Source organism: Tasmannia lanceolata, unplaced genomic scaffold, assembly GCF_043159265.1.
Source record: "Tasmannia lanceolata isolate RefF3 unplaced genomic scaffold, GAP_Taslan_0.1 ptg000012l, whole genome shotgun sequence".
In the NCBI taxonomy this organism is placed as follows: Eukaryota; Viridiplantae; Streptophyta; class Magnoliopsida; order Canellales; family Winteraceae; genus Tasmannia; species Tasmannia lanceolata.
In genome coordinates, this window is record NW_027518689.1 from 50736619 (window position 1) to 50808707 (window position 72089).

Sequence of the window (72089 nt, forward strand, 5' to 3'; positions counted from 1 at the left end):
CACCCCCGTTTCTTAGCTTTTTTTTCACTAAAGTGGGTAACCTGACAGATAACATGACTACCACTTAAAGTAAAAAAAAAAAAAAAAAAAAATTTCTTCTTTCTCTATCTATACTTTCTTCCTCTTCCCATTTTCTCTCTCTCTCTCTCTCTCTCGCTTTCCCCAGTCTCTCTCTGGTCTTTCTCTCTCCTCACTCTCTCTAGTCTTTCTCTTCCATTTTTCTCTCTTTCATCTATTGGTCTCTCCCTTCCCTCTCTATATCACTCTCTCTCTCTTCTACTCTTTTTTTCTCTCTACACTTTCTTCACTCAAGGTTGTGAGCTCTCTCTCTCTCTCTCTCTCTCTCTCTCTCTCTCTCTCTCTCTCTCTCTCTCTCTTGTCCTCCCTCCCATCTATCTCTTTCTGTCTCTCCCTTTCACCCCACCTTCCCTTTTTCTCTGTCTCTCAATATTCTCTTTCTCACTCGGCCTCTCATCTCTCTCTCTCTCTCTCCCGTACTCTCTCTCTCTCTTGCCCTCTCGTTCCCTTTTCTCGGTCATCTCTTCTCTCTCTTTCCCATCTGTATTTTCTCCTCTTGCACTTCTCTCTCTCTCTCCTTCTTCTTTTCTTACAAGCCTCTTCTCCTATTTTGCCTCTTCTCCTCATTCTTGATGCCCTCACTCTCGATTTCCTACCCCTTGTACTTCTCTTTCAAGCTTAATTCATCTTGCAAGCCTCTTCTCCTATTTTGCATCTTCTCCTCATTCTTGATGCCCTCCCTCTCAATTTCCTACCCCTTGTTCTTCTCTTTCAAGCTTAATTCATTCAGTACTTGGAGGTCATTCAGTACTTGGAGGTACGTTGCTTTCCAGAGTTTGGAGACGTGACCACGGGCTTCTCCACCATTCTCTTGGCCTCTTTGTTCTCAAGATCTTATCGATAATATGTTTTCAGATTTTTAGCCCTTTTAGTTATATTTTAGCCTTTAGAAACCCTTAGGCTAAATTCATCCTATGAATTTTTTTTATTTTTTATTTTGGACAATGGCCTACAAGACCAACAAATGAAAGTTTTGTTCATCCGAATAGGTGTAGAGGTGTGCTCTCCTCTACACTATTACACCATATGTTAGAATCATCATATGGAGAAGATTTTTGAGGCAAGGCCTATCCACCATGGAGACCAACACTTTGGCTGCCATCATTTTTTTTTTCATGACAAACTAGTGCCTATAAGTGGTGAGAAAGGGGTAGAGCAGGTGAGGTGGTTAAAAATTAGGAAACTACTGTCTTTAAGAAGTGAGAAGTGGCTAAAAATCAATAAACAAAAAACTCTTAACTCAAAATAGGATGGACTTTTTCGAGATTTTTAGCCACTTTTCACTCTCATCTCAATCGTGCCCTCTCCAATCTCTATCATTCTCCGACCCGCCCTACGCCTCACCACTTGGGGACACTAATTTATCATGAAAAAAGAAAAAAAAATCCTGGCTGCCAGACATGGCCTAAAATGCTTTAGATCAACTAAATAGGAGGGCCTCACTATACCTTTGCTTTCCACCAAAGAATTTCTCCCTTTTTTCCCTTTGTTGCCTGTTGTGAACCACATCATTGAGAAGAAAAAAAAAAGACCAGGCAATTTAATTATAACTTCCAAACAAAGGGTGATTTGCCGGCTTATATTTAACAAAGGATCATAAGAGATCAACAAGAAAGAGTGCGCGTTTCGAACAAGCAATACAAATACGAAATGGCTATACATATCTGATAGTAGATGAAATTTTCCTAAGGAATAACATTTCTTCTTTTCCTCATCTTCCCCTAACCCAAAACATCTAACAATCTGATCAAAGAAAAAAGAAAACAAAGGCAGCTTTTCTGTTGAAAACCTTTGCTCCTGGACACTCATAGATAGTAGTTAGTTTTATTTGCCTACGAAAAAAACTGAAAAGGAAGAGGCTGCTTAGCTATCATCTTCTTCATTTTCTTCGTCATCTTCATCGTTGTCGTCTTGATCGTCGTCGTCACCTGAACCACCCTTCATGTTTCCCTGCAAATGTAGTCAATTTGTTCAGCATAACATGATAGATATATAGAAACAAAAAAAACCATATGGATGCATGTGTATTACACATACATAAACATAAATACAGATGGGTGTGTGTGTGTGTGTGTGTGTAAGAGAGAGAGAGAGAGAGAGAGAGATTTGCTAGGCAATTTCATGGAAAGCCATTTCACAGCTGACTTTTGCATTGCATGAGAGAACCGCCGCCTCAGATGAATGAGATGAAGACGACAAAATCTGCTCTAAAGTGAGCTTGTGGCTGTTTTCCTGCAAAAGTCAGCTGCGAAATTGCCTAGCAAATACACCCACCCCAAATCTAGGCAATTTCATGGAAAGCCATTTCACAGCTGACTTTTGCATTGCATGAGAGAACCGCCGCCTCAGATGAATGAGATGGAGACGACAAAATCTGCTCTAAAGTGAGCTTGTGGCTGTTTTCCTGCAAAAGTCAGCTGCGAAATTGCCTAGCAAATATACACCCCCCCCCACAACACACACACACACCCACCTGGAAAAATGATATCCATATACCCTAGTTTGATAAATGCATCCATTTACACTTCTCTAATTAGATATTATAAGTTGGTCCAATTCCTAAAATACTACCAACAGCCAATCATGAAAACAGGGCCTAATAGAGTGAGGAATGGCACTACAAAAACAATAGTTAGATAAATGCGAGGAAACTGTTGGTGAGCTAGCTTGCCCAATCACCTCGGTCCCACATTTTGGGGAGTGATCCAAACCATTCATTTGCAAGGCCTTATCATAGATAGGGGGTTGAACCAAAAATCAGCTCCATAGGATCATCCTAACCCCTCCATTTGTGGAGGACAAAAATGGGGCAGCTTTGTGTCCATCCATTTTTGTCCTCCACAAATGGAGGGGTTAGGATGATCCTATGGAGCTGATTTTTGGTACACGCCCCATCTATGTAAGGGACTTTCAAATGAATGCTTTGGATCATCCTAACAAAGTGGGCCCCCATGTCATTGGGCAAGCTAGCTCACCATAACTTTAGTGAGCTTAAGCTCACCAACAGTTTGATAAATTCATCCATTTACACTTCTCTAATTAGATATTATAAGTTGGTCCAATTCCTAAAATACTACCAACAGCCAATCATGAAAACAGGGCCTAATAGAGTGAGGAATGGCACTACAAAAACAATGGATATATATATATATATAGAGAGAGAGAGAGAGAGGGAGAGAGAGAGAAATGTCTCTAGTCGGCCGACTAGAGAACCTTCTCTAGTCCGCCGACCCAAAACAAAGTGGGCCCACATTGTTTGGATGATCCAAAGCATTCATTTGATTGGCCCTTACATAGATAGGGTGTAACCAAAAAATCAGCTCCATAGGATCATCTTAACCCTTCGATTTGTGGAGCTAAAAATTGGACAGATTAGTGAAGTTTTATACTTGTCCATCTTAACCTCAACAAATCGTAGGGTTGGGATGGTCCTATGGAGCTGATTTTTTGGGCACACCCTATCCATGTCAGGGCCTATCAAATGAATGCTTCGGATCACACAAAATATGTGGGCCCGCACTGTTTTTTTTGCCAACAGACTAGAAAACTTTTCTAGTCGGCCGACTAGAAAAACTTCCCCCATATATATAGAGGGCTGCTCATGGTGAGCGATACCTCAGAAACCTTTTTCCCTATATATATATATATATATATATATATATATATATATATATATATATATATATATATATATATATTTATATATATATGAGAAAAGTGTAGCTACACATCTGAGCAGCCCTCTAAATACACCATCTCCCATAGCTGTTTGACTCATCCAACCCATTCATTTTATAGGTTATAGGTATGGTTAGGATTATGGGTTATGGTTATGATTTGTGGAGGTTTTGAAATGGATGGCGAGAAATTAGGCTCCTATAGATCGAATGGTTAGGATTATGGTATGGAGATGGTTTCGTAGGAACACCCTATCTATGTGATGTCCTATAGAATGAATGGGTTGGATGAGTCAAACTACATGGAGATATCTATCAAGCAGCCTGAGCAAGCCACTATAAATACACCATCTCCATGTAGTTTAACTCATGGAGATATATATATATATATATATATATATATATATATATAGCAGAAGAGAAAAGGGAGAATTATTGTCCATTTAACACGTTAATGGGGATGATTTTTACCGTTTTTTGCCCTCCGCACATATCTGTACATACTATCTATGTGAGGGTAAAATCGTAATCTACATACGAAAAGTACCGACATAGGGTACCTGTCTATGAAAATTACGGAAAAAAACTACCAAGAAGAGGTAAAGACATATGACAATGACGAAAGAATTACTTTATATTATTCATGCAGGACACTTGCAAAATATTGACGGATTCCGGGCACCTGAAGAGGAACAACAATTATGGAAACCTTTATCGATTGGAGGGCTAGGACTAGCCTATATCGATTGGAGGGCTAGGATCAACCTATGGAAATGATTTTACGGGCACAACCAATTGATGTTGTGTTCCATAACATGGACGGTTTGGATCAACCTATAAAGCCTTACTCCCCTCCTTTATGCTTTTTTAATAAAAAATCTGTAGGGTGATCTTAACCATCCGATTTAAAAGGAACAACATATTATGGAAACCTCTATAGATTGGAGGGCTAGGATCAGCCTATGGAAATGATTTTTGGGGCACAAGCTATTTATGTTGTGTTCCATCACATGGACGGTTTGGATCAACCTATGATTTGGTCCGTACAGTTCTTTGTCGGCCCGTGCATCGCACGGGGTTTTTTCCTAGTTATATGTATATAGGAGAAGAGAAAAGAAAAGGATTTTTTGAATTATTTGAAAATTCTATGAGATTTACACATCACTTTTTTTTACTCTTTTAACAAAGGAACCCATTCAACCCACATATTTTCAATCCTACCTCCTCCTTTATACTTTTTAACAAAGGCACTTATTAAAGCCACATAATTTCAATCTTACCCCCCCCCCCCTCCTTTATGCTTTTTTAATAAAAAATCTATAAGGTGATCTTAACCATCCGATTTAAGAGGAACAATATATTATGGAAACCTCTATAGATTGGAAGGTTAGGATCAGCATATGGAAATGATTTTTGGGGCACAACTTATTTATGTTGTGTTCCATCACATGGACGATTTGGATCAACCTATGATGTGGTCCGTACAGTTCTTTGTAGGCCCGTGCATCGCAAGGGGTTCTTTACTAGTATATATATATATATATATATATATGAGAAAAGTGTTCCTGCGCAGCTACTCAAATAGCTTATCTGAGTAGTTGCTTCAAAAACTCATGTGGCCCCACATTTTTTGGGTGATCCAAAGCATCCATTTGGAAAGCCCTTCCATGGATAGGGTGTGTACCAAAAATGAGCCATTTAGGATCATCCTAACCCTGTCATTTGTGGAGGGAAAAAATGATCAGAAACAGTGTCTGTCCATTTTCCCCTCCACCTTTGATTGGGTTAGGATGACCCTATAAGGCTGATTTTTTGTACACACCCTATCCATGGAAGAGCCTTTCAAATGAATGCTTTGGATCACCCAAAAAATGTGGGCCACATGAGTTTTTGAAGCAGCTGCTCAGATGAGCTATCTGAGCAGCTACGCAGGAACACTACTCTCTCTCTCTCTCTCTCTCTCTCTCTCTCTCTCTCTCTCTCTCTCTATATATATATATATATATATATATATATATATATATATATATATATATATACTACAATATAGGAACTCGGAAAAGGGATTTTTTTTTTAATCTCTTGATTTATCTCCTGCACTCTCTCTCATATGGTTTTACCTTTATGCCCCTTAACAATTCAAACTCATAAGGTTTTTAATGATCCCTACTATTGGAATATGCAAGGGTAACATCATTCCTCCCTAATTTATCTCCGTCTCTATGTATTACGTGTCTTGGGTGAGAGATTTTTTGAGATTTTTTAGCCCGTACAAGACTTAACCAAACACGTGTCCCCTTAGTTGTCATATGGTCTAGCTTCTCTTCCCGTCACATCTCTATCCTCTATCCATAAAAGGACAGAATTTTTGGGATTTTTTTTTGGGAATGATATTGTCCCCTCTTAGACGGATAAAATCCACCCTTTAACGCAAGGTTGCCAGATCGGGAATCGAAAGCGGGAATCAAAACGGGAATCGAAAGCGGGAATCGAAACGGGAATCGAAACGGGAATCGAAGCGGGAATCGAAGGCTCCCAGGGAAGAATCCTGCTTCGATGCTTTAACATTTTCCATGAGAATGGTTCTCTGCTATTTTGTTTTTATTTATTTTTCAAACTTCGGTTCTTCTCCACCAACCCTTTTGTATCCTTGCCACCCAGAAATCCATTCATTTCTATGTATTTTTCCGTATTTAGTTTCTGTCCCACTAACTCATTTCTAACTGCCGGTTTCAGTTTCTCTTCCACTAACCCAGAACCCTAGCTCTTGGGTTTCTCTCTACAGATATTGATCTCAACTGAAAAGATGTTATCCCTTAGAAAGATTGATCTCAAGGTTTACAGAGGCAATCCACAGCTCCTACATGTTTAGATGTTTTATCACAGGTAAGGAGAGCATGTTTGTTGCAGTGATTTCATTTAATCTCGAATGATTGGGTTTTTTTTCTACTTTATTTTTATCTACAAATTTCCAGATTTCCTTTAAACTAAATGTTGAGGTTTCTTGTGTCCCCAATTGCATAACATAACATGTTTTGTCCAGAGATTTCATTTAATCTGGAATGATTGGGTTTTTTCCTCTTTTCTTTCTTATTATCTACAATTTCCCAAATTTCCTTTACTCTGGAATTCTTGAGGTTCCTTACGCCTCCAATTACAGTAGTTGTAATTATCCTAACGAAAATTTCCATATCAACCTGGAAAATTCGTGACAACAGGAACTGTCACCATGATTTATTTATTTTTGATGGGTAAGGGTTAGGCAATACCCCTAGCAGATTTATTAATGAAGATAAAAAAGATACAACATGGAAGATCAGAAAACAAAGCACCAAACTAGAAGAGGGCAAGCCAACAGAAAAGACCAAAACCTATCAACCAAGATAGGGGGAGCAAAACAGAGCGAAACTGTCACCATGATTTTGTTGGCTTTTATTATTCACTTTTTAATCTATTTCTTAATGGTTTTTGTGTTTGTAGACAATTGTGCAAGTGCTAGATAGATTTGGGAGCAACATCATCTTCTCGAATAGAATGAAAGACCTTTGGAGTACAGGGAGACCTTTGGGTATCTTTCAAATGCTTTGTCTCTGTGATTATTTTTACATTCAATGGATCAGTCCCTTATATCTATGTCTATGTAGCTAATGGGTTCAGAGATCTCCCGGCAACCTCTCTTTCCAAGATGATTTGCACTTTTAATGGCAATCTATCATGTTGAACTATAAAAAGTACACATTAGATGTTAGGATTAAATTATAGGCATAATATATGGGCCATGTGGGATCCAAAGTAAGGCATATTAAGTAAACGGTCCTGATCAATTGAATTTTGGACCTATTATATAGTTTTTACATTGAAACATAACCTACCTTTTACATGACAGAACTAACCTATAGCATTTATTTTATATGATAGGGGCAGTTTTAGATTTGAGAGTTTCTCTGATCTCAACTATGGTTTCCATCCCTTGCCCAACAAAGAGCAGTTGATACTACTTCTTTGATTAGGCTAATAATCGTTGCTTCAATGACAATTATTTCACAATTGCACTCAGAGAGACAGAGTATTTGGGGTGATCAATGTTAGTGCTATGGTGGATGTCATTGCTATGGTGGATGACTATAAATGGGGTGATATTTTTTTTCCTTTTACATATACTATTTAGGTTTGAATAAAGTTTTTTTCTCCATGTAAGCAACAAAACCAACATGGGTGTACTCAGATTTACATTTCAACTAAAAACATAGTGAGAAAGCAATGAAGAGATGAGAAGAATGCCAAACTCATGTTCTGGAAATATAGTTCATTTGTTTATTTTCTTTACTTGAAATTCTCATGATTGACCATACAATTATTATGGGAGAGTTATATGGGGATTGTGAACTCTAATTTTTTTTTTTCCAATGACTTTCAAGAACATCGCTCATGACTCTCGATAGGAAGAGGGCTGTCTGGGCAATATATGGTATGTTCAGATATTCATTTGAAGCACAAATTATTGTGGAAATTTTGTTATGAAATCATCCCGTAATAAGTCCTGGAACAATTTATTGTTGACACTACTGAAGCTATTCTTGACACTTTCTAAGAATTGACACATTTTTTTGAAGTGACATTCTCATTTACATATATTTTTTCTGATTTATCTGTATGTATAGGAGAACATATAGAATCATAGATCTAAACTAAAGTGAAAATTGGCTATCTTATGGAATCTTTATACTGTTATGTGGATGGTGTTTCCTGTTTGAATCGTGGACAACATAATCAATAAAACACTGGCAAAGTGTTGATGTTAAAGAAGATTACTGCCATCCATCTTGGTTTAAACAATGTTTTCTTCTATGTGGAAGAAGTGAATTTTGGAAAGAGAACTGAATCTCATTGAGCTATACTATCGACCATTCTTCAACATATATGACCTCACCCCCTTGAACACGTATATGTTTTTCTTTCGATTGGGGATCTTCTATTCAGCATTTTATTTTGTTCGTTCGTTTAAAATTTCAGTTCAGTTATTCAGTATTGTTTTGGGATTTCTTGGTTTGTGTTCTTAATGATGGGTTTTCATAAAACGCGGCATTGTTTTGGGATTTCTTGATGTAAATATATCCCCTGCTTGCATTACTTCTTTATCCATGAACTCCACACTTTAACGGTGAGCATTGTGGGGAGCTCAATGAGAACAATGTAGAAGTAAGACTAAGGAACGACTGATAAGGCATCAACATTTCAATGACAGCTTAAGTTCTTTTGCTTCTTTAATTTTTTGCAGGTTCTTTCTCAGTTTTCGACAAATACTTTACCTAGCTGGAACCGTGCTCAATCTATGAGAGTTTTGGGACACAATGGGGAGATCAACACACTACGAGGAAATGTAAAGTGTTATGTTTTGTAGTACCTATTGATTGCACTGTATAAGTGTACTTATTTTTCTTCTCAGCATGTTTGAAGGATTTCCAACTGCTTCTTCTTTTTTAAAATTTTAGTTTGGGGGTTTCACTGCTTTTGATCTTTGGTAAGCTTCAGCATATAGAAAGAAAACGCTGCTGACATTATTGCTTCTGTAAAAAAGACCACCTTCAGCAGATGCAAATCGGGTTTCAGTCAATGTCGGGTACATTGTGTCAAAGATTGATGAAATGGGCAGCAGAATAGATGATTTAATATTTCTACCCTAGAACTTCTTGCAACCGGCTCATAGGAAACCGTTTCCTCATGATATCTGAACTTCCTTACCAACTATGTTGCACCTCCCCATTTTGATTCGCATGGTCGTAGGGTGCAAGGCTCATAGGAACCGTTTCCTCATGATATCTGAACTTCCTTACCAACTATGTTGCACCTCCCCATTGATTATTGATTTACATGGTCGTAGGGGCAATGCTCCAGCATTGTCCCCCCAGAGCATCAATGACCTCAAATATGAGATTGGAACAGAGGGCTCTCCTTCCACTTTGACCCCAACCAAGGCAAAGCCTGAAGAGCCAGCATGTTTCATATTGGATGTTGATTTATGTTTATCTATTTGTCCAGATGTACATGAATGTATGCATGTATGTGTTTGTGTGTCTCTACTGAACGCATGCATGTATGTGTTTGTGTGTTTGTACTGATGTGTGTATTCATGTCTATGGTGTTTATTCTCATTGAAACTTGCATTGTATAAAATTTATAGTTCTGTAAGCAGCAGCCCTGGCCTCTTTTTCAGTCTCTTTGGCAAGCCTATGTCTCTGCCAATGAAGTATTTGGGGTTAAGGTCATGTAGGTGATTAATCCTGATAATGATTGTCTGGGTTCATTATGAACACCTTATAGTTCTTCCCTCTTATTTAAGAAACTGATTCCATAGAATTAACCTTCTTCCTTCACAGTCCATTCCCCTCATCTCAAGTTTATACGACTGCCAATTAGGGATGAAATTTTGACCTAGCATTTTCCTTTACATTTTCTTTATGCAGTTGTTTTGGGGGGTTTAATTAGCGGTTTATTTTTATTTCTTATTTATGTATTACTTTTTTCTAGGGTTCAATGTTGTTGGCTTATTGTTTCTTTTATGGTTGTTCTGTATTTTTTGTATGGATGTTCTACATGTAACCTGTGATTTAGCCCCGTTATTTTTCCTAGGGCTAAATACAGAAGCCTTCGTAGGAAACACTGCGATTTCTCAATGAGAAGTTCCTGATTTATTTCATCCAAACAACGGTTTATTATAACACAGACTCCTACTTTCTGAAAAAAAAAATTATATTATAACACACACTCCTGAAGCCACTCATATAGGTTATCCATTCATTAGGTTAGTCAGGAATCGGAGATGGGCGCATTGTTCTATTAATTTCCTACATGACTTGATGGCATGCATGATATGAATGTGCATGACATCCAAGTTCCTTTTCATGCTTCTTATGATTGATGGCTTATGCAAAAAAAAAAAAAATTTACTATAAGATTTCACAACCATTGGTTAGAGCTTTATAGTTGGTCATATTTAGTTTATAGGACAATATGTTTTTTGTCCAGGGATGCTTACAATCAAATTCAACTTGCCAGTAGACTAAACATGAAAAGATGGACTAAGGAATATACCGCAATGAAAATATCAGGAAAGAGAAGTCTCTATACACCAGGTATATAGCTATGCACATTTTTAGGTAAAAAAATGTCTATCCACAACGTATAGATATGTAAAGAAATGTTATCAACACTCCACTCTTTTTATGATTGCACTTTTTTCTATTATTCATGCTATTCTCACAGCTTTACAAATTTCCTCATTTCATTAGATGCATCTTCATATAATTCATTTACTTCTTCAGATTTTCAATAGAGATTTTATTCTTCTCTTATTTAATTTTTCTAGTCTAAAAGATTTAATGATTCTCTAAATTAACCATTAATTTATTTTCTTTTGTCCCGTGCATCGCACGGGGTTTCTTACTAGTATATATATATAGCAGAAGAGAAAAGGAGAGAATTTTTTGAATTATTTCAAAATTCTAATAGAATTACACATCACTTTTTTTGACTTTTTTTAACAAATGCACCCATTCAAGTCACATATTTTCAATCCTACCCCCTCCTTTATGCTTTTTAACAAAGGCACCCATTAAAGCCACCTAATTTCAATCTTACCCCCTCCTTTATGCTTTTTTAATAAAAAAATCTATAGGGTGATCGTAACCATCCGATTTAAGAGGAACAACATATTATGGAAACCTCTATAGATTGGATGGCTAGGATCAGCCTATGGAAATGATTTTTGGCGCACAACCTATTTATGTTGTGTTCCATCACATGGACGGTTTGGATCAACCTATAATGTGGTCCGTACAGTTCTTTGTCGGCCCGTGCATCGCACTGGGTTTTTTACTAGTATATATATATATATATATATATATATATATATATAGAGAGAGAGAGAGAGAGAGAGAGAGAAAACGGCTCCTACACATATGTGTAGAGAGTTCTCTACACACTAGCTTAAAATCAGTGGGGGCCCACATTGTTTGGGTGATCCAAGCCATCCATTTTAAAGGCCCTCACATAGATAGGGTGTCTACAAAAAATCAGATCCATAGGATCATCCCAACCCTACGATTTGTGGAGGTAAAATGGATGTCTTTAAACCTTCACAAATCAGTCCATTTTTTGCCTCCACAGTTCGAATGGTTAGGATGATCCTATGGATCTGATTTTTTGTGGACACCCTATCTATGTGAGGGCCTTAAAAATGAATGGTTTGGATCACCCAAATAATGTGGCCCCCACTGTATTTTAAGCTAGTGTGTAGATAACTTATCTACACATGTGTGTAGGAACCGTTTTCTCATACATATATATATATATATATATATATATATATATATGAGAAAAGAGAAGGTACTCCTTAGAGTAGATTGCTTATCTACTCCCTACCTTAAAATAACAGTTGGGGCCACATTGTTTGGGTGATCCAAAGCATTCATTTGATGGGCCCTCACATAGATAGGGTGTGCCCAAAAAATCAGCTCGATAGGATAATCCTAACCCTATGAACTGTGGAGGCAAAAATGGACGTGTATAAACCTGCACAAATCTGTCCATTTTTTGCCTCCACAGTTCATAGGGTTAGGATGATTCTATCGAGCTGATTTTTTGGGCACACCCTATCTATGTGAGGGCCCATCAAATGAATGCTTTGGATCACCCAAACAATGTGGCCCCAACTGTTATTTTAAGGTAGGGAGTAGATAAGCTATCTACTCTAGGGAGTACCTTCTCTTTTCTCTCTCTCTCTCTCTCTCTCTCTCTCTCTCTCTCTCTCTCTATATATATATATATATATATATATATATATATATATATATATATATGAGGAAAGTGTCTCTAGTCTCTCCCCTAGATAAGCTTATCTACTCCTCCCTTTAAAAAAACACAGTGGGCCCACGCTGCTTGGATGATCCAAAGCATTCATTTGATAGGTCCTAACATTGATAGGGTGTGCCCAAAAAATCAGCACCAAAGGGTCATCCTAGAACTTCATTTTGTTAGGCACACCGTGTCCAAAATGGGTACCACAAGGCACCACAAAACGAAGTTCTAGGATGACCCTTTGGTGCTGATTTTTTGGGCACACCCTATCTATGTTAGGACCTATCAAATGAATGCTTTGGATCATCCAAACAGCGTGGGCCCACTGTGTTTTTTTAAAGGGAGGAGTAGATAAGCTTATCTAGGGAGACTAGAGACACTTTCCTCTATATATATATATATATATATATATATATATATATATATATATATATATAAAAGGGAAAAACAGTTTGTGAGCTAGAGTGCTCAAACACATGGGCCTTCCAAATGAATGCTTTGGATCACTCCAAAAATGTGGCCCAAATATTTTTTTAGTGTGTGTGTGAGAGATTTGCTAGCGTCCATCGCAGAAGGCATTTTGCGGATGGCCTATTGCATCTGATAGCAGCCACACCACAGAGGCTCACTTTTCAGCACATTTTCTCTTCATTCATGAGGTGGCTGCTGTCAGATGCAACAGACCATCTGCGAAATGCCTTCTATGATAGACGCAAGCAAGCACATATATTATATAGATAGGAAATAATGTATTTGCTTTGACAACCATAAATTTTAGGAATTTTGCACCATTATTTGATTTGTTTCTATCTAGCCACATATAGGACAAACTAGCATGGGTGTCATGCCTTTTTTAATGGTATTTTATATCAGAACCTATATGGAGAGATAATATCCACACAACATTTTTCAATAATGGCACTCCTCTGGTTATTGATACTTCTTCAATTAGCTGCTCAAGGCTGTTAATATTGTCAACATGCAATAAAAAAAAGTGAGGAGTGCCATTATCAAACGAGGGATAGTGGTTATGATTTCCCCTATATACATTACTATATCTATATGCGTGTGCACAGTGCACGCATGTATGCCACATGTCAGCATAATTAAAAGGCAGATGGCATTGTTGAACACAAGGTTCTGAAAATCGGAATGGAATCCTAAATCGTAACAGGGTTCGAATCGTATCGAATCGTATATCGGATCGTAAATCGTAAGAATTTTTTAGATTTATATATGAAAATGAGAAAAAATATTAAAAAGGTAAAAAGGTAAAAAATAAGAATAAAATGAGTAATTGTCTATTTTCCATTTGAAACTATTACAATAAATATAAAATTCCATGATTAGTAACCCAAAGCACAAACCATATTCATCGCACAATAAATTACTAAACACAGCACAAACTATATTCATCATATAACAAATCATTATATAATTTATCACAACAGTAAACAAAGCACATACTCAAATATATAATAATCATCATACAAAGAAAAGTCAGCAATAAACAAAGCCTTTTGAAATGATTTTCATTTTGAAATCACAATCAGTTCTCAAAATCCAAAACAGAGAGAATCATAAAAATCGTAAGAAGAATAGTAAAAATCGCACGATTCAAAGTCGAATCGTACTTGAATCATAAGATTTTTACGACAACAGAGGTTGAACACATGACAAGACAACAGAGGTTGAACACATGAATCGATTTGAATCGTAAATCGTAAGATTTCGACAACAGAGGTTGAACACATGACAAGACAAATTGACTGTGATATTCTTTAGCAGAAAAAACAAGGAAAGAGAAAATAGTAAAGCATCGCATTGTCATTGGCTCCCAAGTTCCAATCAGATATTCTTTATTAGGAAAAAATGGAAAAGAGAAAATAATAAATCATCGCATTGTCATTGGTAACTAAGTCACAAATATCGTTCTCGGGAATTTCTCGGCAAGGAGAAATTCCAGGATATATTATTTTTTTTCTTTTTTTCTGGTTTATATCGAGAAAAACACTATAAAAATAAAACTATTTAAATTTATATAAATATATAATTTATGAAAAATATATAAAATAAAAAAATTATGTAAAAATATGGTAAATTATTAATATAAAAACATCGCTATATTTTTAAAATCTCGGAATTATTTTGGAATTTTGTCGTTTTATCAAAATGTCGCGATAAAATCACGTGATATGTTTAAAATTTGGAGATATTGGTGACAGAGTTTGGCAAGCATCAGGTTAATATCCCTATTTTAGCACGGACAAACATTTTCCCAATACGATAATATTAAAAGAAAAGAAAAAAAGAATCATGCCATGGCACAGCTTGCAAGCCAAGGATTATATATCATGGTGTCCTATGGCTCAAGTGGCGGTACATGGATGGCACATGATAGAGCCTAATATGACCAATAAAGTGGCACATCATGCCACATGGCACCATGCATGGCATGACAGTGACTCAAATAAAACAGTTCTCATAAAATAAGAAGTCAGACTTACATTCTCTTCATTTTCATCATCTTCTTCATCATCCTCTTCGTCGGATTCGTCATCTCCCTCCTGCATTTCAAGGGTTCTGTAAGAAGGCTGACCCAAGCAAATAAACATAGATATCTCAGCTCAAAGGATGATTTTTTATAACTTACATAGTTGAAATACTTCAAAGGATTTGTCCATAACTCTTCTTTAATTATATCAGCCACCTGGTAAGTTTCAAGTAAATCAAATGAACTGACAAATAAATGCTGTATAAAGACTGTAAGAGAATAAAAACATTTGAAGAAATAAATAATGACTATTTTACAAGTTTATGCTTAACAATAATGACTTTGAAATGGGACACTTATTCCTGACCCCGATTGGCAGGGTTTGAGGTGCTTATTTCTGACTCACCCGTTCTAAGTTGGGTTAGCTGAGTCACTTGACTCGGGCGAAGGATCAAGTTACGTGGTTCTTAGAGCGGAAGGCAACACGCCAGGCTGGTTTCACAGAGCAGCGATTACTTCCCGCTCTCAACGGTAGAAGGACAACGAGTTGGTGTGCCTCAGTTCCCAACAATGCCCTCAGGGCTGGACACAATTGGACCCCCCACCTTTATATCTTTCAAAAAAAAATAATGACTTTCCGTTTCAAAAAAAAAAAAAAAATGACTTGGAAATAAATATGCCTAAAACAAACTCCTATGAAAGAAATTCAACCAACAACATTTGCAGCTCCGATGGTAGTCTGAAACTAGTTCCAATTATATTCTGATTTCCAGAAAAATGCTAAATATCACTTCAAGGGAAGGAGGATGATCAGTGTCCCCTAGGTTGGTAGAGGCAATTGGACCTATACCTGGCATGCCAGTTATAGCGTGTACATGGGTCCCGTCACCTATGGGGACCTAACATAACCTTCTTGATGGTGCTGAAGCCTAAGAATACCTTGTGGATTCAGGATTAATTTGTCTTTGTTTTCTTTGAGAGAGATTGATTTTAACATTCCCATTGGAGAATTCAGTTATTTGTTCGATATTTAAATTTTGCAATTATTGGAGTTGGAATTTCTTGTTGGAGGTTCCATCTTGGGGGCGAATTGCTTAGAATGGTAAGATGATTTGGTTTTCTTAGAAGGATTTTGGGGTAGTATTGGCAGATTGGATGTTGTTGGTATTGCAATCGTTTGAGCAAAAGACTGACAAAGAGGTTTTGGTTGTTGATTTTTTGTGGATAGAGTATCAAAGGGGTTTGATAGTGCTAGATGATTACATCCAATCTCAACTTCAAGGGAAATATCATACCAGGACTTGGGGGGAGAAGGTTGGATGCTAGAACATGCTTCTTTCTTTTACTAGGAGGGATGGACATTTTGGGAGGCATTGTTACTTATCCTGCAGAAGAGATTCCCTTGTTAAGAAATCTGGAATAGAGTTGAAATCACCTTTAATGTACCCCATTTTTATTTTTATTTTGAATGGGTAAAGAAAATAATTAGATTCTATTCCCTCTTCTTTTTTGTTTGTTCATACTGCACCTGCTCTCGCTAAAAAAGAAAGCTAATACTTCATACATATTTGAATTGAAGTTAGTTGGCTGAAAACCCAAAAGTCTAGTCTAGAGAGGAATCGAAGGATAGGAATAGACAGGATTCATTTCAGATACAGTACAAAGAAAATCCGATCCCCTTTTCAGTTCTGAATTTTGAGCTAAAATCCAATCCCCTTTTCAGTTCTGAATTTTGAGCTCTCTCTCTCTCTCTCTCTCTCTCTCTCTCTCTCTCTCTCTCTCTCTCTCTCTCCATCAAAAATCAACAACCAAAACATCTTTGCCAGTCTTTTGCTCAAACAGTTGCAATACCAACAACATCCAACCTGCCAATACTTCTCAAAACCCTTTCAATGAAACCAAAACATCATCATCATCATCATCTCTCTCTCTCTCTCTCTCTCTCTCTCTCTCTCTCTCTCTCTCTCTCTGAGTGATTAAAAACTCGTTGACTCGACTCGGAACTCACCCAAGTCGACTCCCTTTTACCTTGGCCACATTCTGCATTCCGCCTTTTGCCCTACAGAGTCAATAAAAACTCATTTGACTCTCCTGAGTTATGAGTTATGACCATGTCGCCGAGTCGACAAGGATTTTTTGTTGGCCGCATTCTGCTTCACATCCGCATTTCTAAACACCTCTCTCTCTCTCTCTCTCTCTCTCTCTCTCTCTCTCTCTCTCTCTCTCTCACACACACACACACACACACACACACTCACACACACAATGTCTATCAAGGATGGAGCACACAACCTGATGTAGGCCTAGGATTTCAACCTAGATGATAAGTTGATCATGAGTAGGACCATCCTAAGTCATTAGCCAGAAGATCCTCAATTAAAACAGACCTGCTCAGCCACAAACCTAAGTCCGAGACCCAGATCTCCTAGTCCTTTCTGGCAAGCTTTTAAATTTGAAAGTGGGTACCATGGAACAGATAAAAAACCATAAATCAATAAATCAGTTTTGATGATTACCCTTTCCAACAATGCGAGCAGGGAAAGAAAGGGATCTGAAGATTAATTAATCGGCAGATCTCACTCGAGATGTACCGCCTCTAGCCATAGCTAGTAAAGAAAGATATTTGTTATTTTTGTTGAGAAAAAGGGTCAACCATTCTTGACTCACGACGACACATGCTTCTTGTTCGATCTAGACACTGAGAAAGAAAGAGTGAGGATCATGTCTTTGCTCATTCATAGATCGATATTGAGCCCCCTCATTAATAATTTGATAGTTCATTCTTCCTAAAACAGTTGTTCATTCCGTGATGGATATTGAATCTTGGGCCTATGGAATAAGGGATTTCTTTCTCCAGTCGGGGAGGGAAAGAGCAGTGGTGGTTGTTTCTTCCCGTCGCAGAGATATTCAGAGTAAGAATAGATAGAAAGAATAGCCCCTAAGCAGCAGTCCTTCATTGATGGTCGCCTGGCTATAATTCCTCCCTGTTCTTGAACTCAGTCCTCGAGGCCTTCTTCGATTATCAATTCACCACTGACCCCCTTTGTGTGTGTGTGTGTGTGTGTGTGTGTGTGTGTGTGTGGTTCCACTGACCCCACTTATTCGCACTAAACCATGAGAACACATTCTATTAATTCCTCAGATTATCGAGTTATCGATTGCCTCTCATTGGGAGCACCCCTCATCTTCTTAAATTCCTATTGGGAGAACAGTAAGAGACTATAACCATTCCCTAAGTAGGTGGCTCTCTTGCGGAAATCTAAGCATTATAGGCATTGACCGGCACTCTGAACCATAGTCCGTCCAGGCTTTCATCTCATAGTGTAGCCCAACGAATAATTCAAATACCGGAACATCCTCCCATCCTTCATTCAATCTGATCTACCAGCTCCAAGCCCTATATTAGTAAAGAGGAAGAATCAGATCAATCGCAGGGTGGATGCTTCCCCTCGAAGACTCAGTAGCAATTCCAACTAATCTTTCCGGATCAATAGCCACAATCCGCATCTTTTCAAAACATGACTTTAATAAGCGGGTCGATTTAGAGAAAAGGCTATTGGTGTGCTGGTGAATCATAGCATAAATCAAAACAGTGTTTAGAAAAGCGGAACGCGGCCGAAGAAAATCCTAGTCGACTCGGCACGGCGCGGTCGAGTACTCGGTTGATGCAGCTGAGTACTCAGTTGACACAGTCATAATCTAGGAGAGCCAAAGGAGTTTTTATTGACTTTGTAGGGCAAAAGGTGGAACGCGTCGGCGGCAAAACGCAGAACGCAGCCAAGGGAAAAGGGAGTCGACTCGGGGAGTCCAGATGACATGGGGAGTTTAAAAACTATAAATCAAAGTATGAATCGATGTTCTATGTCGATCGAGAAAGAGGTGATCCTTACGTCCCCTACTGAAATGACTAATCACAACAAGTCCATGTGTGATGACTCAACTGGCTTCATTTCCAAGAAAGAGAAAGTGATCACGGTTGAAGAACCATTGTGCTTATTTGTTCTAGTGGTGCCTGTGAGAATGAGATAGGACGATGAGCTAGAGAATGAGAAGATCAAAAAGTGCAAAAGCCTTCCCCATACTGCATACTGGGCACGGCTCCGCAGGTTCAAATGCCGGATGACTCAAGCCTCTATATATGGATCTAGGCAAGGGCCATACCCTAGATAGTTTTGCTTATGCTGTGCATCCGATTCAACTGAATCAATGAGTTCTTTCACAGCTACTGTGGATCCAGGTCATTGGGTCAACAACAGGATCAAATGCGGAATCTTTCTACCTATCCACTTTAGATTAATAGGCTATTGAGAATGGAGCTCTTCCTTTCATTATTACTCCCCTTTATCTATTCAGAAGAAACAAGGTTATTATGTGTTCCAAGGCTAGGCAATTATCAGTCGATCCTACGCATAGTTGTCAATTCTGTTCCATTCTAGATGGGATATCAAAAATTTACTGTTATGGAAAGAAGTCAAGAACTAGAAAGCAAAAAACAGAACGGAAAATTACTTTCAAATTTATGAAGTGTTTCCAGATATTCTAACCGGGATACACTATTCTGGGCGGAATCGATTGAAAATGGGAGTTTCAGTCATATTGTTATAGCGGTGTCCCATTTTTAAGGGGGCATTTGGCCATTTTGGCTGGAAAAGTAAGGGAAGTTTTGGGGCATTTCAACTCCCCCAAAATCGAATGGAAGTGTTGAAATGCATTAGTATATGTTGTCATATTTAGGGATTTTTCCTTTCCTGAGGCCTTATCCCAAGCTTAAAGATGATCCCATTCGCCACTTTTCATCATTTTCTTCTATGACACTGATCTAAAGCTACAGCAAGTGGTAAGCACATTGCTGCCCCTCTAGCAAAGCGATTTGAAGGAGATAGCATTTTCATTCATTTTCGTTCATTCAGAATTAAGTTCTGAATGAGTTTGGGACCTCCCGGCGCGGCATCACCCATTGGTTATAAGCTTGCTAGATATTTCTATCCAACATGGGCTCATGGTAGAGTTGTAGCGAACACTCGCAATAAATAATTTGTATATATTGTAACAAGGTGAATATCATGTGGGGACATCACTTGGCTAAGGGGGCATCCAACCAAAGTTTATAATGATGTAACAGCATGTGGGATTTTTGAAGAGGTTGAGAATCCTTATCCGTGGAAGTGGTGGAAGAAGAAGAAATTGCAATTACTAGCCCCCACCGTGTAGCTCTGAGCAAAGGGCAAGGAAAAGGTTGCAAAAAGGGTGGCATGTTGAGAGGTCTTTTTTTTTTTTTTTTTTTGAAATGGCAAAGTTGAGAAGTCTTTTTGCTCCACAACAAAACCATAATGGCAGCTACACATAAAGAGTGTTTTGGTAGGCGAGAAGCAAGTAGATGACATGGTTTTAAATTTTGGCCGAAACGAAACAAAATGGCTGAAATATTTCAATTTTAAGTTTTTAACTGCCTCTGAAACGAAATCCACTTGGATTCAAAAAATTACAAGATTACGTACGAAATTTCAAGATTTCGTTAATGTCTCCGTCGCAAAAAATGTGAAACATGCAACTTTTTATATATAAAAAAACAACATTTCGACAGAAAACCCTAACAAAAATTAACTCCCTTCCCGTAGAAAAGAGAAGAACAACGAGATTCTTTTGCAATATTTCTAAAAAAAGACAAAAACTGAAAAGAAAAACCAGTGGTGACAAATCTTACCTAAATGTTGACCGTGATTACGTACCGAAATATTTCCATGATTTTACAAAATTCCGGACGAAATTTCTTACCAAAACCGAAATGTTTCCATTTCACTGATGATCGAAACCGAAACTGAAACTGAAATTTAAAACCTTGGTAGATGAAGCTGATATGACAGTTGGCAAGTTCATGAATGATGCCAACCTACGATACCCAAATACAGATAATTACATAGACATGGAGGATACGAATATGGGCATGAGTATCGCATACTGTGTGACAAGATAAAAGACACGTATAAATAAAATATTGTAAAACTTCATTTTCAAAAAATAATATTGTAAAACTTAAATAGATTTAACTTAGAATGGACTTAATAACACAGTTAAAATAGAATTGATAAGACTTGCATACTTAAAATTATAAATATACATATCTAACAAGCAAGCCAAAAAACATGATAATTAATACAAAGCGACTAACATGACTAACATGTTTGAATTCTGATAGTCATTTTGAATAATAGAAGTATTGGGTATAAATATCTGTTTTGCAAGTTGGGCCTGCACAAGTATTCAGTCATAGATACTAAAATCTTGTTTCATGCAGCTAAGTTGCAACTTTTACAGTCAATGACAGATAAAATCGCTGCAATAAGTTTGAGACATATATGCCACTTAAAAAAAGGTTTGGACGTATAATGTCCTCAAATCATGATTTAAGAAGTGAGATTTTGAAAAACATTGGGCAGAAATTGGATGAGTACCTGGCAAACAAACATCAAATATTCTTGGACATGCTTGGGGTACTCTATTATGGTCCATGGTTGGATAGATACAGAACAATACTCATTGACTGTTTTTCTTTGTCTTACCACACCTATGGTGGCATATTTATCATCTGGATGCACCGAGCATTGTGAAGAATTCCGATGCATTATTTGAATTTTTTATGAAGTTCAATATGTGAGTCCTCATAATATGGTGTGTTTTATGATTGATAGTCAACCTAGTTGCAAAGCATATGGAAAAATGAAACTAAAATATGCGAATTTTTATTGGACCTCGTGTAGCATGCTGCGTAGATCTCATATTAAAGAATCTAGCAAAACTAGATCAGGTCTCTACAATAGCAAATACCACAAAGAGAGCTAGAAAGATACCATGGCCGCATATAACAATGGACGAGTGGTGCATTTGATGAGAAACAAGTTTACAATCTGGTAGTACAAGTCAATGCATGATGGCCTTGCAGATTGGTTCCACGAAGAAAATCTGGTAGACTACGGTAGCAGAAAGAGAAGAAGAGGGCAGAGTGGGAATTCTGTGAATGCTTGTACAGAGTTATCCATAATTCATCAGATTGGGGAAGATGTGGCTCCAATCATGCTGAAAAACCCCAGATAATGACCTATTAGAGAAACTGGTGAACCACATATTGGTCACCAGAAGGGCTTTGGGTTTATCATACGCCGGAGTCGAATTTATGCAGGATGTTTCATCTAGCAGAAGGGACAGTCAAATCCAGGACCAAGTTATGTGTCTAGACTATGAAGCACGGGTACGGGTACGGGGTGCGGGTACGACACGACACGGGGACGTAGGTACGTGATTTGCCAAAAAAACCGTGTGCGGGTACGTTCGGGTACGCCGAATATAATAATATATTTTAATATTTTATTATATATTTATAAAAATTTTAAAAAAAATAATTGTAGAGCAATCAAATAACAATAACATCACCAAAATGGAAAATTCTAATATTACTCTTCATTTCATAAGTGATTAAGTTCCATATTTCATAACATGAGGCATCAATACATCATTCATTAGAAAAAAAAGTCTGTCACCAGTGCCTGACAAGATGAATAATTTTTAGAGACCAAATTATGAGATTTTTTTTACCGGACTTTTGGGATTTAATAATGTTTGGACAAAATAGATTTTATGAATTTTTAAAATTTGAAAAATATCCCACCGTTTGGAAGTTATTTTAACCCGACCCTTTTTCTTTGAATTTTGTACTAGAACTGGAGAGTTGACTTTTTTTCCTCTTAGATTTGGGTGTTGAAACTATTTTTAATAAATCCAAAAGGGGGTATTCCGTTATTTACATGTAAATCTTAAGTAAATGGACAATAAAAAATAGTAAAGACATTTACTTGTAAATACCGAGTACAAGAAAGTAGAGAGAAGTACAGGAGAGCAGCAGGAAGAAGCAGGACGTGTCGGGTACGTGTGGTGCGCACCCGACACGCACCCAACCACCAAAACTAGTTTTTTTTTTTAAAAAAAAAATGGGATACGTACCCGGGGCATACCCGCACCCCATACGTGTCGGGTGCGGGTGCGAGAGCCCCAGGAGAGTACCCGTGCTTCCTAGTGTCTAGATCTGAGGCTTCGAGAACAACAATTAGGGAGCTAATTAGACTCCAGTCCTCAGTCAACTACGATGCAACGGGATGCGAGACTGAGACAAAGGCAGATTCGGATATGTTACGTCACAAGCATGGTTTTGAATTTCGACCGAAATGCAAAATTTCGGATTTCGGTCAAGACCAAAACTGAAATGCACCGAAACCGAAATTCCCAATAAATTTCAATCCGAAATTTCAAAATTTGAATAAAATATTATTATTATTATTACTTTACCAAATTTCGGCTGAAATTACCGACGATTTTGGCCCAAAGAAACAAAATTTCATATCTTTTTAACGGATCTCGGTTTCAGCCAAGGCTGAAATTTGTACCCAAACCGAAACCGAACCGAAAATTCGGTTTCGGTTTGGTTAAACCAAACCGATTCAAATTTCGGTTCGGTTTCGGTTCGGTAGAACCAAACCGCTTCAAATTTCAAACCGAACCGTTGCCCCCGATTTCCAATGATTATGAGTAAGGGTTGGCGAAATTGGCCGAACCGAACCGAAAATTTGATTTCGGTTTGGTTAAACCAAATCAATTCAAATTTTGGTTCGGTTTCGGTTCGGTAGAACCAAACCGATTCAAATTTCGGTTTGGTTTGGTTTGGGGTCCAACCGAACCGAAACCGAACTGTTGCCACCCCTAGTCACATGGGGGGCAAATATCTCAAATTGGCGATCGATGAAGATTATGACATGGAATGTAAGAGGTCTGGGCAGCCTCGGAAAAAAAGCTCAGGTGAAGGAGCCGATGAGGATGAATAAGCCAATAATTATATGCATTCAAGAAACTAAGATGGAGAACATGAATAGATCTGTCTTGAGGCGTTGGGATGCTAGTCATTGTGGGACTGTGCGGTGATTGACTCCCGTAGGCAATGCGGGGGAGTCTTAGTGGCTTGGGACACACCTGAAGTGGAAATGAGGGAGAATCATATCGGGAGATTCTCGATATCGATTGTAATGAGAAAGATGTTCGATCAATCCATGTGGATGTTCACAGGGGTATATGGGCCAATTCTTAGAGCTGGTTGGGGATTAATGTGGCAAGAGCTAGATGATACAAGGAGAAGATGGCATTTCCCGTGGTGCTTAGGGGGATATTTTAATGTCACTGGACTTGTGGACAAAAGAGTGGGAAGTACTAGAACGAGTCGATGCATGATGGCCTTTGCAGATTTTATTGGGAGCCATAAGCAGGTAGAATTGCCGCTCAATGGGGACCAATTTACTTGGTCGAGGAATGAGAGTCTCATAGCAGGATTGACAAGTTTCTTATCTGCCCTCAGTGGTTGGAGGCTTTTCCAGATGTGTACTAAAGAGCGCTGCCAAACACCATTTACGACCATTGTCCCTTACTTTTTGACCCTAGACTGTAGTCATGGGGTCATATTCCAATCCAATTCGAGTTAGCATGGCTTGAGGATCCCAAGATGGAGGAGAGATTGGGCGAAGGGTGGAACGAGGTCTCTTTTTCAGGTCCGGCAGATGCAATCATTGGGAAGAAGCTACGACATTTACAAAGTTAAAGGAGTGTAATCAGTGAGGAAAAAAATAATTGGTGTTAGCTCAGATCCAGGAAATTGCAAGGGCGGAGGAGAATGGGATGGCCAGCCAAGAGGAAGTGAAGGAGATGGGATCTTTGAAAGAGCAATATAATAGACAGGTACTTCAGGAGGAAATCTTTTGGAGATAGAGATCTAGAGCCCTATGGCTTAAAGAGGAAGACAAAAATACTGCCTATTTTCATGGTATTGCCGATGCTAGGGGTGTGCCAACATCATAGACTAGTTGGTTGATGGGGTTATGAGGGAGGAGAAGTTATCTCAGATGAGATTGTGGGCTTTTACTTGAGGATATACTCATCAGAAAACAATGTGCGACCAAAACCAGATGGCGTGCCGTTAGACAGCTTGGAGGAGAGAGACAGAGAGCTGCTAGAAAAACCTTTCGATGAGGAAAAGGTGAGGGCAAGTCTATTTGCTTTAGGCAGAGATAAAGCCCCTAGGCCTGATGGCTTTTGTATGGAGCTCTTTCAAACCTGTTAGGACGTAGTGAAGGTGGATAGCCTTAAATTTTTCACAAAATTCTATAATAGTTTGGAGTTGGACAGAGGAACCAAAGCCACTTTTATTACGCTTATCTCAAAGATTAAGGGTGCATCTGGTCTTGGTGACTTCCGACCTATCAGCCTATTCGGGTGTTTATCTAAGGTATTTGGCTAACGTCTTAGCAGACCGGTTGAAAAAGGTGCTTCCGAAGGTTATCTAAAGCAATCAGTCAGCATTTGGACAAGGGAGGCAAATTTTAGATAGGGTGTTGACAGCAAATGAGATTGTCGTCAACCATGCTAAGCTAAGGGAGAAAGGCGTCATATGTAAGTGAGACAAGGAGAAAGCTTATGATAAGGTGGAATGGGAAGCTCTGCTGTACATAATGAAGAGGATGGGGTTTGGCATCAAGTGGTGCTCGTGGATATCGAAATGCATTTAGGAATGTATGGTTCTTCATATTGGAGAATGGCTCTCCTAAATGCTTTTTCAAAACCTCAAGAAGTCTATGGCAGGGAGACCTGTTGTCACCATTTTTATTCTTGATGGTGGCAGAGATATTCAGCAGAATGATGAAAAAGGGAAAAGTCAGGGGATGATTGAGGGCCTTAAGGTGGGTCCACAACAGGTGGAACTGTGGAAGTGACTCAACTTCAATTTGCAGATGACACCCTATTGTTCAGTGGGCCAGAGATAGAGAAGGTTCCAAGGCTTAAGCCATAATAAGATGCTATGAGATGGTGACTGGACAACGGTCCAATATGAGCAAATCAAAATTGCTGGGCATTAACACTCCAGACAACATTGCCAAAGGCATGGCTGGCCTCCTTAGTTGTATGGTGGATAGATTTCCATCAAAATACCTGGGATTCCCTCTATGCATGGGGCGGCCGAGGAAAAGGGAGTGGGATCCTATAGTGGAAAGCGTGGGTGAAAGATTAAATAGCAAACGCGAAACATGGTTTTCCTTAGGCGGCAGAATTATTCTAAACAAGGCGGTGTTGGCGAACATTCCAATCTACCAGCTATCTATTTTCAATGATATCATAAGCCAAATCAAGCAGATTCAGAGAAGATTCATATGGGGAGGATCGGACGAGAGGAAAAAATTTCACTTGGGCAATTGGGTGGATGTAAGTAGGCCAATGAAAGCGAGAGGCCTAGGGAAAAGGAGTTTGAAAGACGTGAATAATGCACTTCTTGGAAAATAGCTACAAAGGTTTGGGGAAGAAGGCAATAACATGTGGGCCAAGGTAATTCCAAATAAATATGGGGTGAGGCCGGGGCTTTGGTATTCTGAAGATAATTATAGGCACAATGCTCTCACGGTTTGGAGGGAGATTCTCAAGCAGAAGTCTGAATTTGACAAGGGCATAAGGTTTAGAGTGTATAAAGGGGATAAAATTCAACTCTGGCATGATATTTAGTGTAATGATCTTCCCCTAAGGGCAACCTTCCCATCTTTATTTCCAGTGACCTCAGACAAGGATGTTTTTATAAAAGATTGCTTTGAGTGGGAAGGGACAGAGTATCTTGGAAGTAGAATGTTAGAAGAAATTTCTTTGACATGGAACTGGAGCAGGTTGCTAGATTATTAGAGACGGTTTAATCACGCTACATTAAGAGGACCGAGGAAGACAAAAGGGTTTGGATTCGGTGCTCCTCCGGATCTTTCAGTATCAAATCATTCTATCTCCATCTAGTTCATGCCCATGCTTGTACTCTCGACATGATGTGGGACATTCCAGCCCCGCCAAGGGTTCGTGCCTTCAGGTGGTCTGCATTCCTCGACAAAATCCTAATAGTGGATCATATGCGCAATCCGCAAATGATGATCATAGACCATTGCGCCCTTTGTGTAGAGGCGGGGAAGATAGTCAACCATATGTTGCTCCATTGTTGGGTGGCTAGGGGAGGTATGGGGCAGAATTCTCAGCATATTCCAGCATATCTTGGGTCTTCCCATCCATGGTGATGGAGAAGTTGGAAAGTTGGTCCTTTACTTCGTGGCAAAAAAGGGGCAAGATGCTATGGAAGGAGATCCTTCTGGCTACCATATATGGGTTCTATGGAAAGAAAGGAATCCAGGGTGTTTAAGGGCTTGGTCGTCATAATATATCTTTACTAAGGTGGTAGCTCTAACCATCACACGGGTTAAAACGCTCCCAGAATTTAGAGTTGTATCGTCTTATGCGCAACGACGCAGGTGGAGAGATGTTTGCTCTAGTGTTGAGCAAGTTCAATCAACCAATAAAGTGAGTGGGCCCCTCCGGAGATTGGGAAGTTGAAGCTAAATTTAGATGGATCAAGCTTGGGCAACCCAGGGCCAGGCGGAGTACGAGGATTGTGGAGGGACAATCAGGGGGCTACATCTTTAGCATATTCGGGTCTGTTGGGGTCGGCGGATTCTAATGACGCGGAGATTAGAGCGATGTTCCAAGGGCTTCATCTCATTGAGCCAAGTCTCTATGACCGTCTGATTGATGAGAGCGATTCTCTCAATGTCATTAGATGGCTTAAGGGGTCCTTCCCTCACCCATGGAGATTCGCTCATTAGATTGATGAGATTCGGTTCGAGACGGGGTTGCAGGATCATCGATTTCCTTCAATCATGTTAGAAGATGCGAGAATTCATATGCTAATAGACTCGTCATATACGGTGTCCATAGGGCGAGGCTAGAGATCTTTGACTTTCTACCGCCTTGAGTTTTTTTTTTTTTTTTTTTTTTTTTTTTTTGCTTCATTGTCAATTTGTCATACTTTGATCTTTGACCATCTCGGTCTCCCGGGCTTCCCTTTTCTAATAAATCCTTCTATCATTTCCAAAAAATATATAGTTTAACAACATCGAACACCTCTCTCTCCCTCCCTCTGTTCTTCTGTATCTTTTGCGCCTCGCCCTCTCTTTCTCGTCTCTCCCAATTTCTGGCTCTCTCTCGTCTCCCTCTTTCCTCTGTATCATTTGAGTCTCGCCCTCTCTTTCTCGTCTCTCTCATGGTTGGCAAAAATGAGCCGTGTAGGCCAGATCTAGAACCGAGTAGGCCATATCTGAGTATGGCTCTTTCGTGGTGGCTAGATCTGGGGCCATGGAGGCCGGATCTGAAGCGGTGGAGGCCGGATCTGGAGCCGTGGAGGCCGTGAAGCTGGATCCGGAGCCAAGGAAAACCGCGGAGGTTGCCGGAAGCAGCGAAAGGCCGTGGGTTGCTGGATCCGGAGCCGTGGAAGGCTGGCTATAGGCGGAACGATGCCGTGGATTAACGGATTTGGAGGCCATGGAGGATTTGGGAGGTTGTGGGTTGCCGGATTAGCAATAGGGTTGCTGGGTTTGGCTGTAGGAGGCTGTGGTCATCGTAATCAAGATCGTGGGTGGTGGCCTGAGGACGAGCCTGGTGGCCAGTGGCAATGGAGGTTGCCGGATTCTTGATGACGGTGGTGGCAGCTGAGACTCTCCCGGCGGAGATGATTTTTGTGAAGGAGATGGAGGTGGGACTAGAGGTGGTGCCCGCGGTGATTGGTGGTGGTACGGGATGGAGGACGCCGGAGATTCGACGATGTTGTTGGATGGTTGGCTATCGTGCACGATGAGGGCGCACGATAGCTCTGGGCCTTCGAGCGGGATTTTTGAAAATCGAATTCGGAAGGTGGTGGAGAAATCTGTGTGACGTGGAAGGTCACGATCTTGACTGGGTGGGCCCCACAATATGGCATTTTTTATTGGATTCGATACAATTAAGGCTATTGGGTAATGTAAGAGGTAATGGGTTTCCTTTGGGCCAAGGAGAATGTTCCTGGGCAATTCATACTATGTAAATCTGGTGGGAATACTGGTCCCCATTGTAAATTTGCTGGTATGAATATATTTGTCAATTTTCAAAAAAAAAAAAAAACAACATCAAACACCTACTAACATGCGTTGTCGTGCATGTCTGATAATTCATTACATACATTTCACATGTAATTCGTATAATATTTATGCAAAATACATATACCACAGGTTGCATGAAATTCATACACATATAATTATGAAATATATACTACTAATACACTTACAATTTTAATTTCGGTATGCGTTACGGTTTATGTATGCATTTCGGTGGGGATGGAAACAGAAACATTTCGGTCTTTTCATGTCAATTTCGGTGAAACCATGCACACGAGCAATGTTTCGCCGGTTGAAAGCAGTTATAAGCCCATTCTTGCGTGCAGTTGAAGGCAGATGAATAGAGGACGCGGCTTTTATAAAATAGCTCTAGAACTATTTGGGTAACATGGAAAGTAGAAAAGAGAGGAAAAACAGAAACCCAAACCCCATTTTCCTGCAGTGGAATGAAAAAGCAGATTGGAATTTTTAGAGACCGAAAAAAGTGAAGCTGCGATTTTGCAACAACTAGAAAATTGGGATTTTTTCTCTTCTCTCGTTTTCTCTTATCTTGGAGGGTTAAAAAAGAAAATGAAACGGAGAAGTTGGAAAACGATGTGGACTCAGTTGTCCAATCTCCGTTGTTGGTTTTTGAGTGGATTTTCTACAATTATTTCTTTTTTATCTCCCAAAAGGGGTTGGCTGCCTGCATTAAGTTTTCTAAAGGCTTTTTCTTCATGTGTGTCGTGTGCGGTGCTTCATTGAGAATTTTTCGTATTAGATACACGTTAGATGCAGATGTAAGGTCTGCATAAGCATGTCAAGCAAACATACGCAGTTAATGACAAAACAACCATTTCATTTACACGGTGTACCAAGAAAATGACAAAACAACCATTTCATTTACACTGGTGAGGCTTGCGCAAATGACAAAACAACCATTTCATTTACACGGTGTACCAAGAAATGCTGAATACACACTATTCATATTGAGAGGGCAAAAGGATGGGTTGCTGGGCTTTGTTTCTATACTTTGATAAATTAAAATTCTTTTAAGACGAATCTTGCATAGCCGCTGAGAACCTTGGTTATATTGTTTCACAAGAAAGACAAGGTGGAATGAGGCTCTAATGCTATAGAGGCTCTTTCGCCTGCATTATTCCAGGGACAGTGACAATGCCGATGTGTGAATCCCAACCACTTATATGTTTATTTGTTATATTTGGTATTTTGGATGCTTAATATCTTCTCAAAACTTTTTAAATATTTCCTTTTTATGATATTTTTCCAACTTTTGTGGTGTCTTTTCTAAAACAGAATGCTAAAACATTCCAACCTAGGAGACAAGGGGGACAACCTTAAGAACAGGATTGACAACTTTGACACCAAGCATATGTTTTTTTTTTTTTTTGGAATGGTAGTAATTTCATTCAATAAAAGGGAAGACCGAGGTGTTCCACCCAGGATTACAAAAAAAAGAAAAGAGTACAAGAAGAGAAAAGAACAGGGAGCGAAACAAGGTCAAGGGGCAAGGAAATCAAACACTTCCAAATCCAACTTCCCCACACCATCTATGACACCAAGCATATGTTACTACAGGATTGACAACTTTGACACAAAGCATATGTTACAAACACATAATAGAAATTCACATTCCAATATAAGATAATGTTTTAGATTATATTCATACAAGATTTCAACTGAGGATGCAAAAGTCTGCACATATGGAAGACTTGAAATAATAAGATTAACATGCTCCAGCGCATTCACCAGGAAGCAAGTAACATTTTTTTTAGAATAAGTTAAAATTGAGCTAGTAAGTAGAAAAGAAAGCAATAATTCTGAATGATTACCTCATCGTGAAACGCATCCAGGATATTTTTCTCTTGTGTTTCATTAAACCATGAAAAAAAACTGTCACAATATCAAACAATAAATCAGAAGACTTCTTTCCTGCAGAAACTTATCTTTGAGTGCACATTCACATGCCTGGAAATAACAATGCAAACCTTTCTTCAGTAAAAGGCCGTTTATTTCCTTTCTTTTCATGAACAGGGACATTTTGAATATCCTAAATGAGCAAAAGTAACAAAAACTATGAGTTACATAAATTCATTCAGCCCAGTAACGAATCAGAATAGATACCAAAGAAGAAATCAATAACAAAAGCTACCATTCCATCTTTCCATTTGATGTTTGTTCCAGTGAAGTTTGGGTTGCCCTCATCGTCCAATGTGAATACTTTTGTAAGCTTTGCATTCTCAAAGTAGGGATTTGAGCGGAAATTCTATAAGCATGCCAAATATCAGAATGGGGGACTAAGAACAGATACTTTCATGGGTAACATTATGTATAGGAATGGAATAAAAGGCCAAAGAGACTCACAAAGGTGATGGAATACCCTGACTTCACATCTTTGAAATCACAAACATCCAAAGACTGCAAGTACTTGAAAATCTGCATTAAAAAAAGGACAAAGGGCACCAGAATTTTGAGTGTGAATAATCAAACTTAGAAACAAGAGTAATCACATCCTAGAATCTAGTCGTGAAAACAAACCTTATGATCTTCCTCATTCAAGATATTGCACAATATAGGGTGGCTGAAAAACTGCAAATGGTTATATAGTCGTCAAGCCCAAATCAATTAGAAGGCTCCTAGAACCTATAACATATGTGCAAAGAAGCTGGGAAAAATAGTAGCTGCCAGGAAAGTTTTGATATTAGGTAAAAATGAAAAATGGAAAAGAGAATACAAACCGCGGTGAGCCAAAAATCAGGGATCATCAGAATGACTTCGTTCCGCTTATCGTAAATAGGTCTACGGATCACATTGTATTTCTGCTCTACCTCTAGTACTTTTTCACTTGCCTCCTCATTCAGCTATGAAAATCAATAACAAAAATTAAAAAAACTTGGATTTGAGTATCATTTGGAGAGACTACATAAAAAACTGATAAAGAAATTTGGCAAATGAAATGATGAATTGAGACAGTCAAAGAATTGATAACAAGACAAGTCAGTCAAAGATATGGACCTAACACAACCAGACAATCACTGACTAAGCTAGGAATGGGGAGGAGGAGGGGGTGCCCCAGTGGTTATTTACAGTTAAAAGCAATGTAACATGTTCACTTCTGGTTTTTAGCTCTTTTGGGGCCAACACTTGGGTACAATAACGAATGTTCTATGGAATGTGTCACTCCGACTTTCGAATGTTGCGGGCCCTAGATGCCACTTCTAGAATCTAAGGACTAGCACATCACATGCCACAAGCACCAACTGGAATGCATATGCTTCGTAAGATGGATATCAATAGAGGAAAAGGGGAAAAAGATAAAAGATCCCTGAAACTTTTGTAATTGATTCCTTAATGAATCTCTAGACCTTAAAAAAAAATTAATATAAAGAGATTGAATCTGGTACATGGAAGTTGAACAAATTCCAAGTGTGATTGTAATGAATTGTAAATGTTTTTCTTACATAAGACCTTCCATGCACAGCGTGAACAAACATGAACATCAGTCATAGAAATTACCCTTTCAAATGTCATATTTCAACAGATCTTTTACAACAGAAGACAGGTTTTCCTTGCATCTCCCAACAGATATTCTATGTCACAAATGTCGTTCTCGGGAATTTCTCGGCAAGGGAAAATCTCGGGATATATTAATTTTTATTAATTTTTTCGGGTTTATATCGGGAAATAAACGGTAAAATTAAAATTATTTAAAAAATATATAAAAATATTAAATTTAAGAAAAGAATATAAAATAAAAATATCATAAAAATATCGGGATAATATCGCGATAACATCAGGATATTTTATGATAAAAACAAAAATATCGCTATATTTTTAAAATCTCGGGATTAGTTCGGGATTTTGTCGTTTTTATCAAAATCTCCGGATAAAAACGCTATATTTTGAAAATATCGGAGATATTTGTGACATGGCAGATATTCACCACAATCTAAATCAAAAAACCATTCTGATAAAAAATAAAGCATTTACAAATGTCGTATAAAACTACCAACTCAAGACATCCAATTGCATTTCAAAAGTTCAACTATTCAGATTAGATTGAAGAACAAACACATAAACCCAGTACATATTTCAAAATAGCCAGAAAGAGAAGTGAGAATTTCACAACACCCACAAAGTAAAATAACAGAATCCACAATGCACGAAAGAACTTTACCTAATGATCTACAAATTCAACTTATCTACATATTCAACTTACAATATATCAGAAAAGAAAAACATTTGAAAATGAAAACGAATAATCAAGGAGTAGCAGCGAAGAAAGCTATAAATTTCATAATACCCACAAAGAACAGAACAGATTCCACAATACCACTCAAAGGTTTTCAACTAGCAATACCAAAAAACTAAGAGAGAGAGCAAAACAAACACATTTTCATGAATTAATTCATAATATACAGAATAAAAGAACAACGCCCGCAATATAATCAAACAATCAAAGCCCGGAAATAAAAGTATAGATTCCACAGTAATCAACAAATGGTTGGGGTTTCCGAGACACGAAAGATTCAGAAAAAAATAATGAAATCTAAAAGGAATGATATGGGTATTGAAAGGGAGGGAATAGATTACTTTTTCAAGCTCATCTTGGACTTCCTGAAGCTTCTCTATCGAGAGAACAAGATCCCCGTCAATTTGTTCTGAACACTCATCTTCCCCTTGTGGGGTGAGCTTGGACTTCTTACCCTTGTCACCAACCATCATTTATCAATCAGAGAGAGAGAGAGAGAGAGAGAGAGAGATGATCGGTTACAATGCCATCTTCTTTGCGAAGTGCAAATTTATCTTGGAAGAGGCTTTGCTCTCTCTCCCGTTCCCTAAACCCTAAACCCTAAAAAAAGGGGTAACAAAACCGTTCTCTAGTAAATAATAAATAATAAATAAAAGGGCAGTGATAAATCGACCCCCCAAAATGATAAATCGACTCCCCATGTGTCTATCTCTCCTCTTTCTCTCTCTAACCCAGAGGAGAGAGAAAGACACATGGGGAGTCGATTTATCACTCCCCTAAATAAAATTTAAAAAAGGGAAAAGTTATGAGCACTACTGTATTTTGATGAGGGCACTCCTTACTTTATTAAAAGTACCGTATGGCCCACACCATAAGATGATCCAAACCGTCCATTAGATGGACCACAGCCTAAATAGGTTGTGCCCCAAAAAATCATTTCCACACGTTGATCATAACCCTCCGATCTGAATGTTAGAGTGTTGATCCTAACCCTCTATAGATCAGAGGGTTAGGATCAACATATGGAAATGATTTTTGCGGCACAACATATTTAGGTTTTGGCCCATCTAATTGACTGTTTGGATCATCCTATGATGCAGGCCATACGGTACTTTTAATAAAGTGAGGAGTGCCCTAATCAAAATACAGTAGTGCTGATAACATTTCCCTAAAAAATTTCAAAGATCATTGAAAACAGTCATTGTAAGGCATGATCAACTGCCACATGTATGGTGATCGGGTCTATAAATGTTGTTTGTCCTCACAAGTTCTGTCTATTGTCATTGGTCGCACCGTCATCGAATCATTTTACACCATTTATTAGACCGGGCAAAAAGTGACCCGGACCCACGGTCCACCCTGCCCACCCGTAATTTACAAACTGGGCCCAGCCGGGTAAACATTAGTGACCCCACTGCCAGGTAAACCCACGGGTGCCCATAAAAACCCAAATGATATAGAGATTTTATATGGTGTAAGCCCTTATAATCCCGTATTTTTTAGAAAGTATTGTACGGCCCACATCATAGGATGATCTAAACCATCCATGTGATGGAGAAATAGGTTGTGCCCCAAAAATCATTTCCATAGGATGATCTTGGCCTTCCGATTTATAAAAGTTTCCATAAAAAATAATGTGAAATTCCTCTATATATCAAAGGGCTAGGATCATCCAATGGAGATGAATTTTTAGGCACAACTACGGGTGTAAATGGATATTCAAAAATTCGATTACCGTCCGCATCCGAATCCGTTTAAAGTGAATATTATCCGGATCCGTTTCAAGCGGATATTATCCAAATTCGTTTATGAGATATCCGGCTTTTAGTTAATGCGAATCTGGTAAATGGTATATCCGATCCGTTTAACATCCGAATCCGAGAAGTAAATCCTTTTTATTTATTATTAATAATATTATTAATATTTATTTTTAGTAATGACACACTATCTTTTGTTTCTAAAAGAAAAGTGAACTTTCATTTTAGAAAAAAAACAAAAGCAAAAAGTGTTTTGGGTAGGAAATGAAGTAATCTCTCATTTTAAGGGCGTCTTTGGAGTTTGTCATGGCTTCTTTATGAAGCAACAAATGTGGGTTGTAGGATGAAAGAGACAAATGGATGATGGTAATTGAAAGAAGATGTCATAGTTTCTAGATAATTCTAGAGCAAAAAGGCCATAGGCATTTATGGTAAATGGATGGCTCAGATCAATTTTTCAACTTAGGGTTATATAAAAACCCAAAATGCAATTAAAATAGGGGACTTCTAAGGTTTGCAAGGAGAAGCAAGAGAGAGGAGAAAGGAGGAGGCTGAGACACCATCTTTGGCATTCCTTGGTGCCTCCAACCCCACCAAAATCCACCGCCGCGCCTCTCCACCTTCTCACAGCCACTTCCATCACCACCATTCACATTTCTCTAACCCAATCCCCATCTCCATCCCCATGCCCATTTCTCTTCGTCTTCCACAATCATTGCTCCCACTTCCCCTGTTCAAAATAGCCTAAACCCATTCCATCATATACATAAAAAAAAAAAAAAAAAACCCAAAGACCACTACCAACACCATCATCCATCCCCACAGCCTTTTTCTCTGCCTTTGTTTTAAAAGGAAGAAGAGGATCTCATATATTTTAGGGTTTGAGAGTTAATTTTGTGAAGAGAAGGTAGAGGTCTGGTTTTAGGGTTTGGAAAATTTATTCGAGGAGTAAGGAGGAGAAGAAAGATAAAGTGCTGCAATAAAATGTTCATATTTACTGGATAAACGGATACGGATAATATCCGAATTCGAACAATATCCGACGGATACGAATTTGGTAATAAATATTAAATATCCGACAAATTCCAATCCGAATATGAATTCGTATAGTGTATACTGTAATCGAATTCGGATATAGCCATATCCGATTAGAATTCGATCCGTTTACACCCCTAGGCACAACCTATTTACGTTATGGCCGATCACATGGACGGTTTGGATCATCCTATTACAGTGTGGGATTAAAATATTAAAAAAAAGTAGGTGACCCACAGGTTCACAATATACCAATTGACGCGGTTGGATTCAGAAGCGTTCTTCGGCGATCAGATAGATTTGAAAAAAATTCCTCTTCTTTTTTAATTTTTTATAGAAAATGTATAGATCTTGATCTATGCCACGAGCGAAGGGACACACAAGCTCGATCAAGCGCGTAATCCTCGGATGCTTTAATCAATGCTACGAGCGAGGAGACGAACGAGCTCGATCAATCGTAGAATCAAAGTGATGATGTTCTTGCATTCAACAAGAAATTAAGAAATGGAAGATATAGAATAAAGATTAGAACACTAATCTCTAAATCCCATGATCCTAAGAGAAAAGGTGAAGGATAGAGAAAAGAGCCAGTTCTGTCTCAAATTTCTCCCCGAAGAGAATCTTTCCAAAAATTTCAATTCTAAAACTTCTTCAAATGAGATGGGAGTAGGCTTTATATAGGCAGCCTCTAATACAACATAAAATTCCTAAACTACCCCCAATGACACAAAAGACCATTAAGGACAATTACAAGTAGTAAAATGACTAAACAAGACATCACATAAATAACACAAAGACACCTACACTAAAAGGCCATATAGGAGCTGTGTGTATCAAGAAGATGCTCCTGCATCAATTAGCTTTCCTAGGATGATGGCTAATGGTTAAATCATAGTCTTTCATCAACTCTAGCCACCTTCTCTGCCTCATATTCAGCTCTTTCTGAGTGAATATGTACTTCAAGCTCTTATGATCTGTGAAGATCTCGCACGATACACCATATAAGTAGTGCCTCCATATTTTCAACGTATATATAACAGTTGCAAGCTCTAAATCAAGTGTAGGATAATTCTCCTCATGAGTCTTCAGCTATCTAGACGCATATGCTATCACCATGTCGCTCTGCATCAGAACACCGCCAAGCCCTCTCCTCGATGCATCAATGTAAATGATAAAATTTTGACCACTCACCGGTGTGGGACTCTCGAGGCGACAGCGGGATGAGACACTGCTACCTCGATCTCCACAATAAATGGAGAGCTTTGTCTAGCTCTCGATGCTACCCTCACAATATGAGTAATGGTGTGCGATACCACTTGATTTGGGGTGAAGACCCAAAACCAAGTCGTACCTGAATAATATCCCCACACAGATCCAAAGATCTAATGGGGAACCAAAGACAAGAGTCGCTATCCAGGATGAAGGCCTGGAACCCAGAAATGAACTCTGTGTATGAATAAAGTACGTCCCAGAAGGAAGGGTCCGTGCCTGGTTACGGTGGGGAAGATGTTAGGCACCCCACTCGCCCGAGAAAACTTAGTCTCTAATGTTATTTTTATTAATTTTCATCCTCGAGTAGATGACCTATCTATAGCATACATAGCTCGGGGATGAGCAAGCACATCCACAAAAGAAAGAAAACCATCCACAACCTAAGGAGGGTTGATATCAATTCCACCCAACATTGGAAAGAACACTAGTGTTCGCCATCTCCCCTCAAATATATAGGCCAGATATACATAATACATCCATGAACCTCACATCTCTCATGGGGAGGTAGAAAAGACTAGTGCAATCCCAATATTGCATGACCCTGATACCTGTCTCCACTATAGCCTAGCAGATATCACCTAAGAATGCGATAAACATCCACATGTGTGGACCCCGATCCTGAGAGGACGAGTGCGGTGAGGGACGTGAGATTCCCCTGCAATCCTCAAAGATCTCCACATGTGAAGGAGAGCTCTACCAAGGAACTCTCAAAATAGGTGCCACTCTCACAGCATAACATGAGTGGCGATACAAAACGAATGAGATACATCCTGATCCGTAGCCAGGGCTCGAAACCAAGATGTATGTACCTAAAAATAACTCAGAGTCGCCATCCATGGATACGCCATGGAACCAAAATAAATGCTCTATCTGCAACGGATAACTAGAGATACAAAAGGTCCGTGCCTGATTACGAATGGGGAAGGTCCGAAGAGCACCCCCAATTCGTCTGAGTGCAAGCACTTGGTCTCTTATGCCATTTATTATTAACCTCGAAGAGTTTTGGGCTAAAATCATGTGAAATGAGAACAAATATACCCAAGTGGATGTCTAACTAATCATGCATGACTCGGGGATGAAATAATAAGTAAACACAACATAAATGAAAGAGATGTGTCACCCCTGCATCGCTAGGTTATGAGTGACATACCTAACTGATGTCTAAGTTCTGGTAGACAAACGCATGCATGCTACAGCTAAAGGTATAAGGTATGCGCAATGAAAGTAAATGAACACAACAAAATACGAATCACGACAACACAACAAATCCTAAACTCTAAACGATTTAGCCCGAGTCCTTGGATGGTCTGATGTTCATCCAAAGAAGCCTACGTATTCCCGCCTCCACGAGAATCAGAGCAACGTAGTTCTTCGCGTCTATGCTAAGCTAGGATGCCTAAGACACCTAGACCTCTATCATATACTCGACCTAAAAGACCGGACTAATTCTTTAAAGCTTCTTGAGCGATCACTTAGATTTCAGTGAATTGCGAATTTTAGGACACCCTATATGCCCTAACTAAAAATGCAGGTTAGCCTTAAGCTAATGCAGGTGGTTCCTACAACCTATGTATAACCAGGCTGTGTTTCCTAAGGAAAACCATGAGATCACTAACGCATCTTATTCTAGTCATCAGCCGGCGATGTGGATCGCCCAACTAATTGGACGGAGGCGCTCCTATAACTCTAGGACAAACCCCTGACTCTAAAATAAGCACAAACAAGCACACAACAAATCAAAGACAAACCTCCTAACTCTAAAAGAAACTCTCTATCTAAGAGAAGCTCCTAACTCTAAAGGAAGAGCTTTTCGAAATCAATGTGCCGTATATTCAAAAAGGTTTAAAACGCTATTTACAAAAGTTTGGTTGGACTTGGGATACAGATCACAAGCTGCACTACGTACTTCCTGGAAGAGGATCAAGCCAACATAGTTCGAAACGAACTCTCCTAACTATCACTAAAAGTAAACACTCCAACTGATTTGAGGCTTTTAACGCTTTTTCAAATGCTTTTGATGTTTTTGAATTTTAAGATATTTCAATATTTTTTGGATTTTTAAAGCTTTTTCCAATGTTTTGGATTTTTTAAATATTTTCACCATTTTGGTCAAAGACCTAAGGGAATACACAAAATCACACCCTAGGGCCAAACCCTATGGCTAATAGGGGAAACCCCTAAATCGGGTAAGCTAGTGTCAAAGACACCTGAAACAATCTAAGATCCTAAGCAAGCAAAGCTCTAGTAAGGCTGTCAACCTCTAACAAAGAAGAGCGACAACAACCTCGAGGAGAAACTCCTAACTAATGATACTAAAGGAGGGAAACGAGTCAAGGACTCTCTAATAATACTACCAAAAGAACAAATGAGTCAAAGACTCTCTAATAACACCACCAAAAGATGAATGAGTCAAAGACTCTCTAATAAAATCGCTAAAGAAAAGAAATGAGTCAATGACTCTCTAATAGTACCACTAAAGGGACAAATGAGTCAAAGACTCCCTAATAATATCACTAAAGGGATAAATGAGTCAAAGACTCTCTAATAATGCCACCACAAGAATAAATGAGTCAAAGACTCTCTAAGAAGAAATGGGGACCCTAACATGAGGTTAGGTAAACCTCCTAAAAGGGGAACTCCTTAAATGAGACAAGGCTTGTCTCCAAAGAGGGACTCCACAAATTAGGCAAGGCATGCCTCCTATGTGCAAACTCTCTATCAAACTAAAACAGGCCCCTTAGGGGAGGCTCTGAAGGAGGCTCGCCCCCAAAGGAGCAAGGCCTAATGAGACATAGCATGTCTCCTAGTAGGGGCCTAATTTCTACCGGTGTCTAAAAGACTAGTGAAGTCTACTATACAAAGGAGGGGAGCTCTACTTGGACTGAGCAAGTCCCCTAAAATGGGCTTGGGCTAATGCCTCGCTGAGTAAAAAGCTATCATAAATACACTACAAAGTGATCATAAATACACCACAGGGGATTCACCCGAGGGAAAAAAAAAGGCGAATATATCACTTCCCTTAGATGAACCTGAAAATGCATAGATGCGCTTCAAGGGGAACAAGAGATCATCATAAATGTACACCGAGAGATGATGAAAACTACTACAGATGGCAACCAATCACCATTTCAATACATCCCTCACGTCATATGCTTGCTCCGCATTCCTTGTATTCTGCTTTTGTATGGCATGCCGCATAGAATTCAGGTGTTGATGCCGGAACTGAGCCTCCAAACCAAACCGCAAACCTCTGGATAGGATGGCTGACCACATTGACTTCCACTGGGTGGGATTTTATATCTCCACCATGTCAGGCACCAGATGCATCAAGCCTAGCATCTACGAAACCTTCTATGGAAGTCCTTGAACATGGTTGATCCTCCAGATAATACTATATTCTTATACGAAGCCCTCCTAGTGTCAATTGGAGCTGATTGAATGCACTTGTCAATTACAGATGGAAATGGAGTGGAAAAATCGCTACTGTAAATCTCAGGATGAAAGAAAACCTTAACAATGTCTAAACAAGTGTAGCAATACATTTCTTTCACCTTTTGAGCTACTTCAAAAGAATCTTCTGGCGGTATATGCTCTCCTCTTTCCCGCAAGAGCTGCTGAATGAAGAGAGTTACATCCTTCCCTGCGATAGGAATAGACTTGATGCTGCTCCCAATAACATAACCATCTGGGACAGGTGCGACATGAGTAGCTCCATCTCCCACATCAACCACAACTCCTGTCATTTCACACTTGGAAGTTGTGTATCTTGCAGCAAGAGCAAGGACAGGCTACACTGCTATATAAAGTCCAGGGACATTAAATGTCTCAAACATAATTTCTCCGGTGTATAAACGATTCTTAGGAGCAGTGGGAGGGCTCTCTGTCAGAAGGAAATAATGGTCCTCTGGGTCACACCGCAAGTAATTGAATATACACTGCTGCTAGAATCTCTCCATCGTATCCCAATTCTCCACCTGACCCTGATGCATGGGATAACTAAGATTGTATGTACTGCTTGAGCGAGACCTAGACAGAGCCTCCTCTCCAATAGGGAAATCAAGATCGGCTATAACACCTGCACTGTGCCGTGCTAACCAATTTCCCTTCCCCCCCCCTCGACTGATTCAAAAAGGATTCATTAACGGCTACGACGGTCGGGATAATGATATGAACACCACATCATTTAGTAACAACCAAATTCTGCCTCACTCCTAAATATCTTTTAACGAATGCCCTTTAATCAAACATAAGTGCCAACAAACGCATGACCATCACTCTGCCAATTAAAATAATTTGCAGACGCATATATATATATATATATATATATATATATATATATATATATAGCAGGGCAAATATATTAGCATGCAACATCTTGCATGACAAAGCAGTAGATTAAAATATAATCTGAGCCAACAGGATATACCATCAAAGGATATACATGTATTAAGAGACCCACATATGAGAAATATAAGAATGGGATAAGGTGATATACAGACTCAGACATTCGTTCAAGGGCTGTCAAAAGGGTGATCATGGTTAGTGACAACATCTATAGCTCAGTGAGGAGGCTGCAATATGCTAAAACAGGGGATGAAATGTGCTTCAAACGAAGGCTGAAATGTGCTTAAAGATGGGCTGATTCAAGGGTTAACTCATGCACAAACAGGGGCCGATCCACGGGTGAAACTCATGCACAAACAGGGGATGATTCGTGGGTGAAACTCATGCACAAACAGGGGATGATTCGTGGGTGAAACTCATGCACAAACAGGGGCTGAACTGGGCAAAAATTGGGACAGATTCAGGGGCCGAACTATGGTTTTGTATTATGCCCAACATGGACTGATTCAGGGATATAATTTTATGCTAAACAGGGCTAAACATATGGAGATAATTTGTGCAGAAAATGAGCTAAACCTGTGCTAAAAACAAAGGGTGAAATGTGCTAAAACAGGGCTGAACTATGCTTAAAGAGAAAGGCTGAAATGTGCTAACACAGGGGCTGAACTCAAGGACCGAATCTCACCATCATACCACTCTACCTTGTTGAGGTCATACCACGATCAAAACCTGACCGGGCTAATTGGGGAAGTGACAATAGCACCACTATGCTCTTGGAATTAACATCAATATACTCTGTGTCATGATATGCTAATAAGATGATGCTTCAAGTTCACAAGTGCCTTACAATATGCTGATGACATCACTAAAAAAAATCAAACAAATGCCCAATATCAATAACTGCCCATTAGCATTCCTGTTACTAAGATTTAATAGTGGCCCTCTCGGTATAACCTACTATAATCCTTTTACTCTTCTTACATTAAGGCCAAGACAATTATTGCAAAGTTAATCATGAGTAGATGAAAGTCACAGCACGGCTCCCTTGTCAGGACATGGTAACACAAGATATTAGATCTAATTGCTCAAAGCATAAGAAAATTTAGGGACGTACTTCTATCCGGACATACAGATTATTGATACGGGCCTCACTTCCTTGATAACTGCACAAAATTTAGTTTGCATTTATTCCTCATTGACACCACCACATCTACTCAAATGAACCCAATTTAAACTCTGAGATTTAACCCAGAAATGCCGACGATCGAAGCTCCTCTTCCTTTTGCCCTTCCAATTGAATCCAAAGCGAGAGAAGTGATGAAAGGTATGGCCTAGATAGGGTCTGATGGTGCAGGAATTGAGAGGAAGAGGTAGGAAACTTGGAGATAAGGCTTTGAATTTTCAAGGTCTGTTGAAATCCAGGGAGCTTATTGGGGAGATGAGAAATGAGGTTCGGATGTGGTTCTTGGTCTAGGGATTAGCTTTGAAGGAAGACTAAAAGAGGATTCGATGAGATGAAGAGGTGGGTTTGGGCGAAAGTCCGATCGGAGGTTGTGGATGGGGCAGCCGGATTTAACGGGGTTGGCCGGCGGAAATGGGTTGAAGATGGGTTTAAGGGATAGAAATGGGTTTCTATGGGGGTTTTGAAGTAGGTTTCAATGGAGGTGGAAGGATGGAGGTTGTCGGATTCCGGTGAGAATCCGACCGGAGAAGAAGGGTTTGGTTGGAGGGAGTGGACGGATTTAATGGTGGTGGGTGGTGGTTGGAAGAAGAAGAAGAGGATTTAAGAAGAAGAAAAAGAAGCAGAAGAAGATTAAGAAGGAGAAAAATATAAAGAAGATGAAAGTGGTGGTGGCTTTTCTCCTCTCCCTCTTTGTTTTTCTCTCTCTCTGTGTTTTTTTTTCTCTCTTTTTCTCTGTGTTTTTTCTCTCTTTTTCTTGCAAAAATGAAAATCCCCTCCCTCAAGCCCTATTTCGCTGGGATTTAAGGAGAAAGGGGGATGATATATTTGACTCCTCTTCCTTCCCAGGCCACCTCCCCTGGTAGTGCACTTACAACTACTCCATAATTACGGGGTGGTGTCTCGAGTAAGGCAAACCCAAGCAAAATGAAATGAATTTGATCCCCCTCCTTTTCCATGGACAACCAACCCTAATGTATTTATAATTACTTTTTATACCAGCAGGGGGGACCAAGTAGAAAACAGGGGGGAAATAATATTTGTAAAAAAATATCTTCTCTCCTTTTGATCCTAACCCTTCAAATCACCTTTTGATTCAAGGGTTAAGATCAAAGAAATCCTAACCACCTAGGAAGCTTCCAAGGAAGCTTCATAAGATTCTCCCCTAACAAATTTTGTTACACACTAATCCGTATACCTCCTGTATCTCCCTGGACAACCCATTACAGAAAATTTGAACTGGTTTTCCAGGTTCCAGCGCACTCCTATTTCTAGCTAAATCGCCACCCTTGTAAACTTGCACCACGACACTTACCTCGGCTCGTTTACAAGGCAAACGTGCTCGGATTCTGACAAAATTTTACGGGAAGTTTAGTGGGACCCTAACCTAGCTCGGGAACAAATTTGGGACACTAAAACACTAGTTTGACAGGGTTTCTATCCTAACGACTCTATTAGGTTTCGGTCAAAATGGGGTGTCTACAACATGCTATAGCTAAGCAAATATGATAAGCAGATATCAACAGATAATGATAAAGAACTACAACTAAGGAGATACATGAACAGTTATCAAGAAATAATATGCAAGAGAAAGTAAGCAAGTAATGCTGCAGCTAATCATGAATAAGCATGTGCTGAAATGACGAGATCTGTGATGACAGGTTTTGATTGGTTGATCAGGAGTGGATCCTTAACATAGGATCCGAGGGATTTCCTGATGAGGTATCTTTGCTGGAGACCTGGTCTTGATGACTAGGCTATCAAACAAAAATTTCGGGGAAGTGGGGGCAGGCCCTGATTCTTTTTTAGAGATGTTTGGTTGCCCGGCAACCTTTTGGAGACAGTGTGTTGTCTCGATTCTAGTGAAGAGAAGCCGTAAGGGCTGACATATCCGAAATGGCCCTTTGGTTGCCTTGATTTGGCTGAAAGTTAACCGGAGTTGACATTGCTAGAGGAGGTTTGACAATGCCGAGGAGTCGACGTTCTATCAACAGTGTGAAAATTTGACTCTGAAGGGGATGGTGGACATCAGTCGACCGTGTCTGAAATTGGTCGGGATAAACTGAGACTTGATAAGTCCGTTGATGGCAGGATTGTACAGGCAAGGGTCCTTATCAGGGAACGATTGAAAGGCATTTGTATGCCTTGACTATACTGGGGAGAAGAAATCAATCATTTGACTTTGTGAAAGATAAACCGGGATTTATCAATCTTTTAGATGTACATCACGAAGGCAAGGGCTTTTCCAAAGACCTTGGAGTGACCTTGTCAGGACGGAGAGTGTATCTTGAAAAGCTTGGGCTCTACTGGAGAGGCTTAGGGTGGTATTGGGTCACCTTGAATATTCTACTGGGGTGGAAGAACCTTGACAACAGATTTAAAGTTTTAATTTTAAACAAAGATCTGAGGGGGACGGTGTGGACCCCAATCTAGAGGAAACTAGCGGCGAGGTAACGGGTCCCGCGTCGGTCCGTTTGGATCTCCACATGTGAAAGAAAGCTCTACCAAGGAACTCTCGAAATAAAACAGTCTATGGCGAAATATATGAGATACCTCTTGATCCGGAGCCAGGGCTCGAAACCAAGACGTACCTAAAACAAACTCAGAGCCGCCATCCATGGATAGGCCATGGAACAAAAAACAAATGCTCTGTTTGCAAGGACCACCAGAAACAATCGGGTACGGCAATTTCGCAAACAGGTTCGTTTCGCAGACAAATCAAAATGAGGAATAAATTTCAAAGGACTCAACCAAAGAAAACTCCTATTGCTCAAGGGACTCGACTCACTCATTTTTTTTGACTCTCTTAGATCTCATGTGTTATTTTTCAAGGGTATGGCCTAGCCACTCTTAGAGTATTTCGAATACCGTGTCAAGAGACACTACTCTCCTCATTCGGTATTTCCATCAAGGTTATTGTCCCTTTCGGATTGCTCGGTTTCAATGCCCCTAGTTTAGAGGAGTGTCAAAGTAAGCTTTGTCGGCGCTACTTGAACTCTGAGATTTTGCTGTGACTGAAGAATCTTCATCCGCCTCATTGATTCGCGCCTTGCAGGAAGTCATTGCTATTGACCAGATTGTCTTTTCAAGTTTTCAATCCGGCGGACCGCGTGCCCTATCTTTTGCCTGGATCGCCCTTTCGAGTTTTCGGTCCAGCGGGCTCTGTACCCTAACTTTTGCCTAAGTCGGCTTTTGGTTGCCAACTTAGAGGGTGAATGATCCTAAATTTTGCCTAGGCCGCCCTTTCGGGTTTTCAACCTAGCGGGTCTTCAGACTCGATCATTTTTTTTTTACTTTGAACCTCTGCTTGTTGCATTAGAAAGACTTTCTAGGTGGGTTAGGGTTCAAAAGGACGGGATTTGATTTTGGTTTTCAAGGTTTCGACCGAACCTGGATTGGCCAGGCTACCTACGTACCCCCATATGGTGAGGATCAGGCTGAACGTAGTTCAAGAAAAAATGCCCCTGGTTTGTTGGGTGGTTGAAAGAATATTTGATCTTGTTGGGGCTCAAAGGAGTTTGCAAAAGGAATTTTCAAACTTGGGATTTTTTATTTTGAAGGTTCAAATGGCCAAGGATGGCCTTCTAGTGTTCTGGCGTGAGATTTTATCAAATGATTGAGGTTCAACAGCTTTTGAATTTTTCTTTCTCTTTTTTTTCTTTGGAGTCTGGCAGCATTTCCTGGCAAGACTTCATCTGCACTACGCAAGCTTGACTGGTTGAATTCCCACTTTGTCTTTGGGATCTTGAACTGGTACTCGAGATTCTTTGATTCTTGGTCTTCTCTGAATGCTGAAGACGATTTGAAACCGACTCCACTTCTTGGGATTCCGATATTTCTAAGGAGTTGACGTAGGGGCACGTTCCCTTCTCCTTCTTTGTTATGGATTCCATCTTTTCTTTTCTTTTTCATTCTTTTCTTTTATTTTTTTTTTCTTTTGGATGTTCTTTTTCTTCGGGTTCCCTTTTTTTATATATATATATATATCGGGATCACCCCCTACTCCTTGACTGTTTTGACTTAAAATTCCATCAGAATATATGGCCCAAATATTCTTTTGGGGTTCATATTCTATGACCTTGATTTTGTTGCTCGCAAGGGTTCTCTCAATCTTTTCACTATCGTCACTTAATGTCTGATGCTCCCCTTTCTGAAATTTTTGCTTTTTCGACCTGATGTCTAAAGCCGAGGGACTCTTTCATTGAATAGCACTAGGGCATGCTCCCGGTTTATCCTCATATGGCCAAGCAGAACTACTTTGAACCCTCTTAGTGGGCTTATCGATTCTTCGCGCTCTTCGGGAGATAAAGTTTTCCCAATCCGTATTTCCCGAGTTTCAGATTTCGATACCACCATCGACAATTTTTGATTTCGTCTTTAAGTGGCTTTGCTCGACGCTCTTCCTCTCGTTTGACCATCTTTCAGATCTCGAGGGGAATTTTGTCTGCATCCTCTTCTGAGAAGGGTGTCTTAGTTTGTTTAACATTAGATCCAAGAGGAAACACAGAGGAAAATTGACATTGAAAACACATGTTCATTTCATTGAAAAGTTTATGTACATTGATGATACTCGACACGCAACATTGGGCTTTACATCAGACATAACAATGGATTGAATGCTCACTCGAGGCGAGCAAACACAAAATACTTAGACTTGACACTAACATGATTATTTGACCTACCAACTTGAACAAGAGAGTGGTTACACACACGACAAGGACGAATTTCAAAGAAATGACACTTTTTGGAGGCAATGGACTAGTGCTGAAAGTTCATGACATCGTGCCTTCATTAATGATGATAATGATTGGAGAGAGCAACCCTGGAGTTAGAATCTCAAAAGGGAGGGCCTCTTCGGTTTCTGTTGACCCAACTCAAATTGATCTTTAGCACCTGACAATGGCAAGGCTTTCTCTGGTATGATGTTTTCAAGGGGTTCAAGCTATGACATCTTTTCTTTTCCTTCCTATTCATTTTTCAGCCCAGAGGTGGTACAAGTAAAGGTGGTGAGATCCATGAAAGGTTGAAAGGGTAGAGTGGTTCCCATGGTGGGTGAAAGAGGTGCAACATGGTTAGATGCAGAGTTCTCGGAAGCATTTGAGTTCGAGAAGAGTGAGGGGATCCCCGTCTATCAAGTCCTAGATTTCATCATCATCTCTCTCATTTCTGCCAAGACGAGACTTTCAGTATACTCAGCCATCTGGGCAATGTGAGAGGTGAAATGGGTGAAGCAGAATTGCGGTTAAGCCTTGAAGCTGGGTGTAGACACCCCATTTTGACCGTACCCTAATCTCTCCATGTTTGTGCAAAAACCCCATCGAATCAATGAGATAGGATCTCAAATTTCACCCCAAGCTAGGTTAGGGTCTCACCAAGCTCCCTGCAAAATTTCGTCGAATTCCGAGCGCGTTTGCCTAGCGAACGAGACGGGTCGAGATTGTGCTGTAGTGTAAATCGCACAGGGGGTGCATTTATCCTGGAGAGGGCTGTGCATGGCCGAATAGGACGCGATGGTCTGTGCGTTTATCAAATTTCCACGCGCAAATCAATTTTCCGCGCGCCCATCAAATTTGGATTGCCAATATCAATTCCTAAAAAAAGCCTATAAATGCTGATTTTCTCTTTGTTTTAGAAGGAAGAAAAAAAATTTCGTTTGAGAGAGAGAAAATGAGAGAGAAAGGGGATTTCGATGCTATACCTTCTCCGATCCTTCTCCGGTCTTCACTTCAACGCCGACCATCACACCAGTGCTCCGGCTAGCACATCATCCTCATCCATCAGCCAGTACTCTCTAACACCTCAATCTCTCCAAGCTTCTCCGACAAACCTCTTCTTCTCCGACATAATTCCGGTGGGATTCCAAGCCCCAAAATTTAGATCTGAGATCTGAAAGAGAGGAGGGAGATAGATCAGAGCTTTTGCAGAGAAAGAGAGAGAGATTTAGATTTATTTTTATTTTTTTTCCCCGAATCTTATCTTCTCAGGTAAGATTCTGATTTCGGTACAAGATTCCGGCTAAGATCGGGCAAATCTCCGGCCAGTAGTAGCATTGCTCTTGTATGTTTCTTCTTTTTCTTCTTAACATAGCTTGTTATTCCTCTTTTCTTTTTTTAAAACCCTAATCCCATGATTTTAGATCGAGATCTTATTCTCCGGCCATTTCCTCCGATAAACTTGCTGGAATGTCGGCCCTGCTCCGGCCAAATGTCTTGTGGCTCATCACTTTATTGATTTTCATTGCTAGTCTCCTTGATCTCTTGTAATCTTGTGTTCTTGGTGTTAAACCCTGGATTCTTAGTCTTTCCTTTTTTAAAAAACCTAAATACCTCACAAAAAAAAAAAAAAAAAAAACTAGATCCGGTCATTCTAATCCTAAATCCGGTTATGATTTCTACAAAGAGGATTAAGAAATGATTTCAAGAAATCTGCAAAAATTCAAAATTTAAGAAGAGTACAGTTACTATCTCTGTTTTCTCTATTTTCTTTCCAATTTCTCTATTAAGTTGATTCTCACTATCATTCTCGACGAGGTCTGGCAATCTGGTTGCTCATCTCATTTCTGAAAATTTCACATATCATGTATGAGATCCGAAGGAAGAAGAAGTGCTAAACACAGAGGCATCGAGAAATTTTTTTTATCTCACCTAACCAGTCGCAAAGAGGAACACAGCCCTCACTTCATGTCTCATACATTTCAATTGAAAAATACAAGCAGAGAAACAGAGAAGAGCTTCAGACGATTCATCTAAACAGCTTTCTATCAAATCGAATTTGTGATTTGCAGAATTTTTCTTGAGGAACTCAATCAAACAGCAGCAAGCAAAAAGGCCAGAACAAGGAATCAGATTTTATCTGACTTTATTAGAAAAGTATAAAGATAATTTGAAGGTAAGGCCAATTGTTCAGTGATTCCTGCAACCTATAGTGGATTCAGCTCCTGGTAGTTTCTCCCAAACTAGGTAAGCATCGATTCTCATGGTTAGTTTTTTTTTTTTTTATATAATAACACCATCCGGTCTTGGTAATAACATTAAATGGACCGGTCTTCTATAATTTAATCATTTTTTTCTTTTAGATATTGTTTCAGATATTTTGACTGGAAGATACAATGTTGGCACGTTAAGAGTTTTATAATCTTGGGTTGTGATATCTCTGTGTCAAAATAGCTTATTTTTTTTTTAGAAGTAAAAGTGATTTTTAATAGTTGTTTTAATAAGAAGACAGGATGCGTTTAATGTATTTACCAAGGCTGAGTGGTATCCAAAGAAGTGATTCTCTTAACTTAGGCATTAATGCATTTTGTTCATTACATGAATCCGGTTTGTCTGGAGAGATAGTACGGTGTGTTAGGAAAAATATTATTAGTATAATCATGTTTTTAATGTTGGCTGTATTTTCATTTGCTAATTTTCATCAAGTCATATACCCAGTTATTTTCAAACATTAATGTATGGTAACATTAGGCCATGTTGTTCCCATTATTCTCCTGATGCCAATATGGCCCTGTGTTCTTAAGGGTATGAATTCTGGTCATTTTCTGATGCTTTGGATTAAATGGTGATTGATGAGCATGATGAACATGTTACAAATATTAGGTAACTCAGTTTATTTTGTCTTCATAATACAGTGGTGTAGACACCCCATTTTGACCGACCCCTTTTACCCAAAACCGAATAAATTCCTGAAATCGAGCAAAGTTTCGAAACTGATTCCAAAGGTCCCGAAGTCAAATAAATTCCCGAAGAGCTGAATCCCCAAATTCTTGAAGAGCCGAGTCCCGAAATATCTTAAAAATTCCCTATGGCGAAGCTTGTTGAGCATTTTTGTAGCCCGATTTTTTTTTTTTTATTAGTAAAAGAACAACCATGCATACACTAGAAAGGGGGTTGTCCAGTTAGGAAGAGGGAGTGCAGGTATATCATTTCCTATCAAAAGAGAGGGGTGAATCATATAATAGGGGGTGTGCATAGGAGGATGGAGGATCGAAATTTTTGTTTTTCTATATATAAAACCTATCGAGTTAGGGCAGAAAGGGGGGGAGCCGCTGGATTTTCTCATTTTTTGGGGGGCAGCCGCAAGAACGAGAGAGAGAGTTGCAGGGAGAGGGGCTCCCTCTTCATTTTTAGAGAATATATAGAGGGAGAGGAGAGGCCATCACCGACCATGATTTTTGGCCAGCAACCTTTTCTCCTTCTTCTTCTTCCCCACCTCCGACTCCATTCCTGCCGGAGCTCCGGCCTTGATCCGGCCATTTTTTGACCATCTTCCTCTCCGCTCCACCAATCCTCTTTCATTTCACCAAAACCCCCACCTCCTTCCTCTGCTCAATCTCTATTTTCGCCATCACCGACCATCATCACTACCCTTATCTTCATCTCTCCCCAACTCCGGTCATCTTCTCCGGCTGTCCCGCCGGAGATCCAACCGTTCCCATCTTCTCCGAGCACTCCCCTCGCCGCCGGCCAACACCACCGCTACCAGGTATCTTCTCCACCACAACCCTTATCAGTTTCTTCAAACCCATTTAATTAGATCCCCTTCTTCAAGCTCATCTCCTCTGCAACTCCATCACCACGAATCCCATCTCCGGCTGATTACTCCTCCACCGCCATCATCGGCACCACCACCTCCATCGAAAACCTCCAATACCGCCACCATTTCCCACCACCACCACCACCAATCAAAGCCACCATCATCTTCCATCTTCTTTTACCCCAATCCGAACCCTATATTTACCCAGCAATTAAAACCCTCATCTCCATCTCCCTCTGCAATCTCCCACCTCCGGCCACCACTCCATCCCATTTCTCCGACCATTAAACCCACCTCAAACCCATCTCTATTACCCAGCAAACCCTCCATCAACATCTTCTACATTTGTTTACGCCATTAAATCCGGTCATCCTCACCGATTCCGGCCGGAATCCGGCAAAGCCACACCACCTTCACACCCACACCGACCATAACCTTCATCTCCGGCAACCCCATCGGAGCTCCGACCAAATCTGCGCCACCATCTCCTTCTTCATCTTTCTCTTCTTCTCTAAAACCCACCTCAAACCCATTTTTCTTAACCCCAACCCAACCGAGCTCCACCACCCATCTCCCTGATCGTGTTCCCAAGCCCAAACCCATCTTGTCCTCACTTGAGAACCCGAACCAACCCCTATTCTCTTCTCTTTCTCATCATATGCCACCCCAATCCCTAATTTACGGACCCTATTATCAGCTACTTCTATCTCTGTTGGTCTCAAACCTAAATTGGATTTGTGAAGTAGGGTTTGATGAGAGATTGAGTTAGAGTCTGAGCTATACTTGAAGGTCTTAGGGGTCTGATCTCAAGAAGGGGAGAAGGAGTTGATTTCGTGGACCCGCGATTCGGATCTCGGAGAAATCATAGCAGGAGAAGAAGGACAAAGATAAGGAGGTAAAACTCTTCTCGTTTCTTCTTTATAAAGTTATCCAGATCCTATCTTTTGCTTGTGTCGCTTGGCTTTTGCATCAGTGGCTAATATTTTAAAAGAAAATTAGCTTTAATAAGGATGATTCCTTTTGGGTTCTTTAAATTGCTATTATCTCTGATTTTGGGATTGGCTAATTCTCCTTGATTTTTGTTAATTACTCTCCTCTCGGATGTATGTTTAACTGATGTAGGAAATCAAGTTGTTTCTCTACTCCATGTCATGGGTATGAGTACTATCTGATTTCACAGGAGACCCCATGTCGAGGGTTTATTTGTGTGTATCACTTGATGTTTATTTCTTTACCCTATGTTGTGGGTATTACTGGAAGGATTTGTTTTCAATTATTTCTGGAGCATTTGTAGATTCCTGGAGTTTGACATTTTCATATATTTCCTGAACCTGGCTTTGGTTGAGTTAACCCTTGGTTTCTATATTTTGATTTGAAAATAGCATGTGTTAAGTAGATGATGTTTCCGGCATGACTGGCTTTGTTATCTGATCCCTTTTGGATTGGTTCTAATACCTGATCATTGCGAGGATGTCATTTCCTTGAGACATTCACCTGTATTCGTAGCTGAATGTGTTTTGGGCCTTCATTTCGGAGGGCAATGATAAGGTTACTTGGAGCCTGTCTTTGTGTTTTGTGGCTCACCATTTTTTGCACTTGAATCTGCACAAGTTGATGCCCCCTGTTATGCACCAAAATTTATAAAAATCAGAAATATCATTGCATGCATTTGTATAATTTGTTGAAAATTTAATATTCTTCTTTATGTTAAGTTTTGAGTTAGGTTCTGAAGATGAATGGACTGTTCAGGTGAGACTATCCTGAAAGCTTATCATACTCATTTTCTTTTTTACTTAAATAAATTATTTTAGGGAAGAAGGAGATCAGATGACTACTCTATTCGATGTTATCGACATGAGTACTGTCTGATTTCAAGGCGGGATATAGAAATATTATCATGTGTATTTGATATCAGATGATTACTTTGGCATCATATGATTTCATTGGAGTCCCCGTATTGGGGTTTGTGGTTGGCTTTGAAGTGTTTGATATTGTGTTGACTTTATTAGGCTATCCAGCGGCTGGTCTGGACTAATTAATGTTGTTTATCATTTTATGATTGCTATTCTTGCAGATTGTGCACTCTTTAGTTGTAAATCATACTTTGCTAATACTTGATTTGTTTTTTATAATAATTGAATGGAAATTTGAGATTATCTGGTAGCCTTTTCTTCTCTTTTGATAGACTAACACAGTCTTATAGATTTCTGTTAAATTTTCCTTAGATACTAGAATCCCCTCTCATTGCGAGGGCGATGAAGGCGCTAGCCCAAGCCCATCCTTAGGGGACTTGCTCAGTCCAAGTAGCATACCCCTCATTTGTATATAGGAGACTTGCCCAGTCTTGCTAGCATTTTTCTCTATCCTACCTCTGTGTCTAAGAGACTTACCCAGTCTCATTCTCTTGCTAAACCTCCTCTTTGTGCGTCGTTTGGTTTTGGGAGAACACCCTACTCGGCTTGGCAGCATACCCCTACCCTTATGGGTATTGGGTTGCACATTTGTTGCACCCTAGGGCTAGGTAGCTGTCTGGCCCGGCTGGGTGTTTCACCTTTGCCAACTATGCACAGGGTCTCTTATTCCTTTTTACTTGTGAGATTCTCCTTATTCGATAGTCCATTCGCATAGGAGTCAGCCCTGATTAGAGAGTCTTTGACTCATTCATCCTTTGTAGTGTTATTAGAGTCTCTGACTCATTTGTACTTCCTCCCTAGTGTTATTAGTTAGGAGTTTTTCCATTAGAAACTAACTCAGTCATATAGAGCCTTCCCTGCTTAGGATCTTAGATTGTTTTCTCTGTTCTTGGGGCACTATCTTTCTTGTTGTGGTTTGTCTCTTTGAGACGCCAGTTTCTTGTTGTGGATCGTCTCTTTGAGACCTTTGTTGCTTGTTTGGGGTTTCCCCTTTTTGCTTTAAGGCTTTGCCTTAGTTTATGGTATTACTTGCGTGTCCCCTTTAAGATTGAAAACATTTAAAGGTTTAGAGCATTGGAAAAGCTTTAAAATCCAAAAACATTAGAAATTTAAAACTCAAAAACATTTGAAAACTTTAAAAAATATCAAAAACATTTAAAAATATAAAAAAAAACCTTAAAAAATCTGAAGTGTTGAGTGTTTCTTTTAGAAGCGTAGTTTGAGAGTTCGTTTCGAACTACGTTGGCTTGATCCTCTCTCACGAGGTACGTAGTGCAGCTTGGGATTCTTATCCCAGGTCCAGCCAAACCTTTGTAAATAAATCATTCAAACTCTTTAAAAAAGTACAAAAAGATTTCATAAACCTGTTTTCGAAAAATCTTCCTCTAGAGTTGGGACTTTGTCCTAGGAGGAGCGTTTTAGAGTTAGGGGTTTGTCTTTGGTTTTAGTCTTTGATTTGTTGTGTGCTTGTTTGCGTTTGTTTTAGAGTTAAGAGTTTCGTCATCGGTGTGTTGTTTGATTGTTGTGTGTTTTGTTTGTGTTTGTGTTAGAGTTAGGAGTCTGTTTCGCCTCCGTCCGGTCAGTTGGCGATTCACATCGCCGACTGATGACTAGGTCTAGGATGCGTTAGCGATCCCATTGTTTTCCTTAGGACGAACAGCCTAGTTACACATAGGTTGTAAGAACCACCTGCATTAGCTTAGGGCTAACTTGCATTTAGTTAGGGCATATAGGGTGTCCTAAAATCTACAATTCACTGGAATTTAAATAATCGTACAATAAACTTTAATAATTGGTCCGGTCTTTTAGATCGAGTTTAGGATAGAGGGCTAGGTGTCTTAGGCATCATAGCTTAGAATAGGCGCGAAGAACTACGTTGCCTTGATTCTCGTGGAGGCGGGGATACGTAGGCTTCTTTGGATGAATATCAGACCATCCGAGGACTCGGGCTAAATCGTTTTAGAGTCTTAGGATTTGTGGTGTTGTTATATTGTATATTTTATTGTGTTTTCTTACTTTCTTGTACTGATCTTATACCTTTAGTTATAGCTTGCATGTGTTTGTCCACCAGAACTTAGACACCAGTTAGGCATGTCACTCATAACCTAGCAATATTTAGGTAGCACCTCTTTCATTTATTTTTTGTGTGCTTATTATTTCTATTCTAAGGAAATGCATGCTTAGATAGACGACTCCTGAGGATTGTTCCCATTTCACATGATTTTTACCCAAGCTTCTTCGAAGTTAATGAAAAATGGCATAAGAGACCAAGTGTTCGCACTCGGGCGAATTGGGGGCGCTCTTCGGATCTTCTCCATTCGTCATCAGGCACGGACCTATTGTATCTCTGGTTATCCATTGCAAACAGAGCATTTGTTTTGGTTCCATGGCGCGTCCATGGATGGCGACTCTGAGTTATTTCTAGATATATCTTGGTTTCGAGCCCTGGCTCCGGATCAGGATGTATCTCTTTCCTTTTATATCGCCACTCATGCTATGCTGTGAGGGTGGCAACCGTTTCGAGAGTTCCTTGGTAGAGCTCTCCTTCCGTTGTGGAGATCTAGAGGATTGCAGGAGGGATCTCGCGTCCCTCGGCACCGTCCTCTCAGGATCGGGGTCCACAGGCTGGCGACTCTGCTGGGGAGTTCTTGGAACATTGCCTAACTCTATAAAAATGCCATTTTTACTAACTTTGGAGAAATTTGAACTAAAATCATTTTAAATGGGAACTCTATCGTTAGAATCCAGGGGCACCAGACAGGTGCGTAATTAAAACAAGGGATTCACACACTACACATCATGTATTATCATATTTGTTATTTCTTTCATTATTTTTCATTGTTTTTTATTATTGGCTCCACGGGATAGATTTAATGCGTGCCCGACTGGGATGTCATTACACCCTGATGGTACTGTTGAATCTATTTCCAAGCTATGCGCCAGCGCTGCAGCCGTAAACACTCGGTGCACTTGTGTTTACAGCAGCCGATGAGCAATGAAGCATACTATGTATAACACTCGGTGCACTTGAGTTATACATATTAAGTATGGTTCATACGCATAGTACCCGATAGATTGAGTCCGGAGCCTTACTTTGTTTTATATATTATGTATATACTTACTGACCTAGTGAAATCCAACTAGGAAGTACCCTTGTGTATATAAGTATATTGCATTCATATAAGGGTCGAACATGTGTTGCTTACACATGTAAAGCTTAGAGTTAGGAGCCTTGTCCCCATCTGTAGACTAGGGTAGCTCACCTTGTGTGGCTACAACACGGTCTTAGTACACTCACTGGTAGGTCGCAAGTCGAGACTTTCTCGACTCCGTTAGATAGATTAGGGCTGGTGCCCCTGGTTAGGATATATGTACATGTATATATACTTATATATACTGATTATGTATATTAGGGTTCTCTTAGTTAAAGTTCCTTATTCATTTCAATTGGTTATATCTATTCTCTGTTCAGATCTAGATTTAGTCAGTGGTTTTTGCTTGTCGTTACTGCGGCCATGATCCGTCCTTTGATCTGTTGTCCATTGGATTTGACCTGTTGTCATAGGTTCTCACCCTGGGTCAGCCCTTCAGTTGATCGCCATTATCTAATGACCACATTTCAAGCTTATCTTACCCCCATTATTCGCATACCCTCTGGTTGAGCTGTGGGAATCCCCTGTATAGCCGTTATGCTGCCGGATTTTATCCAGAATATTTTTTGAGCATGACCGCCATCATTTGGAGTTAGTTAAACCATGAGTTTGCCTTACCTCGATCTTCTTGTATAGTTGTTATTGAAATACTCAAGAGGGGGGGTGAATTGAATTTAACTCAATATTAGGCCTTTTTAAAATTACCTATGAACCCTAATTGGAATTTTTCTTCACTTAACAAAATATTTGGTTAGTGCAAATATAATTTGAAAAACAAAGTGAAATGCCAAATCAAACAATAATGGAAATGCAAGAGTGAGAAATGACACACCGATATATAGTGGTTCGGCCAACGGCCTACTCCACTCTACTCAAGGTCGTACTTGAGGGATTCCACTATTGGAGACCTCCACGATGCCCGGCTCCGAGGCGGTTACAATTCCAAGGGATATTAAACAAGGATGCCCTTACACCTTTACAAAGACTCTCCTTCTCCGCCGAGTTCTAAGCGGTTGCTCTCTAGGGAATTAAAATAAGGAATGCCCTAGCCACCTATACAAGAAATGAAGGATTGATAGCTTGGCTTCTTCTTGAAAGCTTGATGCTCTTTGTAGATCCTTGATTGCTCTTCAATGATGGTTGCAAATGAAAGCTCTAAAATCCCAACTCAAATAGATTTGCAAGTTGCAAGGCAAGTTTGGGAAAACAAAATCTCAAGCAATAATAGGTTGCAAGTTTTCTTTGATGCTCAAAGATGTTTTCAAATGATCAAGAGAGAGAGAAAAACTTCTCTACATATTGTATTTATAGCTTCTCCAAAGAATATGACCGTTTGGGGGTGGAAATATCAAAATACAAGAATTAATTCAAATCCCAACGGCTATATTCTGAGCTGTCGCAGGGTTCTCGGAGTTCCGAGAACCATTCTCGGAGTTCCGAGAAATATTCTCGGAGTTCCGAGACAACGGCCAGAAGAAATAAAATTTCTACTGGACCATTTCTCGGAGTTCCGAGAAATTTTCTCGGAGTTCCGAGAAAATGTCCAGACGCTACTGGACCTTTTCTCGGAGTTCCGAGGGAACTCTCGGAGTTCCGAGAAGCCTAAAAATCTGCAGTTTTTGATTTTTATTGCATGTTTGATTTTTAGCTTTTGGAACTCAACTCCTATGGTTATTTTGGAATGTTTATGAGGGTCCCAACATGTTGGTCCACCACATAACCATTCACTAATCCATTTTAAGTTCTTAAGTGTTCTTTGAAAAAACAATTTGAAAACACTTTGAAAACGTTTTGCCTTGACTTGAAAATCTAAAGAGAAAGGATGTACAATGAAACCTATGTCGCTTTCAACTTCTCTTTAGTCTTGGTCTTCAATTGATCTTCCATCTTGTGTATGCTTGCTTGAGAGATGAGGTGAGCTTCACTTAGCTCCTTTGACTCTTGTATGGGATATCTCCAAGCATGACCATGTTGTGTGTTGGTTTCTTCAATGATCAATCCTATCTCAAACACAACACTTCAAAGCAAATTGATTAGTATTCAAAAACACAATCAATTATGTTTAGAATCATCAAAACAAGATAGGAGAGTAGACCCTTGGGCTTACAGTTATGCTGCCGGATTTTACCTGGAACATTTTGAGCATAACTGCTATTCTTCAAAGTCGGGGATAGACCATGAGTTTGTTGTATCATGATCTTTTTGTTTATTCCTATTTATCCATTTGTGGATTATCATCGGATTCTTGACTTTGGTCATAATCTATTTTTTCATCTTTTGTACATAAAATTGATTCGTATTCTCCATCATGGATTTACCTTTCTTATATCATGATCATTGATGGATTAACTAAATCTTCCCTATTTGTCGCGAGTGCAAGATTATTGCTGAGGTCCTAACTCATTTAAATTATAGGTTTTTATCATTCCTAATTTTTTTTTCATACCCCAAAAGAGAACAGCCATATCTCAAAAAGACTTAAAGGGGTAAATTGAAGATTCCTTGAGATCCTGTTGGTGTAGGTCATGTTATCTATGCCTACCTTTCTTTGACCTTCGTAGATTGACTTATCTGTTCTGTAATCCAAACATGTTCAGGATTATTCTTGTTTCTATTTGTAGGGGATAGTTTATCCCCATTATCATTCATTTAACCTAGTGTTTTAACCTCAATTTCAGGATTCTTAAAGTGAGCAATTGTCGTTATCACCCTCAAAAGAGATAACTAAGCCAAACCTGCTCGGTTAGACCATCTTCTGTATCTAGACTCAGTTGATCCTCCCATTACATCGAGAATACCTTCACTCTCTGTCTTAACTGTTTGAATTACCAGAGGTTCATCCAATGGCTGACCCAGTTGATCCTATGATAGCCATTCAAGAGATGTTGAGAAATCTTACTCGCGACATGGCGAGCATGAAGGAAGAGATTACTCATTTGAAAGTTCAAAGTACTGACAAGGCCTCCAATTCTAGAAGGCCAGTACCCCAATTTCCTCAAGTTGCGTCTCCAGATTCGAACAGACCGGCTGTTTCACCTTTTGAAATCAATTTAGAAGATGAGCAATATGCTGAAGAATTTTGTGCACCTGTGGTCAGTAAAGAGAAAGGGATGTATGGCAAGTTAGAGAATGAGATGTACGGCAAGTTCAGAAAGTTGGCTCAAGATGTAGAGAATATGAAATTTCAGGGGCCAAAGAAGTTCGATATTTCTGAGTTTATGATTCCTCCTGAGGCTATTCTGCCACCCAAATTCAAAACCCCTGACTATGATAAATATGATGGGACTGGGTGTCCTCGGGGTCATGTAGGATGGTTCATAAAGCTTTCCCAACAACATGGACTCAACCCCGAGCAGATGGCACAATTATTCCCTGTGTCTCTTGTGGGAATTGCAAAACAGTGGTTCTTGCGCTTGAAACCCGAAGAAGTCAGAACTATGGAGGCCATAGCAAACAAACTTGTCGAACAATTTTCGATGGAGGACGGAATAGAGGTTACGAAGAGGGATTTGAAGCAGTTGAAACAAGGGCCGCGGGAGACCTTTACCTCTTTTATCCGGCGAGGGAAAAGAATGTTAGCGCAATTGAGTCAGACACTCTCAGAGGCAGATCGAATCAAGCTGGTAGTAAAGAGCCTATCCTACGAATATTTTCATTTCATGGCACCTCAGCAGTACACAAGTTTTGATCATCTGATAAAGACGGGAACTCAAACTGAAGATGCTTTGGTAAAAGGCCTGAGGTCCAAGACTTTATCTGATATCGCAGAAGGGAAAAGACCTATGGTCGAGCCAAAGGATGTACATAATGTCAATTCTGTTAGGACTCCAGTCAAAACAGTATTGGAAGGGGAAGAGACAGCAGAAAAGAAAACAAGAAAATTTACTCCGCTTCCTTGCTCGTTATCCTACCTTCTCAGAAGATTGATCAAGGACAACAAGATCGAATTGCCTGAACAAAGGGTCCTCCCTAATCCTCTGCCTAAGAATTGGAGAAAGGATTTATTTTGTGCATATCATCGTGGTTCGGGTCATACGACTGATAAATGTTATACTCTGAAGCATAAAGTGCAAGATATGATCGATGAAGATGAGCTCGCTATTGAAGAATCTGGTGACCCTCAAAAGCCTTTCGATACTCATGCTGTCCCGCCACCAGCTTCGATAAATGTCATTTCTACTGAAGAAGCAATCTTGGATCCTGCATCTCTCATTCACCCTATTTCTGCGACCCAATTTGTCCCATCAAGCACTCGATCTGTAGAAGAATCTGTTGAGAGGACTACACTTGTTAGAATGGAAAATTGGATGGTCAAGCTCTTCGGTCAGATGGCTATGCTAACTGAGGAGGTGAGGGAGATGAAAATTCAGATGCAGCACTTGTCTTTTAAATGTGACTCTGTTCCAAAGCAACTTGTTGATATGGGTACTATGACAGAAGAGGCCTCTGTTCAGAGTTTAATCCTTGATAGATATGTTGATTTGCATAATGGAAAAATGCCTTGCATTGCTCCAAAGGAAGTTAAAAGTGTTGGACCTTCTCGCCAACCTCTTAAGAAGCCTCTCATTGCTCCGAGAGAGGTTAAGAATGTTGGACCTTCTCGCCAACCTTTAAAGAAGCCAGTGGTAGAGGAAGAAAAGATGGGTCAAAAATGGGAGAGAGAATTCACTCAAATGCCTTGTTCTCTTATAGCCATCATGAAGAAATTGGTCAGTGAAGGTTGTTTGAGACTTCCAGATATTAAACCTGTGCCTGAACCATTCCCCAACAATTGGAGGATGGATCAATACTGTGAGTATCATAGAGGCCCAGGTCACCTGACGGAAAATTGTTTAGCTTTGAAACATGCAATCCAGAACCGGATCGAGAAAGACTCTTCTGCTCTCGCTGAAATTTATGCTTTTTCGAACCAGGCACTTGAAAGAACCACTCAACCTCTCAGAGATCCCGTCGCTTATGTCACTTCAGAGCCGAGGAATCAGTCGAAGGGAAAAGAGAAGATAACAGAGTTTGAATCTCCTAAGAATGTTGAGGCAGAGAGGGTGATGTCACCAGCAAGTTTTCAAAGACAATTTGGGCCAAGTCAACAGGAGTTCAGAGGACCACTCTTTCCAAGGTTTCTGAACCAGGGTCGAACTCCTTAGCCAGCATTAACATGGAGGAAGGCGTGCTACTTGTGAACTTCAGTGCCAAGTCCTCACCTCTGTTCAAATGTTATGTCTCAAGAGTCATATGTCAAGTATCTTGTTTCAAGATTCATTTTTTGTCAGGTTTATACCAACTCCTAGGTTGAAAGTTGGTAGGTCTTGTAGTGTCAATGTCAAAAAAAAAGAAGAAGAAAAAGAATTGTCATGTCTGTCAGTCTTTCATATATAGAGTCAGTGTTTTGTTTTTATCAGAACTGATGAAGAGCTCATAGAGGCTTGTCTGTGAGTCATCTATGTACTTCAAAGTTTTTAATTCAATATATCATTTGATTCTGTATCTTCAATGTTTTATGATTCACTCTTGGATTTAATGTTTAAAACAACTACAGACCCCCTTCTCGGATGAGAATGCAGACAAAATTCACCTCGAGATCTGAAAGATGGTCAAATGAGAGGAAGAGCGTCGAGCATAGCCACTTGAAGAAGAAATCGAAGCCATTGATAGTGGTATCGAAATTCGAAACTCGAGAAAGATGGAGTGGCAAAACTTTATCTCCCGAGGAGCGCAAAGGATTGATAAACCTGTTTAGAGGGGTTTGAGGTTGTCTTGCTTGATCCTATAAGGATAAACCAGGGGAATGCCCTGTCGTTGAGCAAAGTAAGACTTCATTGTCTTTAGACATCCAGTTGAAGAGAAATTTTTTAAAGAGTGAAACATCAGACATCCTATGGAGCTGATGAAATATTGAGAGAAGATTTTCGGGCGAGGAAGTTGTATGATAAATTTGAGCCCTAAGAAAAAGAAAAAAAAAAGAAAAAAAAAAGAAAAAAGAAGAAGAAGAAAGAGACAAGGAGTTGTGGAATCTTGAGCATAAATTCAAGATCTTCGAGATGGGAGTGGAGCGCAGCGGTTGAAGTTTTGCCTGACATGCCGTCAGATTCCGAAAATTTTTTAAGTCTTTGAATCTTAAGCAAAAGAGCTTGTACGCCAAATATACCAGGAGGCCATCCTTGATAGTCTGAACTTTTATAGCCAAAATCCTAATGTTTTAAAATCCATCTGTAAACCCTTTGGGCCAAAAAGTCAAATCAAACCATATTTTTTCTAACCATTTTATAAACCCGGGGCATTTTATGCACCCGAACTACGTCGGACCTGATCCCTAACTCTTCAGGGGTACGTAGGCAACTTGATTAATTCAAGTTCGGTCAAACCTTGGGATAAAATTCCTTTCAAAATTTTGAAGCTAAATGCTAAACCATTCTTTGAACATCACCAAAGCGAACTACGCGGATCTGATCCTCCATTTTTGGGGTACGTAGGTAGTCTGGCTAGACCAGATTCGGTCCAAATCGTTTGAACTTTAAATATCCCACCCTTTTGATCCCAAGCCTTCCTAGAAAGTCCTTCTAGTACAAGCGAAAGTTGAGACAAGTGGTCTTTTAGACCGAAAGTTGGAGGACATTAGTCGTGACTTCCTGTGAAGAGAGAAATAAAGGAGACAGAGAAGCAATCTCAAAACAGGGCAGGACCCTGGAATTCGAGTAGTGTCGACAAGACCTACTTTGATATTCTTTTAAACTAGGGGCATTGAAACCGAGCAACCCAAAGGGGTAATAACCATGACAGATTTTTGATGGAGGAAATTAGAGCATTTTGACATGGTTTTCGAGAGTACTCTAAGAGTGGCTAGCCTTACCATAATAAAATAACACATTTTATCTAAGGGTGAATCAAAAGTGAGTCAAGTCCCTTGAGTAATTTGGGTCTTCTTTGATTGAGTCATTGGAAGTCTTTTTCTTATTTTTATCATTTTTTCTCTCTCGACGTCCGAAGTGTTTGGCACTGGAAGAGCGAGAGTACACCTTTTAAAATGTGAAGAGAATTCAAAGTGGATCCTGGTTAAGAATTAAAGAAGGGCAAGAGACATTTTGTTCAAACTTGCCAGAGACATCAAAGCCTCAAGTAGTGAGCAATGAAAAAAACCCATATACATTTTTTTCTCTCAGACTCATCCATTGTGGATATCCTTTTGCTTATATACCAAAGAAAGAACCCATGCAAGCTCAAGCTTTCTTGCCTGTCCTGATTTTACTCTCTTATGAATCCTGTCATGGAAGTAATCATACTAGGGGCATCTTTTATGACTTGCGTCATAAAAGATATCAAATACAAGGTAATTGAGATAAATATTTTCAGCAAATAGAAGCAAGAGAAGCTTGAACGCTCTCTTGAATCAATTTCATCAATTGAACTCATTCTTTGAAAGAGTCAATGTTTCAGAAAATCTAGTACCCAACGGAGTCTAGAATTCCTGCTTTTGCAGTTTTCAAATCTTAGCAGAATGCTTTTCCTCTTTTTAAAAGAGTCAATATCCAAAAATCCCATCAAGTTTTTCGAGTCTGGTCTTCAGCAATGATCATGCACTCCATTTATTCTCGGCAGGAGATAGCTATGCTATCAATGAACTTGATATAAGATCGATAAACCCATCAATCATGTTTGCAAGCCCTTTGGGCCTAAAAAAAAAAATCTTTTTTCTTTGTTAAACCCAAACCAGGGGCATTTTTTTCAGAAAAAAAATGAAATCTTTTGATGTTTGGTGAAGTGCCAAGTAGTGGCCTGTTTAATTGTTGTTTGGTGAAAAGTAGTTTCGCCTTGGTATTGAAAGTTTCGGGCGAGAAGTAGTTTCCCCGTTATTTGGAAGTTTGGGCGAAAAGTAGTTTCCCCGTTGTTTGAAAGATAGGGCGAGAAGTAGTTTCCCCGTTATTTGGAAGATTGGGCGAAAAGTAGTTTTCCCTTTGAATTGGAACATTGGGCGAAAAGTAGTTTCCCCGTGTTTGGAAGATCGGGCGAGAAGTAGTTTCCCCGTGGATTTGAAAATCGGGCGAGAAGTAGTTTTCCCGTGATTGAAAAATTAGGCGAGAAGTAGTTTCCCCGTTGATTGAAAAATTGGGCGAAAAATAGTTTCCCCATTGATTGGAAGTTCGGACGAGAAGTAGTTTCCCCGTTATTTGGAAGATCGGGCGAGAAGTAGTTTCCCCGTGGATTTGAAAATCGGGCGAGAAGTAGTTTCCCCGTGGATTTTAAGATCGGGCGAGAAGTAGTTTCCCCGTTGTTTGGAAGATTGGGCGAAAAGTAGTTTCCCCGTTGATTGAAGGATCGGGCGAGAAGTAGTTTCCCCGTGGATTTGAAAATCGGGCGAGAAGTAGTTTCCCCGTTGTTTGGAAGATCGGGCGAGAAGTAGTTTCCCCGTGGATTTGAAGTTCGGGCGAGAAGTAGTTTCCCCGTTGTTTGGAAGATCGGGCGAGAAGTAGTTTCCCCGTCGATTTGAAGTTCGGGCGAGAAGTAGTTTCCCCGTGGATTTGAAAATCGGGCGAGAAATAGTTTCCCCGTGGATTTTAAGATCAGGCGAGAAGTAGTTTCCCCGTTTGTTTCGAAGATTGGGTGAAAAGTAGTTTCACCGTTCATTTTGAGATTGAGCGAGAAGTAGTTTCCCCTTTGATTGGAAGGTTTTGAAGAGAAAAGTAGTTTCTCGATTATTTGAAGATTTTTAGAAGAGAAAAGTAGTTTCTCAATTATTTGAGGTTTTTTGAAGAGAAAAGTAGTTTCTCGAAAATAGAGTTTTGAGGAGAAAAGTAGTTTCTCAATTATTTGAAGTTTTTGGAGAGAAAAGTAGTTTCTCATTGGATAGAGTTTTTGGAGAAAAGTAGTTTCTCAGTTTTGGGTTTTGGAGAAAAGTAGTTTCTCAAAGATAAAGTTTTCGGAGAAAAGTAGTTTCTCGTGTTTTTTGCGTTTGTCGGAAAAGTAGTTTCCTTTTGGTTTTGATTGTTTGAGAGAAAAGTAGTTTCTTTTGATTTAGAATGCTTGTTTGAAAGCAGTTTCCCCATTGTTTTGTTTGCTTGAGGTGACAAGTAGTTTCACCAATATGGTTTGTTTTGCCAAGTTTAGAGTTTAAAGAGAAGCCATCTCATTGATATGTCACGATATGTTTTGTCGAGTTAAGGGTCAGAGAGAGACTATCTCCCTTTTGCTTCCAGTTTTAGAGTTTTGTTAAGGTCCTTGTTCCAGTTTACCTTTGTGTTTCAAAATCAAAACCCAAAAATTTTGTTTTACTTTGTTTTCAGGCCGGCCAAAATGTGTTGTCTGTTCAGCTTTGCCATTCGTGTGACAAGCGCACTCTGCCAAAGAGGGGCATCTGTAGACACCCCATTTTGACCGACCCCTTTTACCCAAAACCGAATAAATTCCTGAAATCGAGCAAAGTTTCGAAACTGATTCCAAAGGTCCCGAAGTCAAATAAATTCCCGAAGAGCTGAATCCCCAAATTCTTGAAGAGCCGAGTCCCGAAATATCTTAAAAATTCCCTATGGCGAAGCTTGTTGAGCATTTTTGTAGCCCGAAATTTTTTTTTTTATTAGTAAAAGAACAACCATGCATACACTAGAAAGGGGGTTGTCCAGTTAGGAAGAGGGAGTGCAGGTATATCATTTCCTATCAAAAGAGAGGGGTGAATCATATAATAGGGGGTGTGCATAGGAGGATGGAGGATCGAAATTTTTGTTTTTCTATATATAAAACCTATCGAGTTAGGGCAGAAAGGGGGGGAGCCGCTGGATTTTCTCATTTTTTGGGGGGCAGCCGCAAGAACGAGAGAGAGAGTTGCAGGGAGAGGGGCTCCCTCTTCATTTTTAGAGAATATATAGAGGGAGAGGAGAGGCCATCACCGACCATGATTTTTGGCCAGCAACCTTTTCTCCTTCTTCTTCTTCCCCACCTCCGACTCCATTCCTGCCGGAGCTCCGGCCTTGATCCGGCCATTTTTTGACCATCTTCCTCTCCGCTCCACCAATCCTCTTTCATTTCACCAAAACCCCCACCTCCTTCCTCTGCTCAATCTCTATTTTCGCCATCACCGACCATCATCACTACCCTTATCTTCATCTCTCCCCAACTCCGGTCATCTTCTCCGGCTGTCCCGCCGGAGATCCAACCGTTCCCATCTTCTCCGAGCACTCCCCTCGCCGCCGGCCAACACCACCGCCACCAGGTATCTTCTCCACCACAACCCTTATCAGTTTCTTCAAACCCATTTAATTAGATCCCCTTCTTCAAGCTCATCTCCTCTGCAACTCCATCACCACGAATCCCATCTCCGGCTGATTACTCCTCCACCGCCATCATCGGCACCACCACCTCCATCGAAAACCTCCAATACCGCCACCATTTCCCACCACCACCACCACCAATCAAAGCCACCATCATCTTCCATCTTCTTTTACCCCAATCCGAACCCTATATTTACCCAGCAATTAAAACCCTCATCTCCATCTCCCTCTGCAATCTCCCACCTCCGGCCACCACTCCATCCCATTTCTCCGACCATTAAACCCACCTCAAACCCATCTCTGTTACCCAGCAAACCCTCCATCAACATCTTCTACATTTGTTTACGCCATTAAATCCGGTCATCCTCACCGATTCCGGCCGGAATCCGGCAAAGCCACACCACCTTCACACCCACACCGACCATAACCTTCATCTCCGGCAACCCCATCGGAGCTCCGACCAAATCTGCGCCACCATCTCCTTCTTCATCTTTCTCTTCTTCTCTAAAACCCACCTCAAACCCATTTTTCTTAACCCCAACCCAACCGAGCTCCACCACCCATCTCCCTGATCGTGTTCCCAAGCCCAAACCCATCTTGTCCTCACTTGAGAACCCGAACCAACCCCTATTCTCTTCTCTTTCTCATCATATGCCACCCCAATCCCTAATTTACGGACCCTATTATCAGCTACTTCTATCTCTGTTGGTCTCAAACCTAAATTGGATTTGTGAAGTAGGGTTTGATGAGAGATTGAGTTAGAGTCTGAGCTATACTTGAAGGTCTTAGGGGTCTGATCTCAAGAAGGGGAGAAGGAGTTGATTTCGTGGACCCGCGATTCGGATCTCGGAGAAATCATAGCAGGAGAAGAAGGACAAAGATAAGGAGGTAAAACTCTTCTCGTTTCTTCTTTATAAAGTTATCCAGATCCTATCTTTTGCTTGTGTCGCTTGGCTTTTGCATCAGTGGCTAATATTTTAAAAGAAAATTAGCTTTAATAAGGATGATTCCTTTTGGGTTCTTTAAATTGCTATTATCTCTGATTTTGGGATTGGCTAATTCTCCTTGATTTTTGTTAATTACTCTCCTCTCGGATGTATGTTTAACTGATGTAGGAAATCAGGTTGTTTCTCTACTCCATGTCATGGGTATGAGTACTATCTGATTTCACAGGAGACCCCATGTCGAGGGTTTATTTGTGTGTATCACTTGATGTTTATTTCTTTACCCTATGTTGTGGGTATTACTGGAAGGATTTGTTTTCAATTATTTCTGGAGCATTTGTAGATTCCTGGAGTTTGACATTTTCATATATTTCCTGAACCTGGCTTTGGTTGAGTTAACCCTTGGTTTCTATATTTTGATTTGAAAATAGCATGTGTTAAGTAGATGATGTTTCCGGCATGACTGGCTTTGTTATCTGATCCCTTTTGGATTGGTTCTAATACCTGATCATTGCGAGGATGTCATTTCCTTGAGACATTCACCTGTATTCGTAGCTGAATGTGTTTTGGGCCTTCATTTCGGAGGGCAATGATAAGGTTACTTGGAGCCTGTCTTTGTGTTTTGTGGCTCACCATTTTTTGCACTTGAATCTGCACAAGTTGATGCCCCCTGTTATGCACCAAAATTTATAAAAATCAGAAATATCATTGCATGCATTTGTATAATTTGTTGAAAATTTAATATTCTTCTTTATGTTAAGTTTTGAGTTAGGTTCTGAAGATGAATGGACTGTTCAGGTGAGACTATCCTGAAAGCTTATCATACTCATTTTCTTTTTTACTTAAATAAATTATTTTAGGGAAGAAGGAGATCAGATGACTACTCTATTCGATGTTATCGACATGAGTACTGTCTGATTTCAAGGCGGGATATAGAAATATTATCATGTGTATTTGATATCAGATGATTACTTTGGCATCATATGATTTCATTGGAGTCCCCGTATTGGGGTTTGTGGTTGGCTTTGAAGTGTTTGATATTGTGTTGACTTTATTAGGCTATCCAGCGGCTGGTCTGGACTAATTAATGTTGTTTATCATTTTATGATTGCTATTCTTGCAGATTGTGCACTCTTTAGTTGTAAATCATACTTTGCTAATACTTGATTTGTTTTTTATAATAATTGAATGGAAATTTGAGATTATCTGGTAGCCTTTTCTTCTCTTTTGATAGACTAACACAGTCTTATAGATTTCTGTTAAATTTTCCTTAGATACTAGAATCCCCTCTCATTGCGAGGGCGATGAAGGCGCTAGCCCAAGCCCATCCTTAGGGGACTTGCTCAGTCCAAGTAGCATACCCCTCATTTGTATATAGGAGACTTGCCCAGTCTTGCTAGCATTTTTCTCTATCCTACCTCTGTGTCTAAGAGACTTACCCAGTCTCATTCTCTTGCTAAACCTCCTCTTTGTGCGTCGTTTGGTTTTGGGAGAACACCCTACTCGGCTTGGCAGCATACCCCTACCCTTATGGGTATTGGGTTGCACATTTGTTGCACCCTAGGGCTAGGTAGCTGTCCGGCCCGGCTGGGTGTTTCACCTTTGCCAACTATGCACAGGGTCTCTTATTCCTTTTTACTTGTGAGATTCTCCTTATTCGATAGTCCATTCGCATAGGAGTCAGCCCTGATTAGAGAGTCTTTGACTCATTCATCCTTTGTAGTGTTATTAGAGTCTCTGACTCATTTGTACTTCCTCCCTAGTGTTATTAGTTAGGAGTTTTTCCATTAGAGACTAACTCAGTCATATAGAGCCTTCCCTGCTTAGGATCTTAGATTGTTTTCTCTGTTCTTGGGGCACTATCTTTCTTGTTGTGGTTTGTCTCTTTGAGACGCCAGTTTTTTGTTGTGGATCGTCTCTTTGAGACCTTTGTTGCTTGTTTGGGGTTTCCCCTTTTTGCTTTAAGGCTTTGCCTTAGTTTATGGTATTACTTGCGTGTCCCCTTTAAGATTGAAAACATTTAAAGGTTTAGAGCATTGGAAAAGCTTTAAAATCCAAAAACATTAGAAATTTAAAACTCAAAAACATTTGAAAACTTTAAAAAATATCAAAAACATTTAAAAATATAAAAAAAAACCTTAAAAAATCTGAAGTGTTGAGTGTTTCTTTTAGAAGCGTAGTTTGAGAGTTCGTTTCGAACTACGTTGGCTTGATCCTCTCTCACGAGGTACGTAGTGCAGCTTGGGATTCTTATCCCAGGTCCAGCCAAACCTTTGTAAATAAATCATTCAAACTCTTTAAAAAAGTACAAAAAGATTTCATAAACCTGTTTTCGAAAAATCTTCCTCTAGAGTTGGGACTTTGTCCTAGGAGGAGCGTTTTAGAGTTAGGGGTTTGTCTTTGGTTTTAGTCTTTGATTTGTTGTGTGCTTGTTTGCGTTTGTTTTAGAGTTAAGAGTTTCGTCATCGGTGTGTTGTTTGATTGTTGTGTGTTTTGTTTGTGTTTGTGTTAGAGTTAGGAGTCTGTTTCGCCTCCGTCCGGTCAGTTGGCGATTCACATCGCCGACTGATGACTAGGTCTAGGATGCGTTAGCGATCCCATTGTTTTCCTTAGGACGAACAGCCTAGTTACACATAGGTTGTAAGAACCACCTGCATTAGCTTAGGGCTAACTTGCATTTAGTTAGGGCATATAGGGTGTCCTAAAATCTACAATTCACTGGAATTTAAATAATCGTACAATAAACTTTAATAATTGGTCCGGTCTTTTAGATCGAGTTTAGGATAGAGGGCTAGGTGTCTTAGGCATCATAGCTTAGAATAGGCGCGAAGAACTACGTTGCCTTGATTCTCGTGGAGGCGGGGATACGTAGGCTTCTTTGGATGAATATCAGACCATCCGAGGACTCGGGCTAAATCGTTTTAGAGTCTTAGGATTTGTGGTGTTGTTATATTGTATATTTTGTTGTGTTTTCTTACTTTCTTGTACTGATCTTATACCTTTAGTTATAGCTTGCATGTGTTTGTCCACCAGAACTTAGACACCAGTTAGGCATGTCACTCATAACCTAGCAATATTTAGGTAGCACCTCTTTCATTTATTTTTTGTGTGCTTATTATTTCTATTCTAAGGAAATGCATGCTTAGATAGACGACTCCTGAGGATTGTTCCCATTTCACATGATTTTTACCCAAGCTTCTTCGAAGTTAATGAAAAATGGCATAAGAGACCAAGTGTTCGCACTCGGGCGAATTGGGGGCGCTCTTCGGATCTTCTCCATTCGTCATCAGGCACGGACCTATTGTATCTCTGGTTATCCATTGCAAACAGAGCATTTGTTTTGGTTCCATGGCGCGTCCATGGATGGCGACTCTGAGTTATTTCTAGATATATCTTGGTTTCGAGCCCTGGCTCCGGATCAGGATGTATCTCTTTCCTTTTATATCGCCACTCATGCTATGCTGTGAGGGTGGCAACCGTTTCGAGAGTTCCTTGGTAGAGCTCTCCTTCCGTTGTGGAGATCTAGAGGATTGCAGGAGGGATCTCGCGTCCCTCGGCACCGTCCTCTCAGGATCGGGGTCCACAGGCTGGCGACTCTGCTGGGGAGTTCTTGGAACATTGCCTAACTCTATAAAAATGCCATTTTTACTAACTTTGGAGAAATTTGAACTAAAATCATTTTAAATGGGAACTCTATCGTTAGAATCCAGGGGCACCAGACAGGTGCGTAATTAAAACAAGGGATTCACACACTACACATCATGTATTATCATATTTGTTATTTCTTTCATTATTTTTCATTGTTTTTTATTATTGGCTCCACGGGATAGATTTAATGCGTGCCCGACTGGGATGTCATTACACCCTGATGGTACTGTTGAATCTATTTCCAAGCTATGCGCCAGCGCTGCAGCCGTAAACACTCGGTGCACTTGTGTTTACAGCAGCCGATGAGCAATGAAGCATACTATGTATAACACTCGGTGCACTTGAGTTATACATATTAAGTATGGTTCATACGCATAGTACCCGATAGATTGAGTCCGGAGCCTTACTTTGTTTTATATATTATGTATATACTTACTGACCTAGTGAAATCCAACTAGGAAGTACCCTTGTGTATATAAGTATATTGCATTCATATAAGGGTCGAACATGTGTTGCTTACACATGTAAAGCTTAGAGTTAGGAGCCTTGTCCCCATCTGTAGACTAGGGTAGCTCACCTTGTGTGGCTACAACACGGTCTTAGTACACTCACTGGTAGGTCGCAAGTCGAGACTTTCTCGACTCCGTTAGATAGATTAGGGCT

The 72089-nt window shown here is 39.8% G+C and overlaps 1 protein-coding gene, 1 long non-coding RNA gene and 1 pseudogene across 4 annotated transcripts; 1 reads left to right on the forward strand and 2 right to left on the reverse strand.

Annotated features, from left to right (window-relative positions):
- Nucleotides 1-1617: 1617 nt before the first annotated feature.
- On the reverse strand, nt 1618-34029 carry LOC143888430 (NAP1-related protein 1-like). 2 transcript variants are annotated; one of them, XM_077392840.1, is made up of 10 exons: nt 33735-34021; nt 31880-32002; nt 31680-31730; nt 31506-31577; nt 31294-31407; nt 31130-31191; nt 30974-31034; nt 15265-15321; nt 15119-15178; nt 1618-2028 (listed from the first exon to the last, which is right to left on the reverse strand). In XM_077392840.1, the coding sequence occupies exons 1-10, from the start codon at nt 33864-33866 to the stop codon at nt 1942-1944; spliced, it is 819 nt and encodes a 272-aa protein (XP_077248955.1). In that variant the 5' UTR covers nt 33867-34021; the 3' UTR covers nt 1618-1941. The 2 variants fall into 2 exon arrangements, with proteins under 2 accessions (XP_077248955.1, XP_077248957.1); XM_077392842.1 differs by lacking the exon at nt 31880-32002 and having other exon boundaries at nt 33735-34029.
- LOC143888429 (uncharacterized) lies at nt 6172-11147 on the forward strand. 2 transcript variants are annotated; one of them, XR_013254594.1, is made up of 5 exons: nt 6172-6641; nt 7236-7323; nt 8174-8223; nt 9034-9135; nt 10782-11147. It is a non-coding gene; the product is annotated as an uncharacterized LOC143888429 (long non-coding RNA). The 2 variants fall into 2 exon arrangements; XR_013254593.1 differs by lacking the exon at nt 10782-11147 and having other exon boundaries at nt 9034-9420.
- Nucleotides 34030-40602: 6573 nt separating the features above from the next.
- On the reverse strand, nt 40603-41636 carry LOC143888924 (actin-related protein 3 pseudogene; annotated as a pseudogene).
- Between the last annotated feature and the right edge of the window lie 30453 nt (nt 41637-72089).

What these genes read in the sequence shown, in the direction of transcription:
- LOC143888430 (XM_077392840.1), bottom strand. Translation starts at nt 33,866, where the DNA reads ATGATGGTTGGTGACAAGGGTAAGAAGTCCAAGCTCACCCCACAAGGG. An exon ending in TGAATGAGGAAGATCATAAG is followed by an intron (nt 31,578 to 31,679) that starts GTTTGTTTTCAC and finishes TTTTTAATGCAG; the next exon opens with ATTTTCAAGTACTTGCAGTC. An exon ending in ATGATGAAAATGAAGAGAAT is followed by an intron (nt 2,029 to 15,118) that starts GTAAGTCTGACT and finishes CTACATTTGCAG; the next exon opens with GGAAACATGAAGGGTGGTTC.